The 72,089-nt window shown below is 40.2% G+C and overlaps 1 protein-coding gene across 1 annotated transcript; it reads left to right on the forward strand.

Moving 5' to 3' along the window:
- The first annotated feature begins 21,603 nt into the window (after positions 1–21,603).
- LOC145996283 (E3 SUMO-protein ligase ZBED1-like) lies at positions 21,604–23,304 on the forward strand. Its single transcript, XM_083132711.1, has one exon. The coding sequence runs from the start codon at positions 21,604–21,606 to the stop codon at positions 23,302–23,304; it is 1,701 nt and encodes a 566-aa protein (XP_082988837.1).
- The last annotated feature ends 48,785 nt before the right edge of the window (positions 23,305–72,089 follow it).

Below are 72,089 nucleotides of genomic sequence, written 5' to 3' on the forward strand. Positions count from 1 at the left end.
TGAAATAAGTGTAAAAATTTAAAAATCGCGTGCAAAGGCCGCGGCGAGAGAGGAGTTACTTTCGAAAACCGGCTCGGCTGTTTAAAGGTTAAATATAACAAATCAACCACAACTTACTGTTCCAAAAATGGAGTTGCATTAGTTCATACCTCTTAGAAAGCTGAGATGGTAGTTTCAATTGCACAGCGTTTCATTAGTGGATCAAGGCAGCTAATTCCGTGAACAATGATGTTGTTTTCCCAAAGTCTCAAATATTTTCCTCAGACAATCACCATCCTAAAATGGACGCACCTTCTGTGGTGATAAAATGCCACGTTTGGTGCGAGTTCTTTCTGTATATTTTTCCCCAAAGGCATAACGCTGTCGCATTATAATGAAGACGTCCTGTGTTCTACTCCCCCCTCCTCTGGTGGAAGCACAATGCACACTGGTTCCACGTAAACTGTAGGTTTAGTCCCGATTAGCCTATCTGAGCATAAAAGTGGATTTAAAAACAAACTAATAAAATCGTCTTCTGGATACTTCGTGACATAACTTTTTTTCTTTACTTCATCTGCATCCTCAGATTCTGTTGACATTTTCTGCTGATTCATGTGGCAAAATTTATGTATGGAAAGAGGATTTCTAAATAGGATAAGCCACTCATTAGCAATTGAATAATTCTGTAGCTTTTTCCATACATAACTGGTTTATTAAAATTTATTCACTGCAGTATTGTAGTGATTATTGTGATTCCTTCTTATTAGTAAAATGAATATAAAGTTGATATTTTGCATACCATATTGATATTTGAAGATAAGAAGTATATAAAAATTGTAATGAAATAAAAAAAGGGACACTTCTCGAATTTTAATGCAGAGCTAATTAAAACTATATTATACTCTCTAGGTTTATGGCTTCAGCGACAGAACCCTTCCATCTGTCCCTATTCGGGGCAAGATCAATCCAATCTTTTCGATCCTTGCCGATTTCGTTTAGGTCCATCTCAACGTTATCCCTCCATCCTCGTCTTGGCCTTCCTATTGGTCTCTTACCATCAGGTTTCCCAACAAGAATCCTGTAAACTATTTTTTTCCTCTGCTATTCGTGTCACATGGCCTGCTAATCTAAGTCTTCTTGATTAAATTATTCTAATAATAATAATTAAAAAGTCAAAATAATGTATTGTGTTGCCGGTGGAAGTAACGCTAAGATGATGATTTTATATGTTTATTTAGAGATTACTTTAACCATACCCAGGCCGGGATTTATATACGTATGTGGAGGCCCGGAGCTGCAGTCCTCAAGTTCGACCTAAATTCTGATATAATCTTGATCATACCCTGCATAATTGTGAGCCTCCTAAGCCTACTAACTGCTTTTAATCATGGAAGTATTCATTTGATCACAGTTTATGTTTCAATAGCTCTAGTATTTACTTTCACTTTCTAATGACAAAATTGGCTTTTTATGGGTTGATAATATGTGAATATTTCTAGCATAGATAATATTCACAAGTAAAATATATATGTTATGAACACCAGAATACACTTATTTATCGAATCATTCATATAGCTATCTCCAAGTATATATACTTATTGAATTTGATTGGGTGGGCAATCGGGTGGGCACAGGAATTTTTGGGTGGGCGCTTGCCCACCCGTGCCCACCCCTGGCGCCGTCCCTGAGCATCGTTGCGTTGCGGGCGGCGATCATTTTTGCGTGCAGTTAAAGAACTACGCAGAGAGCAAACCGCCGTCTTTCATTTACATGGTATGAAAGTTTCTTGAACACATACCACACTGTCCCCAAAGTTTGGCTGGATTCCAAAGATTCTGGGAGGGGGGGGGGGTTAAAAGTGCCAACAGGAAAGGGTCCCAGGTTTATTATTGTGCATGCCGGTGGTGGAAGTGGATTTGTGGAGGGGGCGAAGTTAGTGTTCCTTTCAAAAACAACTTCTGGGAACTATCATGGGGAGATGAACACTAACAATTTTATTTTGTGGTTCGAAGAACAGCTTCTTCCCAATCTGCCCCCAAACTTGTTATTGTGTGTGACAATTCTCCATACCACAACAAGTTACTGAAAAAAATCCCAACATCAAACAGCAGAAGGATGAAATGAAGTCGTGGCTATCATCTCACAATATTCCGCATGCAGAAGGTTTGGTGAAAGCCGAATTATATGAAATAATTAAAATAAACAGACATAAAATAAACATCTAGCAGTGCTAACATTAAATTGAAAATTGGTAGTTTGCACCGCGATCCTTGCTGCTCGTATTCTTACTCGTGCCATGGTTCCTTTCATAGTAGTTGGCAACGCTGACTTAGCGGGGAGTGACGTTACTGCCAGGTTATTCCTTCCCGGCTGCCCCTTCTCCCCCTCGAAGCCAATGCGTCGCTATTTTTCCACAGAAGATTTGAAACTGAAGCTTGCGAAGATTGACATAACAGATACTGAAGTGAGCCACGAAAGCGCAATTAATCATGATAATTAGAGACAGTGGCGTAGTGGCCGCCCGATAATGTTCTTTCTCTCTCTCTGCTTCTGAAATTTTATATAGCTTAGAGCCCGACCCTGTGGCAAATCAAATCAAAATTATATAGCTTAGAAATTCAACAGGCAGTGGCGCTTATGAATAATTTAATTTACGAGACAGAAATCTGGTTTCCAGTAACATATGAAACGACATCTTCGATAATAATCAGGGGCGTTCTGGTTCGGCCAGAGGGGCCCGGCTAATATGTGTCCCCTCCGAAATGCAAAATGAACTTCCTTGCTCGCAGATGGACATCTATAGGAAAAAAATCCCTTATCTCATAACTAGAACTCGGATTTTTAGGTTCTAAAAATTGTGCTTTAGGTTCCTAAAATAGGCTCTAAAAATCCTAAAATAGGTTCGAAAATCTCTAAAATAGGTTCTAAAAATCCTGAAATAGGTCCTAAATATCTTAAGTTAGGCTCGAAAAATTCTGAAGTAGGTTAAAAAGAACATCAAATAGTTCAAAATTTCTGAATACTGCTGATTAGGTATATAGTCACCGGCAATGAAAATGGGACACCTATATCCCGAAATACGCACCATCTTGAATAACGTTATGTGTGTTGCCTAACCCTATGGCGAGGGCATAACTTAACATTGGAAATTTGCTCATCGCCGTATAGTTAGGCACCAATCTGTTTTCATGTTATCCACAGTCAAACTCCGCAATTTTGTCTGTGAGGATCATCTTATATTCCGAAAATCTTTCCACAAAAATATAGTGAGTGGTGCAAACTTCAATGCTAAAATGTTAGTTTGTAAGGCGTGAATGCCACAAAACATGGAAGTGACGCGAAAGTGAGCAAGACCACACAGATCAGACCACTTTGTATTGCACAGGTAACAGTGGCACCAGACATTTTGCTTTGTTTATAGCTTTGAAGAATCACCATGGACTTGAATGAAGGGAAATCGACAGAGAGTATATTTCAAACACGTTCGTCATTGAATTTTCTCGTGACCGAACAAAGTAAATGCCTCTGTGTGACATACAAAGTCTGTAAAACCTTTAATAATACAAAAAACCTAAAAAAGGTTTGATTTAGACACATAAACCTAAAATAGGTTCTAACAAGCAGAATAGGTTTTTTAGGCACTATAAAACTTCATCAGTTGTAGAGTTTTTTTAACGAAACGCTGACATAACTTATTATTTATTGCATACCTGTGAAGGTAAAAATAGGTTAAAAACCTAAAATCCGACGTCTACTCATAACTTTGTAGCTACTCCGGTGAGCGTATGCATAAAATGTCTACATTTATGAATCCAGTATAGAAAGATTCAGTTACTCAACCAGTCGTTGCTTTGTTGCTGCACAATATAAATAATTAAATTTGATAAATCATGAACTTTTATCACTAATTTTAATTCTACGTGTGGTATTTGAATGTAACTTCACATCAAATATTTTCAAGATTTTTTTTCTTATATTCAAATAAGAGCTGAAAAAAATTCTCAAATAGTTTACACCTGTTCCATGTTACTTCAAAGTGGTCCCAAAACTCAGTAGGATGTAGAGTCGAATTATCCCTTTGCCCTAAGGGTTCACAGCGTATGGGCTAAATGTTACTATTATTTGGGGGCATTTTGTGAAGTTCATTTTTCTTCCATATTGAAATTCTGTGGACATTTCCTTCTTTCCAGTGTGTTTTTATTTTATTGTCTACAGTGCTCGAAGTGGAAACTCCTATAACTGGTTGGCTTGGTCGAGGAGGATCTTTGGCTGTGTCCGAAAGCTGCAAGACCATACTTGAAGCGAGCATACTTCGAGAGCATACTCGCAGTGCGGTCTTGAAGCCTGGAAGCGGAAAGCTTTCGAACTGCACTTCGACTGCAGCGCCAACACAAGTGAGGAATGCAACAAAAGTTGCTTCGAAACTAAAATTATCAAACATCGACTGTATGTGCCACTCTTGTTTTCCGTGAACAACACACACATGACTCGGTGCAGTTTATATAACACAGCACGTTATTAATTATAGAAATATGAAAGAAATTTGCTCTTTCAAATTAATTTTCACACATTCCGCAACATGGTTTACGATCGCGGGAAAAGAAATTGTTTTCTCACTTTTAAACACCTTCTCACTATAGAAGAAATAAACCACGCATATATGAATAAAACCAATAAATAAAATTACATAGTATTTTAAAAACTTGTTTACTTACATTTCCACACAATGGAAGAACTACAACTACCAGCTGATTGACTTCAGACGTCCATTTTTTTTAACAAATGAAAAGCAAGCACAGATCGCAAGTGTGCACCGCTCGTGTGCTGCGTCCTCTGGTCTTGTACACTCGTTTGCTTGGCGCTTTCGAACTGCACTAGGTGACGTCACTTCCGTCAAGACTGTACTTCAAGTATGTACTTTGTACCTTTTGGACACAGCCTTTGTGTAGATCAGCATAGAGACAATGAAGAAGTGGGGGATGCTTATGCAAATTATCGTAGCAGGAGGGGATGGTTAATGAAAATTTACATAACTGGGGGAAAAGCACCCCTCTGCACTCCTTCTCCACACCCACAACTCCAGCACTGATGATCTAATAATATAAAAGGTATTGCTTCATGAAATATATCGAAAAGAAATGCTATTGTTGAAATTATTATTAATAATGTCCACTATTATTAAAATTGAAATCCTTTTCGGAATTCAGTCTTTCCGATAGACTTTCATTGAGTGACGAATTTTCAGTGAATGAATCCCATCACCGCCCTATTACCCATCTTTCAAAGCTGGAGTCCGCCATATTTCCTTCTACTAGATTCCGATTGATCTTGTGATGCTGGGATAACACTGGAAATCTAGAGGTCGAGTGCAACCCCCAAAACAGAAATGAGAACTTTGTTGAATACATTAGTTACTATTAGTATTAAAAGGCTAATGTGAGGGGATTACTTTATATCATACATTTTAGTCCGATGAGAAGGTCCGGAGAAAAAATGCAGATACATACCTCAAAAATTTTTAGATCCAATTTTTGCAATTGAAAACAATATTGATTTAATAGTGCGCAATTAATTTCACTGGACGCTATGGCATTCTCTCTTTTACAATTTTTTTTTAGATCATTCGGTTCCAATGGCTGACTCCCGCCGCCCCTAGCTATAGCTATGAACTTGACGAAAACAAGAAAAGCAGATAATGCGAGCGAAGCAAGCAAGAAAATTTTACAAAATGAATTTTTATTTGCATAAAATTTGAAATCGAAGGGGTAATTGCTCGCAATGATCCTCTGCCCCCCTGTAGTTGCGTCACTCTATAATGCAGACATATTTAAGCAATATATGTTTACTTTGGATACTTTAGGCTCACTGCCATTGTTAGTCAACCTGAATCTGCACAGTTACTCGACTAACTTTGTGTTAATGCGAATACCACGCACCCTCCCCCCTTCCATCCAAACCGATTCTAGAGGCATAAGAGGTAATGTTTTATTTCAACCCTATCGCCGCGATCACCCACAGGTAGGTAGAAAACATATACATAATAACCAAAACTAAAAATCAATAACAAGTCAATCAAACGATAGTTTAAAGTGGGATCCGAACCACTATGTGCCTCCACCAGGTATCGAACCCGGGACTCCTTGATTACAATGCGAAAACGTATTCACTGCGCAATCGAGAAGGCAATTATAAATATCTGATACATAAAAAAATATAAAATAAATTCACTTATATGTATTAAATGCTAATGTATTTTTAAATATTTAGTAATTTACTTTTATATTTAATAACATTATATATATTAATCATATAATCTCTTTCTTCTCAGTTGCTTGGTAGAAAATTTGAAAAAATATAACCTGTTTAACTCTACTATCCTCTAATTTTCATGTACATACATAATATATATCTATAGTTTGTGTATGTCTGTGTAGACCACAATCTTCTTGCCCTCCCCCCCAAAAAAACATAAATCTTCAATGATTTCGCACCCTGGTAGGGTATGTAGCTGCCTGGCAAACTCCTCACTCCGTAAATTCACGAACTGCATGAAATCAGAAAACGAAATACATTCCCCCCTCGTTTTCAGAAATCCTGTTTCACAACCCACCCCCGTCCTTTCTGTGGTGAAGGAAACTCCAGTGGGTCAATGAATGTCCCTCCCTATTTACTGCGAGCAGCAAATGAAGACGGCCTCGCCATCTATTGACCACCGCCGGAACTGCAATTTCGAAACGCAGCGAGGTTTAAATGTAGCTTCCCCTTCTATAACCTAACTATTCTATAATATATTACTCCATGGGGAATCAAACCCTCTACTCGATTACATGACGACGTGGCTGATAACTACACTGTCCTTTCTTCTTAATTCATGTACAGAGCTTTTTGAATAGTCGTCGTGATCCGAAAATGCCCCGATTCTTTTGTTAACTCACATTAAGTCATGTTTTTCATTATACGTAAATAGCATTGCTAATATTGATTGATTTAGTTAATTTTATTTCGCGTTTTGTGCCTCTTGGCTAATTTGCGGAGATGGGGATGAGGGATAAAATTGATGAATGGACATTCACAAACAACCAAGCCCGAGCGGGATTCGAACCCGGGACCCTTTGCGTCGCAGCGCGATGTGCTAACCACTCGGCCAGAGGGTCCAGCTGCATTGCTAATATGTATCATTTAATTAATCCATGAGAGTGTGCATTTACCAATAGCATATATTACTTTCTAAACATAGAAATATCGTGATTATTCTGTAGTACAGATGCGACGGAATCAAAGGTAAGCAAAAATATTGTTAATTTGCAGAATATAGAATATTCGAATATTCCTTAGAATTGAAAGCACAATAAGTGCGAAGCTGTAAGCCATGCGGCGGCTTTTGTCAGTAGCCGACTGTTTTGTTTGTTTCAATTGTTGTAACTTTCCGACCCAAAGCTGGATGCGGGTCTGGTTCCAATGTCCATTGATGTTTGTTTAAATTGCCAAAAGATGATTGCCACCTCCATATTTCAGCTCATTAATGAGATTATTTACATACTGAAATCCTAAAAAGTTGCGTGTGCTTTTACGTGCACCTCACATCCTTCATCACTGAAACAAAAAAGAAAAGAAAAAAAAAATCTCTTGGTTTTGGCTGGAACGACAGACTAGCGTAAGCGCTTGCTGTTTTTCATTTGTTACCCTTTAAACGTGGCAACATCGTCAGGCCTCCCGCACTGGTGCAAAAATCCGAATAAGGTTAATTTCGGAATTCATTTGTTCGTGCATGAATTAACCAGCTACCAGTCGGCACCACCATCGACGCTAAATCCTAATTTTCTCATTAAAAATTTAGTTTATGTATCTATTAATCAATGATTATCACTTGTACGTGATTTTGTATTTTATTAAATGCCTTTCCCTTCTTAAACATGTATAAGAAAAATCGTATTTTTAAAGTCACTAGTTCTACATGACGTAACATCGTTCCATATGATCTGTCATGGACGTACACTAACTATTTTAATAAGGATGTAGAAGAACAAAAAATAAAAACAATGGCTTATTGTGCAGATTTTTATTGTAAAAACTGTCAGAAGAGGAATCCAGAGCTGTGTTCGTGTTCTGTCATATCCTGAAAGGTTAGTTATTTATGAATTCTGTTCGCTCTTTATGTAAAAATAATTTCCATAAAGTTAGTTTCCACGGAGAATAATTCCTAGCATGTCTTCGTATTCTGTATTTTGCTTCATTTAAGTAAAAGGACATGTGTTAAAAAAACGTCTGAAAGATTAAAGGTTCGATTTTGTAACTTAATGTTATTTATAAGTTACACAGGAGGATAGGAAGCCAACGAGAATAGTAGGAATGACTTGAAGTTTGTTTGAAGTTCGAAAAAGCTCATTTGTGCATGTTATAATGCAGAAAGTTGCAAGTTATCGCGCTGCTATTCGCTTCTGCATGAAGTTTATTTCTTCTAGCATTTAAAACTTTGTCAACATGTACAGGAGATGAAAAAAGCGTGTAAATATTAAAGCAATGAAACCTAAGGTAACGGTTCCTATCGTTCTATGATTTTTTAAAAAAATCTCTTAGCAGGAAGACTAATTATCGTAGAATTTTAGAAATCATTGTCACACGAAATTTGAACCTTTCTTAAAGTAATTAGCACTCTTTGGATTTTTTTAAAAAAAATATATTTATGTTGAAAAAACAACTTAAAAATTACCTTACGCAAGCTTGCACGCTTCGCAAGGACAATGTATTTTCCATTGACAAGGGACTGTAAGTATTGTAGACTAGTGGGAATTAATGTAGAAGTAAATCGGAACCTTAGTAAAATGAATTTAGGTAATTTATTTATAATGCTAAGGGAACCAAACCTGGCCTGCCTAACCTAACTACGAAAGCATACATTGAACCAAATCATAAGTAATCACTAGTTTTGGAAACGAAATGAGTGTAACTAACCTACATGTGCAATATATGCAAAATATTTTACGAACATTTACACATGTATTACTGTAAAGAAAAATCCTTTCTCACTGGTGCCACGGGAGGAAGATTTTGTGTTTCAAATCGCATTTTAATCTATGTGCTTTAATCCAATCCTACAGAATTATGGATGTTACTCCTATTATTAATAACAATATATTTTGTTGATGGGATCATCTAATTATACCTGTAGTTAATATTATTGCTGTAATAGCTCTTGTTGTTGGTCATGGGCTTTGATCTACTAGATGGTATGGGTGATTTTGATTTGTTGACATATTTCCTGTCCTGGTATCTTCTTCAGAAATATGTTGTGTCATAACATTTTTCTTGAAAGCACTCCCGGGGAATATATTCCATGATCCATTTAATGACAAAAATTGCATTGTTAGCCAGTTGTAGGTTAGGCAGTAAGCTTCAGGGACTTTCTAAAAGATAATGTGGTAAAACTTTGCTTCATATGTTAGGACGTTTAGTGCAATATCTATAATATTTTTTTATTTGCATTACCACACACTGTATGGTGCCATAAGAAGTAGTTACGATGAGAAATAATGTGAAAATTGAGTAAAAATAATTCAATTGAATGGTGAGAAGCTCATAAGATTTTGCGCAATTGTTGAAGGAGCTATCATAGAATGGACCCTTATACATTTGACACTACTTTATTCAACATATGCAGATAGTGATCTAATGCATATTCATTTTCAGTAACTTTTCTTTGTGTTGACACGCTTTGACCTTAGCTCACTAACAACTCTTGCATCTTGGAATTTATCTTTTTTGAGTGACATAAAATGCAGAATGCTTTGTCTTGCATACTTATATGTTTCTAAAATAATTTTTCGTCTTTTATTTTTCTCGTAGAGCTGAGATATAGTTGGAGAAAATATGGCGAAAGGATTTGAGGCACAAAACATACAAAAGTTACAGAGTTTGTGGAGACAATTTTTCAGAGAAAATGTTTATGATTCTAATAGAAATAAGTTAGTGCATGATGCATACCCAGATGTAGAACCAAGTAAGTATATTGCATTTCTTATGGAATAACATTGTCATCAGTTATGTGGCTCATGCATAAGAAATTGTATTTTCCCTTTTCTGCATTAAAAAAATATATGCTTTAGAGATAAATTTTGCTTAAAGTGCATTACACCTAACAACACGATACATTGCTTGAGGATGTTAGAAACAAATGTATTTAATGTTTCACTAAATATTCCAAGCAGGATGGATGAAAAAGATATGATTTTCAGCTAAACAGTCTTGTAAAATATTTGAAAAGTTTGATTAAAGGAAATAAAATGCACATATTTTTCTGTTTGAGACTGTACATATGTTAACCTACTATGGAAATGTTTGTTGAGTGTGTTAATGATGCTTTAATAATTTCAGTAACTTTTATTCCAGTGAAAGTCTGTAGGACCTCAAAGAGATTATCATACCTTATGCAAAATATATTAATTACTAGTGATTCAATAAATATATATATATATACACCTGAATAACAACGTGTTTGTTTATTTTCCCTTACATTTGTTATTAGCAATAGAATATAATGTTTTACATTTCCACAGTATGAGTATTAAATCATTAAGAGTAATGTACTTACTCTGAAACTGTTCTCTTCTTCTGGAGTATTTCAACATGTAAATTCATTCTTGGTGAAGTATAACATGTCACCATAGTGAGTGTCCGACCAAGAAACCTATCAGTATGACACAATGGTTTGTCTAATGGAATTTCATTAACAATATTATGATAATATTCAATACAGTGGAAATTATTTGATGTAGGGTTTTAAGGATTTCTTATAGTATTTTACTTTATATTCCATATGTTTAATGCTAACAATACAATTTATATGTGTAATTAGAAGTAAGATGCTTGAAATAAATTTTGGGACCTGTAGGCTTAATGACCATATTGGACCATTCAATGTATGTGAGGAAGAATCCTCTTATCTAATATCCTTACTTGAGTTTGAACTGTTCTTTTAGATCTACTTTATGCACAGAAAGGCTAATTTGGTTGAAACTACCGTTTAGTGGGATCCGAAATACTATGGGTCTCCACCGGGTATCGAACCCATACCTGAGTTAAAAAATGGGTGTGAAGAGCCCCTTGAGAAAGGTTGAAAGTGAAATGTTATAAAGACTTGCAAAGGATATACACAAAACTACGAACTTCCTCAGAGACAGTATAAGAGCCCAGCTCTTCTGAAAAAGGTAATGACATTTCTTAAACTGTTTTCATTATCTCTCAACCTGGTCAATAATTGGTAAGATCAAAAGTTTGAGGAAAGTATAATCTACACATTAGGTAGGAATAAGCCAATCACTTGACATTTAGACATGACACATTGGATGGTCTAGCCCTTGCAGCAAATCATCATGAGTGAGACACCTATGTTCAATACGAGGCCAAGTTAAATTTACTTCTTGATGGAAGGGATGATATGAGAAACATGCACCAATGATCGACCTGATAGTGGGAAGCTTGAAAGAATGATTATATATTAACTCTTTATGTTCACTTTCTTTTAGACTGACTAGAAACATGTGTGACATTATTTAGAAGTAGCAGGGATTTTGTCAATATGGCATCCACTATGAGTGAAATGTTGCTGTTCATTGGTTCATTTCCAAGTGGCATATGTCACATGTCACTTTGGTGTGAAATCTCTCTAAATTGCAAAAAATACTGTTGGTTTCTTTGTCATCAGCTGGAAATTTCCACATTTCTTTTATTTTTTAATTAGCTTTAAAAAATTCATGTGGAATATTTATTCTGAATGCATGGATTGTATCATCTTCAGTACTGTATTAAGTATATGAATATATAAAATACATACCTGTGCAGGATAAGATCTTTCAGTGGTGTATTTTTAATTCCATTGTGTGTGTGTTTAGGAGTGGGGGGCTGGGAGTGTGCTTATCTAGCTTGATCCTACATACTCAATGACTGCTTTGTTTTTTATTTTAAGACATTCATATTTCGAGTCCAGATTTTTGTGTAACTATGAAATATGTAATGCCATATGATGAAATTGTAGTCAATATGTAGAGTGGTTCCAGTAAGTAACTTCGAACAAAACTCGCTTGTATGACCTACTCCCATTCTAGATTAAAAATTAGGGATTTTTGACAAATACTAAAATGAATAAGCATGCAGTGATTAGTTAATAATATATCTTACAAACATTCACACGTTTTTAGAAATGGGTTGAAATTACTCTCATGCAAACCAGAAAAGTGAAATTTCATACAACTTTGAATGATTGATTGATTTGGTGTTTTAAGTCAACTTTATTCACAGTAAGGCCAATCGGGACTGGAACTACAGTTTAAAGTGGGATCCGAACCACTATGCGTCTCCATATAGGTACAACTTCGAGATGGGGTGGTTCCTTATAGGCATTCTAGGTTAACTTGTGTAAGGTGTGACCTTTTCTTACTCTATTTTCCTATAACTATTCATTATCACCATCATAGTAGTTTTTACAGAGAAATAGACTGATAGAATTAAAACAATTACAATTTTATTCCAGAAATTATTCTGTTTGATAACTTCCCCAATGAGCTGTGTCACTCATAACTATTATTTTATTCTATTCTCTCATGGCAGATGGCACTGAACTAGTTTCTATGTCGTATTGTCCAAAATACTATTTCATCTACAGAACACTGAATGTAAGTTGTGATAGAAATTTACTTTCATCTACAGCATAACATAACCCATGGTTCTACAGAATAGTTTCTCAACCTATAGGGTGCGACCAACTCCTGGGTCCTGAGGGGACATTTGGTGGGTTGGGAAGTTGGGTTCGAAACTTTGTTAACTGGGTCTTAAAAACCTATTACCTTAAATTACTTAGATATATTGTTTTAACAATTTGAATTCAGGCTGTGTTGTTGTAAAAGAGCAAATATATGATTATAGACTAGGTGCACACCCCTACAAAGTAATTCCGCTTGTTCCCATCTTATGGGTCCCATGAAGTGTAATATCCTTCAAGGTGGGTCCCCGACTGAAAAAGGTTGAGATCCACTGCTCTACAGCCCTGGAAGGTCCTTTGCCTATCAACTGACTGCCAGTCTGCCTCCCACAACCCTACCTAGAGGTGTGGAGATCTTCAACCAGTAATGGGGTGACGTGGGGTCAGCACATCGAACCCTCAGCTGTTATAGGAGATTTCCCAGACTGGGTTACGCTACTCACTTGTAGGTCCCCAATTTTCTTAGGATGGTGGTTAAGTTTGGAAAACAAGTACTGACTGACTATATGTATATATCTTTTATTCCAGTATATTTCATACCTACAAGCCGCCAGCCGATTTGTAATGGTTTCGTTAGATGAATAGCGTTAATGTTCCATCAGTAGTTTTTAATATACGTTTTATGATTTATTCTTATTTCCTGAGACATAACCTTCGAATCCTGTCTTTTGTTTCCCTGGCATTTTCAGCATCAAATTTCCCCCCTCTCAGGGTACTCCACTGATATCAATTGCAGAGAAAGTGGATGCATTTGTCTTTCGTGTTATGAGGCCATAGACAGATGAATGGAATTTTCTACGTTGGTAAATCAGAAGTGTCTACATCTTGCGATTGAATATGGTAGGCCTACACAAGGGAGAAAATTACAGTGACGGCACCAGAAACAGTTGCTGGTATTAAGTATGCTGTATCCTGCACATTGCCACCCACGTTAAACTGTGCAGCAATTGTTATGAAGAGAAAGAGACAATTTGGGAAATGTTGCAACATGGCTCGAGCGCCGTTTAGAACACTTTGGGTAGCGCAATGATCTGCTCACCCCACCCTTCCATTCCTGCTTTTATTTTCTGCTAATAATTCGGGACATACCTCGTAAGGTCGTAGTATTTATTTTATTTAAGTTCATAAAAATGTTCTACAAGGATAAATACCATTGTTCGGTTAATGCAGGGGTCCTGGGTTCGAATCCCTGTTAGAGCTTTCTTTGTGTCATCAATTTTTCATAGCATCGTCGCGATTAGCCTAAAATTGGAAAAATGCGACGCTAAATAAACAACGACGAGGGAGGGGTAAAACGCATTGATCTACGAACAAAGTAATCGCTGTGGAGTTTACACAATATAAAATCGCGATTTGCCCAAAATGTCAGAAAAGCAACGCATAATAGGGAGAATACGACATAAAAATACTTATTACCACAGATAATACACGGACCATTTTTCATGCACAACGGAATGATTTACGTGTTGGAATTTCAGGAACTTGAAATTATTTTCGTATGTTGTGCTTCTGGGCTACTTATTCTGTATATCTCGTAACTTAGATGTAGAAATCATTCAAACGTAACGTGCATTAACTGAACAATGGTATTTATCCTTGTAGAACATTTTTATGCACTTATATAAAATAATTAATTCGACCTTACGAGATATGTCCCGAATTATTAGCAGAAAATAAAAGCAGGAATGGAAGGGTGGGGTGAGCGGATCATTGCGCTGAGACGCATTCAACTGTCACTGCCAAGAGTAAGATATGATTGGCGGAGAGGTTGCTATGACAACGCTTTACGTTTCGAAACAGCCGTAGGGTGGCTCCACATGTCCGGTTTGGTATACGCACAGATTACAAAGGAGAGATAGGAAGTAAGCGATCTTATTAATCTGTGACATCGTCGCGCCAAGAAGAAAGTAGGACTTATTTCCGGTATGTACCGAACCGGCCGGCGTGAACATGACTGTAGTGATGGGAAAAGTCGTTCCTTTTGTGGATTCGATTCCTTTCGTTCCGCTCACCTAGAGGAATCGATTCCTCAAACTCGTTCCTTCGTTCCTTTCGTTCCGCTGGAAGTCGTTCCGACTCCGGCCCTCTCGTTCCAGTTCCACCATGATTTCGTTCACTCGTTCCTTTTCGGAATCATGATTCCTGGAATCATTTCCTCTCGTTCCGAGGAACGAGGCTCATGTTTCGTTCCTCCTTGCCAGGAAAGGAGCTGGGGGAAAATTGAAAATAATGCAGGATGTGCTGACGATGAACTGGTAATATGTGTGTGTATTAATTACACGCGGCTAAAAGGTGGGCCCATTGAATGTTGTTTTGCAGCGTTTTACACTTCGCGGCTGCACTGCTCAACTCACTAATATGAAATTCTCATCATGCATTTTATTCCCATTTATTATTGATATTAGCTATAACAAATAAACCGTCACACTAAAGGCGATGGAAATAAAGCTAACAAAAATATGCCATGTGGTAAAAAAAATCTCTCAAAGAGGCCGATTGCGTGTATTCGTCCACGTAAATATATCAATACTGGGTTTTTCAAAAATATACAGGTACGGTTTTCTTATGTCGACAACAAGAATGGTTCATAACTGATATTTTCTTTTTACCTTGTTGTATTCTTGATAAAGGTTGTGTAGTGGGAAGGGTGGGAGAAAAATTTAACCCTCAAATATAATTAATAAATTATACTGTCATGCATGCCAAATGTTTACTGCGCTCTTCTCTCAAAGTAAGTGTATTTTTATTAATTTCAAATACATAGTTACGTATCTTTCTTTTTAGAGTTCGATGTTCACATGATTCAGATTTCAGTGAACATTTTATTTTACGAAGCGGAGGTGTATTTCACACACACCCGCACCCTCGCCTCTCTCCAGGCTGTTTGGTCGGAACGAAACCTCGGAACGATTCGTTCCGACTCCAAATTCTCGTTCCGATTCCAAAAACTCGTACCAAGGCTCACTGACTAGTCCTTCAAATGTACAGCCACCCTATTGAGGAGCTGGGAGCGAGTTAAACACTGAAGTAACGCCCTCTCTTCTCCTCGGCTTCTTGGTTGGTTCCTTTTGACCTCAATAGCGGGTAAAGGAGAGCAGTGTTGCCAGGTCTACTGATTTCGCAGGAGATTTCCTGATTTTCAGCAGGATCTACTGATCTCCTGACAAGTTTCAAGAAAATGTGGAAATCTCCTGATTTTTTGCTTTCTTAAATATTTATAATGAACAATTATTAAAAAAAATCGAAAGTTGATTAAAAATTTACATATTCAGCTGGTGGAATGCAAAGACCCATGAATATTCCGCAGAGAGAGAGAGAGAGAGAGAGAGAGAGAGAGAGAGAGAGAGAGAGAGAGAGAGGGGGAAGAGAGGTTGGGCAGGAGGGTCATACCAGGCTTGATGATATTGGGAAAGACGCACGGCTTCGTGCATTGGGACTCCAAGAAGACGGTCTCCAAACTTTCCCCCTGGTGCGGTTTTTGTCAAAGGGGAGGCAACTGAAAACTGGTTACAACTAAATGCCAATGTTGCCACCCACACATACGAACAAGTATTCAGTTTTATAGTAGTGTTTATTGCAAGCAAATGCTAGATACAGGTTCAGGTTTTTAACTCTGATAAAAAAGGAAGTCCACATTACAAATGCAGCCAAAGTTTATGGTTATAAGAGCTCTTAGTAAAGTGTCGATTGATTGATTTGGTTTATTTTTCTGCGCATTTATTCCACTTTTGGCTAATCGCGAAGACAAGGATGACTGATGATAAGATGAAATTAATGAAGGGACAACCATGCCCAGGCCGAGATTCGATCCCGAGACGGGATCCCTGATGTCATAGCATTGTGCTAACCACTCAGCCACGGAGGTCGGCTTAGTAAACTGCTGTTGCAAACTTATACGTCGCAGTTTTATTTTTTCTTAATCATCTCTTAACTTAGAAATAATAGTTCATGTTTTTAGAGCGTTGTTTTTTTAAGCTATTTCTGAGCGTAACTACTACTACAATTGCTCTTATGTCCCTTTATACACAATCAATACTGTGGCGGTAGAAATTCTCTTTCCCGATTTTATACTAGGTAATCCTCGAATGCAAAAAGCTGATTTAATTAAAATTTACAGTGTCTGGAGTAACTGGGGAAAAAGTTGAAGAAAATCCAGCGACTTGTCTAATACTGGGACACGGGTTCGAATCCCGGACTGGGCATGGGAGCTCTTTGTGAGTGTCCCTTCATCGATTTCGAAGTAAAATAGAACCAAATCAATTAACCAATCTGTCCAATACTGGTTGGTTACCTTCCGTGATTGAAATAAAAGTTTTAATTCGAGGATATTTCGGGGGTTCAGGCATGATAGCCCTCCTCCATTACCATTAATGTGAGTATGCTTTGAATGTGTTGTTAAAAAAATTACATCCTGTAACTTTGGCTAGTTTTAAATATAAGCAATCTAAGGTGTTATCAGGTAGAGTATTTGAAAATATGTATCCCCGAATGCGTAGTGGCTGAAGCTCTAAATCTTAGTTAACACAAAAATCACGAAATGTTTCCATAAAGTTTTAAACGTCAAGTACATAAATCCACGCACAGTCAAAACCATTTATTTTCGAATATTTCTGAGAAATGAACAGAAAATGGAGGTCGGATTTTTTCCAGTAATGAAACAGCTTTTTGCAAAGTGTTGGGGCAATGCCGGCGATTAAGGGGGGGGGGGGGCAATCCTTTCACCTCACCTCAGTTTTGGCACCCGATCATCGCCACTGGTTGGGGGAAACTGTACCTTTACCTTAGGTCAATTAAGGGGGTGGGGTTATCATACCCACAGATCGTACCCTTTGAAGTGCAAATTCATAATAAAATTTCTATTGACATAACAGTAATAAATTTATCTTTTGACATCTAAAATTAATAATTAACGTTCAATAATGATAGTGGAAAGCTTTTCCCATTCTACCCGCCCCCCCCAGAACGTTGATAATCCGCTATTATTAGTTCTTCTGATTTTTTAAGCAGATCTCCTGATTTTTCAGGGCACGATCTCCCGATTTTTGAAAATCTGACCTGGCAACGCTGAAGGAGAGAGAGGAGTTTAGCCGCGAGGTCCCAGCAGGAAACTTTTCCAGGAACGGGAAATTTTGTAGCCAAGGAAGGGAAAAGGGCGAAACATCTAAAATGTGGAAGAAACTGTGGAATTAGACGTAATTGGTAACGTTACGATGTAACACCTGAAATGTATTTTCTTGCCATTTGAACTCAGGTGATCGTGATTGACAACATTCAAGTTAAAATATTATTTAACATCGACTAAAATAAAGCAGATTTTGTCTAATATGAAGAAAATAAATTCACTATATACTCAGTGATATATCCACCTCTAAATAACACTAATATATTTTTTTCGCAACAGACCCCCTTGAAATTTATTCACAAACATCTAATTTGGAAGCCGAGTGGCGGATTGTTTAGCACATCGTGCTATGACACCCGGGGTTCTGCGTTCGAATCCACGGATATTTGTGAGTGTCCGTTCATCAATTTCATCAGTCATCACTCGTCCCCATCTTCGCAAATTAGCGAAAAGTGGCACAAAAAGTGAAGTAAAATAAAGCAAATCAATCAATCAGTCTAATTTGGTGCTAAATTTGCCTCTACATCACTTACACCCTCCTAGATTAGAACTTCTGGATAAATCCTGAAAGTAGGGACCATTTATTTTCTATTTTATTGTTATATTTCTTGGTTGTGGAAGACAAGAAATTTTAAGGTCGAAAGGGATTGCTTTTTTGTTATACCGGTGGGAAATTTTTCTCTGCTAGGCAGAATTTTGCAGAATCACATTATCCATAAGCCGCTTTTTAAACCAGGCTGTTGGAACGAATTCCACTTAGATTTATTCAGATTCCAAATACTCGTTCCAAGACTCACTGACTCGCCTATTCCCTTGTGCAGTAATTTAGACGTCATGAATAATACACTATTTTATTGCTTATTTCAGACTCACGTTTTCTTCTGCCTTTAGCTTTTTGTGAAGAATAAACACCTGAAATGTCATATTTCGTTTAAATTCGAACTCGGTTGATCGTAATCGAGTTAAAAGTTTAATTAATTAGTAATAAGGTCTGAAGATAAAGCAAATTTTGTAAATTTAATGTGTAATGTGAAGATAATAAATTAAGTACACGCTCATTCAATTTTTCGCGACACGCCCTAATAAAGTTTATTTACAAACGCCTAATTTCGTGCAAAATTTACCTTTACACTTCTCCGCTTAAGATTCTACTCGGACTATCATCCTCCTAGACCGAAAGTGCTGGATAATTCTACAATTAGTGCCATTTGTTTCTATTTTTATCTCCTTTTTTTTTTAAAAAAAAAGGGAATTTTAAAGTCCAGAAGGGAATTTTTCTAACAGCTGACTAGATTTTCCTGCCAAGGAAGTGTGGAGAGGGCAGCTTCCACTTGGTGTTCGGCAGAACTCTTCTCGTCAGCTTGACAATGACCCGCCAAGAAGAAAACAAGACTTCCATCTCCCCGACAACCCCCCACCAACCCATAAATTCTGCAAATGAACCTGACCCTCCCTTTCCCTCTGTGCCCCGTCACCCTTCATTCTGCGATCTTCTCGTCGGCTGCCGGCTTGTACATGCACAGTTATTTGAGGTTTTAAGGTTCCCGGTCTGGGCATGGAGAGAAAGTTCGGAACTTTTCAACAGCGAGCATCAGCAAGTTGTACTTCTCGACTTCAATAATATGTAATCCATGCAGGTTGTCGAAATGCATAAGCATACCGAAGAACTTATTTGAATTGTTTAGCCTCTTATAGCTTACATATTTCGTAAATCCTCACTTGTACTTCGTATTTTTGTTATTTGGTGTCGCGGCCTACCCGTCGCCTTGTAATCAAGGGGTCCCGGGTTCGATTCCCGGTGGAGGCACTTAGTGGTTCGGATCCCACTTTAAACTGTAGGTCCAGTCCCAATTGGCCTTACTGTGCAGTGGCGTGCCCAAGGGGGGTTGGTGGGGGTTATAACCCCCCCTTTGGACCAGCATTCCTAAAAAAAGAACATCAAATGTAGGAAAAGATGGCAAAATAAGGGCAGACTACCAATAAAAGTGTTCATAACCCCTCCCTTTCCAAAATCCTGAGCACGCCACTGTTACTGTGCTTAAAGTGGACTTAAAACACCAAATCAATCCAATCAATTTCTTATTTGGTGTAAATAAATCCAATCAATTTCTTATTTGGTGTCGCATTTCTACCACGTTTGGCTAATCGCGATGAGGATGAATGAATGATGAAATTGGTGAAGGGACGAAAGAACACCCATGCCCAGGCCGGGAATTTAACCCAAAAATTTCGGTAGCGAGATCTAAACTTGACTAATTTATGCGCTCTGCTCGTAAATATTCGTAAAATATAAGAACCCAGCGTTACAAACAATACTTGTAAACTTACTTTTGTATGAAAAATACACACTGTGTGTGCGTGCGTGTGTTTGTGTGTTTGTTAAGATTTTTCTCTCTCCCCACCAGTCTTCAATGATTTCGTACCCTCTTTACATTACGTTTTTTTTCTATCATGTTTGTCTATCGCAGCAATGAGGATAATGACTAGTTGTGAAGAAAGAACACCCATGCCCAGCCCGGGACTCGAACCAGCGAAATTGAGTGGCGAGATTGAACTGTCGTCCACATAAAATGCTGGCCGCCAAGCTGGTGGATTATTTATGCTTAGATGAAACTGATGACGGGACACCGACAAGGGAATGCCCAACCTTGGTTTCGAACCCAGAAACTACAAGTTCGTGATCTAGAAGTTCAGAATGAAAAATGCTTAGCTGTAAGGAAAAGTTTGGCGGCCGCCGTGGCGGAATGGAAGCACATCGTGCTACAATGGCAAGGGCCCCGGGTTCCAATCCCGGGCTGGGCATGGATGTGCAGAGTGTCCATTCATCAATTTCATATATCATTCATCACCATCTTCGCAATTAGACAAGAGTGGTACAAAAGCGAAGTAAAATAAAGCAAATCAATCAATAACGAAAAGTTTACAATACCAGTACACAGGCCCGTAGACAGAATTTTATTTCGGAGTGGCTCATCCGTTATCAGCAGCCGCTATCTAAAGGCAAAAAGGTGGTAGAGATAGAAGCCCTGAAGATTAATTTCTCAATATATTAAAAGTTATTATGCAAGATGTTTAATCCTGTTAAGGAAATAAAATAATTAATTACCACTATACACTCTTTAAATTAGATATTCGTAGGATTTCGAAGGGGCAGGGGGGTTCAACCTCCCGAACCCCCGCACTGGCTACGTGCCTGCAGTACGGTACCATGTTTTCAAATTTCCAAAAGGACTGCACCTCTGAAAAATCTGTTCTCCAGATGTTTTTCCACAATCGTAGACCCTATGTCCAACACTGAACATTCGGACAATCGTACGTGAAACTTTCGTCGTGCTGGTTTCGTTGGCTTCGGTTTGTGAGCGCGGAACAGTGAGTGCAACGTAGCGATAATAATTCGTGAATTAATACATCGAGCGACCGAGGAATCATTCGCGGAGTGTGGAAATTTTGTTACTAAAGGATTGAGCCTAGGGTAGTGTGTTTTGTTTAATGTATTTTATTTCAAAAGGCGATACTTATTAATTGTTGTGTACTTATTAATTCTCGTTTGTGTAGTGTTTATTTGTGCTGTGAAAATATCTGGATGATGGAGAAGAGCAAGGAAGGAAGAAAACGCAGCGTAATTTGGCAGTATTTTACAGAAATATCACCAAATAAGGCTAAATGTGGTTTTTGTTCGTGTGTTCTATCGTTCAATTGTGGTTCCACAACAAATTTAACCCGTCACGCTGCTAGAAAACATCCAGGAATGGACGTAACAAGACCTAGGACAGCAAAGACATCCGTGAAAGAAAATACTTCTACACCTATTGTACCACAGCCTGGAACTTCAGCTTCCGCCTCCTGTTCTCAACCCGTCAGTGTATCACAATTGCCCGCCTCTACATTTTCTCAATCTTCAATTTCCCAGTTCCTACCAAGACCTTTGCCACCCAACGCAATGAAGAAAATAGACGAACAGTTAATCAGGATGGTAGTAAAAGAATATCATCCATTTAGTTTGGTAGAGGATGCCGAATTTAGAAATTTTGTGTCCATGCTAAATTCAAATTACAGTCTCCCTTCCAGAAAGACCATTTCGAACAGTTTAATACCATTGATATACAACCAAACAGTGGAAAAGGTGAAAGACGTTCTCAAGAATGCCACAGCAGTTGCTCTAACGACAGATGGTTGGACGTCAATCAACAATGAAAGTTTCATTGCTTTGACAGTACACTTTGTCGACGACCACTGTCAATTGAAATCATTTCTCTTGGACTGCTTCCAGTATGGTTTAAACCATACTGCAGAAAACCTGTCAAATGAAATGAAAAGAGTAATCAGCGAGTGGGGTTTGGAAGAGAAAGTGGCCGCAATTGTCACTGACAATGCCGCAAATATTGTTGCTGCTGTGCGCATAGGTGGGTGGCGCCACGTCCCATGTTTTGCTCACAGTATCAATTTGGTTGTGCAGAAGGGACTAGAAAAAATAAAAACCACACAAACGAAAGTAAAATCCATTGTTGAGTTTTTTAAGAGAAGCCCAAAAGCAATGAGTAAATTGAAATCTCTCCAGCAGCAGATGGGATATCCCGACCTTAAACTGAAACAAGATGTACCAACAAGGTGGAATTCAACTTATTACATGTTTCAAAGAATGTTGCAATTGCGAGAACCAGTTACGTCAGCTCTAGCGGTATGCAACCCTGATCTTCAGCAACTATCAACATCCGAATGGACGACAATAGAGAAAGCGTGCACCATTCTAAAAGCTTTTGAAGAGGTGACTAAAGAAATAAGCAGCGAAAAAGACGTAACTATAACTAAAACAATATTATTGGGCAAGGCTTTAATTCGTCATGTCTCAAATGCATCCCAAGAACCTAATTTACCACCTGAACTCCAAATGATGAACGAGAAATGTATGCAGGAATTGCAAGATAGGTTCTCAAAATTAGAGGATACGCCTTTGTTGGCCGAAGCAACGCTTCTTGATCCCCGATTTAAGAGGCAGGGATTTCATGATGAACGGGCATTCAGGGCTGCATACCAATCGGTATCGCACAAAGCCAGGAACATTAAAATCAGAAATGATGAAGAGGTGCACCACGAAACATCATTGCCTCAGCCCGCAGTAGTTACGTCCATGTTGTGGCAAGATTTTGACAGGAAGGTGACAAACTTGCTGCAACCAAAAAATCCCACTGCTGCTGGAATAGTAGAAACAGATAAATATTTACAGGAGGGGCTAATTAACAGAACGGATGACCCCCTGCTCTGGTGGAAAGAAAGACAAGCACTGTACCCCAGGCTTTTTGAAGTAGTGAAACGAAGATTATGCATTCCAGCAACTTCAGTGCCCTGTGAACGCGTGTTCTCAAAAGGTGGCCAACTGCTTAACGAAAGACGGAACAGATTAAGTAGTGACAAAGTTTCAAAAGTGCTGTTCTTAAATTACAATTTGTAGACTGTTCCGACTGACTTTATGTTGTATATAAACACCTAGGTTACTTTGTACATATTATTTTCTATTTAACATTCTGCGCGCCTTCCCTAGGCTTAACCTTATTAATGTAAACACTCTCTATGTATATAAGTGAAAGTTTGGATTTATCTGGATCGGATACTTTAGAAGCTGATGCCAACAGTATCATTCTGTTATTAGGAACGGATGAGGGTAAGTAATTACTCTTTTTTAGCTATATATATTTGTGTATTGATACTTTTACGAAAATGCCCATGCACTTTACTTCGAATTTCTTGATACACGTAGTAGCCTAATGTTTATACTGTACAATTGAATATTTTTCCTACATTTATGACATACACATTTCCTTGTACTACAGAGATTGAGATTCTGTAGTTTTGAATAGTCAATCTCTCTCTCTCTCCATGTTATATGATTATCTAACGAGGCGTTTATAAGAATATAGTTCAAACGTCGCCAGGGGCCCGTGTTCGGATCCCGGTCGGGGCATGGGCATTCTTTGCGAGTTTTCCCTCATCAGTTTCACCATATCACTCATTCTCATCGTTGCGATTAGCAAAAAGTGGCAAAAATCCCACCGTGAATAACATTCAAGTATAGAAAATATATGTTGAACAGTTGTAATTTGTCCCATCTACTTATTCCTATTCCCTTTTCAATTAAATCTTCATTTTATGTTTCGTTGTGTACATATCTGGGATCCGAATTCTAGTAATAATATTAGGAGAAAGATTGTCCTAATTAGAAAGGACCAAAATTAGTACTTTTTTTGTCATTAAATAATATAATTGATAATAGTATATGAGTTACGTGAATACAGGTTGTAAGCCTGTTTACAAATGTGTGATCAGCTTTATTTTGTTGCAACTGGTTATTTTTAATTAAAAATTGGTAACTGCACTTCAATGTCATTTTGTGGATTCAAATCCACAATGCAGCCAAATCTTGCCTCTTTGAACGATGCATTCAATTTTGACGTTGAGAAAAAGGTCGGAAGGACGAGGGGAAAGAGACGTGAGGGCGGGAGAGGGGTTTGTGAAAGTGATAGACATCTCTGTCTACGATTGCGCAGGCGCAGTAGATCGGAATCAATCCATTGGAATCGGAACGATTCGTTCACTTGCTGTGTAAGGCTTTTCTTATGGTCGGAACGAATTCGTTCCGAATTCGTTCCGATTCCAAATACTCGTTCCAGAGGACCCATTCCTAGACCTTGAAATGTGTACCCGGCCAATTAAGCTTGGGCATGGCTTGGGGCACCGGTTTCTCAATAACGGGAAGAGGCCGGGGGGGGGGGTCGTAAAGCCGCGAGGTTCCTAGCAGGAAACATTCCAAAGAGTGGAAAAAAAAAAACAGTCCCTTTTCAATGTTGAGGCAGATAGCGGGAAGTAGGGGAACCGAGAAGTGGAAGTGGTTTGTGGGCGTTGTTGAAAATAGCGCATGCGCAGTAGGTCTCCGGAATCGATTCCAGCCGACTTCCGGAATCGGAACGATTCGTTCACTTGCTGGTTTCGTTCCTTTGGAACGATTCGTTCCGGAACGACACATCACTACATGACTGTAACAAACCGCATCTAGGAGCGAGGGATTGCAGGCTATTTTGTTTCTTTGTTAGCGAAGTTTTCTTTTGCTGGTTTTGTCATTGTTGTACAATGAGCAGTGGCGGAAAGAAAGATAATCCCTTACACAGCGATGCAAGAGAATTTCAATGTGTATAAGTACATTGATTGCGATGAAAACTAAACCACAGGTGTTCACAATGTTTGTGGCGACAGGTATCAGTGAAAGATATGTGTGGGGAATTTTGAAGGAGAAAGACAAAAGTGTTGCGAAACATTTTTCAACGCCGGGCAAAAACCGACCGAACGCCCAGCAACGTATCACAAATCTGGATTCTTTTGATGAAGCAGTCGTGAACCGAACAATCCATGATTTATACACGAACGGCATTGTTGTCACCTTACATAAACTGATGAAGGAACTGCAACAAAATATTAAGGTTTCGCGTTGGTCATATGATCATAAGATAGGTACTATTATCGTATGAGGGAAACACCTACGAATCATATATTTCGGACTTCTTTACATTGCTAACGTGTTATTTTCGAATGTGGAACATTTCCTAAAGTGAAATAATGCATATCAATGTCTGGTACTACTTTACTATACCTGAGACACCTGGGAATCATTTCTTTCGCACTTTTTTACATTGCTAACGTACTATTCTGCATTCCGGAACACTTATTTAGGTGAAATAATTGAATTTGTTAGGAAAGTAATGTATATTTCTTACATTTACGAGCACTTACTGTTCTTGTTTATTTCCACACACAACATGGCGATAGCTTACCGTTGATCGTTCCTTGAGCCAGAAAAACCATTGACGTTAGCCCAAAAATTCACGATAGCCCCACAAACCATCACGGGGACGAGGTATGCCTACTAGGTTAGGTTAGGCCTGTTAGGTTTGGTTCCATTAGCACTCCTTTCGTTCAATTTAGCATATACGGACAATACGAGAGCGTATTGTGCTCTCATGCAGGAAGCAAATTGCGGCAGCAGCAATAGCGCGTCGGAAATAGATTTTCGTACAAAACCACATGCATTCGCATTAAAATGAATCAAACTTACATTCCCGAACATCAACAACGCTACAGAAAATGATTTGCGTAAGTACTTTCTCCTGTAAATTTGAAGAAATCTGTCTCAGGTATAGTAAAGTGTTACCCGATGTCTATTTCTTAGATTTACGAGTACTTACTGTTACTGTTGTTTCGAATCTGTAATACATTATGGCCGTGATAGCGTACTGGTTTAGGGGGCGTTGTGAGGGCTAGAGTCTAGTTTACGTCCTTCTTGCCCGTTTACGTCTTTCTTGCGCACTACATCTTGCCCGTTTACAAAACCGACGGCACTCCGGCATCCGTAGGGTAAGTAAGTTGGCTCGGGTACCCTTTTCTACACCCCCAATTTTTCGCACATTTCAAATATTCTCGTTACAAAAATTAGTTCTTCATAATAAACGATGTTTCTAAATAGCGCGGAAAGTAATTTTTTAGATCTACGTGCTACGAAACTTACGTTTTTTATGAAATTAAAATTCCTTGCGTAACGTCAAAAAGGTTTTTCACAACTTTATGATGGCGAATGATGCATTCATGTCACAGGCGCAAGTCTGAAGATTTCGGATGATCGATTTATGTCACAGGCGCACGTCTGATTTTTCTTTTTTTTCTTATGATTGACTTGTGCAATAGGAAGATTTGCGATTGTGATATGTTCTCTGTGCGATATATTGGTAGATTGGACATTTCAGACATTCAATTTCATTTATGCGACTTCAGAAATTCGAAATAATAATATTTTTTTCGCAACTGCATGCCGTAAAGGGGAGGGTTGTTTTTTCTAAATGACTTGTGGGATGGGATAATTTGCGACTTCTAGTTTTTATGATGGGAAGGGAGTGGAGGTTGGTATTCTGTGGAAAAGGCCAACAAGGACTTTCAACGTAGGTGTTACTTCATTTTTGGACTTACAAATTGAAATTCGACCCACAATTCAATACCTGGCCTTGGTAAAAAGAGGTAAGTTACCTTCTTTGGTTTAATTTTAGCCTTCATTACAGGGAGATGGTCTGCTGCCCCACGAACCATTGGCGCTAGCCCCACGAACCATTGGCGCTAGCCCCACGAACCATTGACGCTAGCCCCACGAACCATTGGCGCTAGCCCCACGAACCATTGGCGCGTGGATAGGTTAGTTCAGTTAGGTTGAGATCGATAGTTAAAATTTGGTGGCGTGTTAGTATCACGATCTAGAAATTGGAAGTAATTGTGAACCATATCAAACGACAAAATTTCAACTTTAAACGGCTGTACAGTCGTAAATACTTCTTTCCGCGCTCCAATTTTTTTTTATTCACAAATAGGATCAAATAATGTTCATAATGACAAAAAAAAATATTCAAAATTCGAGGGTGTAGAATAGGGTACCCGACCCAGTAAGTTTTTCTTTTTACACTTTCTGTCACTAACCATTCACGGGAACGAGGTATGCCTACGAGGTTAGGTCTGTTAGGTTAGGTTCCATTAGCACTCATTTCACCCCTAAATATGTGCTTCACCTTCAAAAAATGTCCTCAGTACGTTCAATCACGCATATCCGGACAACATCGTTTTTTCTCGATTTTCTCCTCCAGGAAATTTTTCCTCGCCTTGGGATTTACTTTGTTGAATTCCTTATAAAATAACCTTTCCAACAATATATGACACGTATTCCTTAGGAAAAGGACGTAAACTAGACTCTTACCGTTCTGAGAGTGTTTTGTCGATTTATGCAGTGTTGCAACCTCGTTCACTGGAAAATATCTACTTTCGTGCCCGGATTTGAAATTATGCTAATACGTCGCAAACCATTAATGTTAGCCCCAAAAACCATTTTCCGTAAGGTTAGGTTAAGTTAGGTTAGGCAAGCATAGTTAAAAAAAAATTGGTAAATGTCTGTTATATCAGAGACAAATTTCTATCGGATATTTTCAGTTTCAAATGGTTCGTTCTTACCAATTGGGTATTGCAGAACATAGTTGAAGGTGCCATTATACTTTTTACACAAAAATAACTTCGATTTTTCACATTAAGAGTAATTCTTTTGGGTCCTTTCTTCCGTTGAGGAACATACAATATGGCACGCACAGCTGTGGATCATCGCGCATGGTGTTTGTGTTTTGTCGATTTGGAGTGGGTATGCAGTGTTTCAACCTTCTTAACTGAAAAATACCTACTTTCGTGTCCATTATGTCATCACAAACCATTGACGGATAGCCCCAAAAACCATTCATGATAGCCCCAAAAACCATTCACGATAGCCTCACAGACCATTTCCGGCAAGGTTAGGTTAGGTAGCATAGTTTAAAAAAAGGCACGTTTGGAAACACTGGCGAGACCACGTGACTTTCGATGCAGGTTCATAATGAAAACAACGGCATAATATTGTCGCTTTGCACAAAATGAAAGGTTATTATATCAAAGTGCTTATTTCTTGTTGTGCAGCATTCTGCGGTGAGAAAATACCTCCACGAACTTTCAAAATGCTACAGAAACTCATTTCCGTAAGTAGTTTCTTCTGTAAAAATGAAGAAATGTGTCTCCGATATAAGGGACATTTACCAAAAAATTAAAAAAATGAATAATACTCGACACATCATGTTCTACTGAAAACACAGCGAGGCTGAAACACTGGCTATGGGGTTGCATCATCTTAACACACGGAACATTTCACTCTTATGCAGAAAGCAAATGGCGGGAGCAGAAACAGAGTGTTGGACATAGATTTTCGCAGAAAACAACATGCATTCACATTAAAATGGATCAAATCTACATTCAGGAACTTCGACAACACTAAAGAAAATTATTTCCGTAAGTACTTTCTCCTGTAAATTTGAAGGAATCCGTTTCCCTCATACGATAATGTTACCGAAAATTAGGGTTCAGATTTAAAAAGCATAGCGTAAGCAGCAGGAAGCTACTCCTTGAAAGAAACAGCATCGTTGCATTGCGGCGATCATTTTTGTGTGAAGTTAAAGAATTGCGAGAGAGCAACCCCGCCGGTCTTTTATTTACATGGATGAAAGTTTCGTGAACACGCACCACACTGTCCCCAACGTTTGGCTGGATTCCAAAGATTTGGGGGGGGGGGGGTTAAAAGTGCAAGCAGGAAAGGGTCTCAGGTTTATTATTGTGCATGCCGGTGGTGAAAGTGGATTTGTGGAAGGGGCGAAGTTAGTGTTCCTTCCAAAAACAGCTAACAATTTTATGTTGTGGTTCGAAGAACAGCTTCTTCCCAATCTGCCCTCAAAACTCTGTTATTGTGTGTGACAATGTTCCTTACTACAACAAGTTAGTGGAAAAAATTCCAACATCATAGAATAGAATAGAATACTTTATTAGTCATTAGACAACATGATTGCAATAGACTTCGTCATAATAAGTATATAAATACTAATATAAAAAATTACAAAAGAAAAGAAAATTAAAAATACATATTAAAATATTACACATTCAACAATACAGTTTGCAAATTACACTACATGTTTTATTACAGTGAAAGCAATTGGAAAATAGTACTCTATTTTGATTACAATACAAGTCATGTACAAAAACCCAATTTACAGCTCTGTGATGCATTATGAGTAGACATTTACATTTTACAGGCCCTGACGGAAGTGTTCTTCAAATTCCGTGACACTATATATACAATATTGTACTAATATATTATTAATGTGTTTAGCAAACTGCTTGTTTTTTAAATTACGTATAGAAGCTGGTAGCAAATTGAATAATCTCATTCCATTATGTTTAAAATTTTGTTGAGTCTTGCATAGTCTAGCGTATGGCATTTCTATATTCAGATTGTGCCTTGTATTATAGTCATGTACATTAGAACGCAACCTAAAACTGGGGAGGTTTTCCTTTATGTACATTAAACTATGATAAATATTTATAGAGGGCACTGTCATAATACGGTATTCCTTAAAGAATTCCCTACATGACTCCATATCCTGTACTCCTTTAATACAACATATAGCCTTCTTTTGCCATTTAAAGACTTCCTTTGCACCTGTAGAGTTTCCCCATAGTAAATTTCCATACAGTAAGTGTGAATGGAAAAGAGCGTAGTACACAGAGATCATCATTTCTTCACTTACAGACCTTTTTAATTTCCGCAATAGATACAAGACACGGGCAAGTTTCTTACATAGTTCCTGGGTATGAATTGACCAGCTTAATTTTGTATCTAAATATATGCCAAGCAATTTTACATAATCCTGATTATTTAAGGTGCATGGTGGGTTATTTAAGTAGAAAAAGTGAGTTTCTGTTTTTGTCGTATTTAACACCAAGCTATTTGTTTTAAACCATAAAGAGGAAGCATTTAACATTTCTTTATTTTTGATACTAAGGTTAAGAATACTATGATCATTTGTAATAAAGGTAGTGTCATCAGCGTAGATAGCTGTTTTATACGGTAGGCAATTAGGTAGGTCATTCATATAAACTAAAAACAAAAATGGACCTAACACTGATCCTTGGGGGACACCAGACAAAACGTCTAGCTCATCAGATTTCTTATTATTAAATTTTACTATCTGTCGTCGATTAGTGAGATAAGACTTAAAAAGGGATAGTTCAATACCCTTTATTCCATAATACTGTAGTTTTTTAAGCAAGATTTCATTCGCAACTGTATCAAAGGCCTTACTTAAATCTATCAAAGTAGTACATGTATATGAGCCAGACTCGAAACCTTTAATTATCTCATTTACGACCGTCTCTACCGCATTAATAGTAGATAACCCCGATCTGAATCCAAAGTGGGCTACATTAATAAGTGAATTCTGTTCAAACAGCAGGAAGGATGAAATGAAGTCCTGGCTGTCATCTCACAATATTCCGCATGCAGAAGGTTTGCTGAAAGCCGAATTATATGAAATTTACCAAATAAACAAACATAAAATAAACATCTAGCAGTGTTAACATTAAATTGAAGTTTGGTAGTTTGCACCGCGATCTTTACTGCTCGTACTCTTACTCGTGCAATGATTCCTTTTATAGTAGTTGCAACGCTGACTTAGCAGGGAGTGTCGTCACTGCCAGGTTATTCCTTCCTGGCTTAATGTAGAAGTAAATCGGAAGCTTAGTGGAATGCATTTAGGGACTTTTATTTTAATGCTACGGGAACCAAACCTGGCCTGCCTAACCTAGCTACGAAAGCATATATTGATGAAAAGGTAACACTTTCGTATAGTGGAAACTAATTTCTTACTTTTTACATAAGAAAGTACTTACGCAAATCATTTTCTTTAGTGTTGTTGAAGTTCAGGAATGTAGTTTTGATCCATTTTAATGCGAAATTGTGTGTTTATATCTCTGACACGTTATTGCTGCTGCCGCCATTTGCTTTCTGCACGTGAGCACAATGTTCTGTGTATTACACAACGTAGCCCCCAGTAACTGTTTCAAACTTTGCCGTGTTTTCACTATAACCTAACGTGTCGAGTATTTTTAATTTTAAAAAAAAAAATTAAACTATGCTTCCCTAACCTTACGGGAAATGGTTTTTGGGGCTAACGTCAATGGTTTACAGGGTATTTGCACAAAAGTAGGTATTTTTCAGTGAACAAGGTTGCAACACTGCATAAATCGACAAAACACTTGCACAGCGTGCGATAAACCAGTACACTATCACCATAATGTGTGTTACAGAATCGAAATAGCGAAGAACAGTAAGTACTCGTAAATGTGAGAAATAGACATTATTTTCGAAAGTAATTCATTATTACACCTAAAGAAATGTTCCACAATGCTGAATAGAACGTTAGAAATGTAAAGAAGTGCGAAATAAATGATTTATAGGTGTTTCACCTATATGAAAGTAGGGTAACATCATAGTATAAGGGAAACTGATTTCTTCAAATGTACAGGAGGAAGTACTTACGGAAATGATTTTCTGTAGCGTTGTGGAAGTTCGTGAAACTAGTTTTGATCTATTTTAATGCGAAAACATGTCGTTTTCTGTGAATATCTGTGTCCGACACGCTCTTTCTGCTGCTGCCATTTGCTTTCTACAAGAGAGTACAATGTTCCGTGTGCAACCCCATAGTCAGTGTTGCAGCCTCGCTGTGTTTTCACTAGAACATGACGTGTCGAGTATTTTTTTTTTAACTATGCTTGCCTAACCTAACTTAACCTAACCTTACGGAAAATGGTTTTTGGGGCTAACATGAATGGATTTTGGGGCTAACGTCAATGGTTTGTGCGGCTAACGTAATTGGTTGGTGAGGCCAACGTCAATGGTTTGCGACGTATTAGCATAATTTCAAATTCGGGCACGAAAGTAGGTATTTTCCGGTGAACGAAGTTGCAACACTGCATAAATCAACAAAACACTCGCACAACGTGCCCTGAACCAGTACGCTATCACCCGCCATAATGTGTTACAGAATCGAAAAAACAAGTAACAGTAAGTACTCGTAAATGTAAGAAATAGACATTATCTAAGTTAGAAATGCATTATTTTACCTTAGGAAATGTTCTGCATTCCAAAATAGTACGTTAGCAATGTAAAAAATATGATTTATAGGTGTTTCCCTTATACTATAATAGTACCATCGCTACAACTCCACAGTATGTGTTAACAGACGTAAATTGAGCCATATAAAAATTGCATTCATAGCATGATGTAATCGCAAGAAAACAAAAGGAACTTGCACCAAATACAATGCTATGGTCAGGTAATTACTTTTGCTGGTGAAGGCTCTTCTCAGCACCTGGTGAAAATAGCCTTATATGCTATTCTCACCAGATTTTAAACTGCATATGCATTTACTTGCTGATGTGTACGAAGCTTACGTCGGTGTGCAGTTATTTTCGTGCACGAAATGGGTACTTTTTTTCTGTATGCCATGGAGTTGGTAAAATACCGCACAGTGTTCTGATATGGACTGGTTCTGCTAATATGGCACATGAATAAGAAGGGGTGTTACGTTTTTAAATGCTTTTGTTAGGTTAGGCTGGTCAGATTTAGGGCTATTAGCATTAAAATTACTTTGGTAAATACTTCCCAATACCCGATCATGTAATTTCTGGTCTTCAACACTTTCTGCTATTCTCACTACGTTGTGACAGTAATAGTCACACCCATTGTTAATTTGAAATAACTTCTTAGCAGTAAGTTCAACAACACTGCCAATGAATATAATAAAACAAGATAAAATACAGTGTCCACTCTGTTCCCATGAAAGCTTCATTGCATTGATTGAACATAATGGGTTGCTTGCCTATGTAGGACATACATTTTTAAATACTGCATGTTTGGGGCCAAATTGTGGTCACTAACGTTTTGACAATGGGAACTGCATAGCAGCCAGATATTTTGGACGGTCGATGTGGTTTTCCATTTGGACGAAATCAGCCAAGACAATTAAATATGACAGGCTTATAATTTGGCATAATTAATACATGGAGGAGATATTTATTCATGAAACATCCAGAAAAATAATGGAAAAACACAACAGTGAATAGATCTTGTGTTGCATAGTATTTTTGATTTATGATTGTTGTTGAGTTGGTGTTTTAAGTTCACTCTATGCACAGTAAGGTTAATTGGGACTGGACCTACAGTTTGAAGTGGGATCTGAACCATTATGAGCCTCCACCGGGTATCGATCCAGGGACCCATTGATTACAAGGTGATGATGCTACCACTGCACCATCGGCGAGGCCCCTTTTGATTGATTTAATGACCTTTGGGACTTTAAGGAAATTGAATAAATGAGGTGAATGAGCAGAATTCATTCCAACAAAGTTACAACACTGCATTCACAAAATAATTTGTTTCATAAATTAAAGTACAGAATGAAATATTCGCTAGTATTTACTCTACCTATGTCATCTCGGAAAAAATTAAGTGTTTTTGCAAGGGGAAGAAGGTAGGAAACCTGATTGATAAAATTAAATTCTCACTGAAAAAGGTTACATTATATCCAGTGCTTTTTTTTCTTTTTTTCTGGGAAGGAAGGTTCCAGTACTATTCAAGTTGGTTTGATCTTGTGCTCATGATAAGAATCCATCAAAATTGTATTATGGTCACCCTTTACCCTCTGTACCCCCTAGATTTTGATTTGATTTAGTTTATTTTACTTCGAGTTTTGTGCCTCTTGGCTAATTTGCGAAGATGGGGATGAGTGATGAAATTGATGAATGGACATTCACAAACAACCAAGCCTGACCGGGATTCGAACCCGGGACCCTTGGCGTCGATGTGATAACCACTCGGCCACAGGGTCGGGCTGTACCCCTTGGAGAATGTGGGTACAGAGGTATTTTGCATGGTATATGAATACTTTGTTGTTTATTAATGCTTTCAGTTGATTTTAGATCGCAGAAATGTGTTATTGTGGAATAAAGTATGTCTGTTACATTAGCATCTTATTTCACCGCGAAGAACAACTGCCTGAAGGCTTTGCGAAAGTGAATCTAGCACCCAAAACGACATTCCACAACAGAAACTATAATTTAACGTTGTTAGGTTTGGTACCAATATTTATTATCGATGTGTTCTTTCATTATTTGAGTGTACATACAAAGGGTTTTAATAATAAGAAGCAGGGAAAGCACTCCAAAATGGCAGGTTTTTTCTTTCGAACTTTGTGTTCGAATATCTCAGTTATTTGTGTTTTCCACGCACTGATTTTATATTATGCAAGACATAAAATCTGTCGATTAATATAAATTTTGGCCCAAGTTCCTTTTGTTTTATTACTAATTCATCATGCTACGAATGTAATTTTAACATGGTTTGATTTTTACTTCTGTTAACACATACTGCGGAGTTTTAGTGATTACTTAAGATTTTCTTCAATATATGCTTTAAGTTAGGTTAGGGTGCCCAGGTTTCATTCTTTTAGCAGCAACCTTGAGCTTCTGTACCCCCTGGAGTATGTGAAATATCTTGCATGGTATATGAAGATTTTGTTGTTCAAGAACGTATTCAGTTGATTTTAGCTCTCGGAAATGTGTTATTGTGAAGTAAAGTACAGGGTTATTACAAATGATCTTTCCGATTACAAAATTGAATAACTCACGTTTAATAACACTCAGATATATGAAAGTGGTATCAATGAATAGGGAAACTCAAGTTTTTTATTACATTTGGTTCACAACATCACATCACATGTGCACAACGTAAGCTCCCTGTGTCACGCGACACACATCGAGCCTGTAGTCCAATTCCTGCCATACACGTTGTAACATTTGACAATCCACTAATCAATGGCCTCTGTGATGCGAATATGAAGATCCTGGATGGTAGGTGGTAACTGTGGCCGACACACTTGTTTAAGTTCGGGGGAATATGTAGGCCTCTCTCTCACACGCTCCACAGTTGCCTCGCTTACTGGTGGACGGCCGGTTGACTTTCGCTTGCACATGCATCCCCTTGCTTTAAAGTCAGAATACCACTTACGGATACTGGGCCCACTGGGTGCATCTTCACTAAACTTCCTTCTAAAATTACGTTGCACATTGATAACAGACTGGCAGACGTGAATATCCAGCACACAAAAAGCCTTCCTGTCTTCGTAGGCAGCCATTTTCTCTCCTATCGCTCCTAGCGACGAAATCAATAACTACCCGACAGTTGTACCAACCACTGAAACTTTTTGAGTTTCCCTTTCCATTGATACAACTTTCATGTATCTGAGTGATATTAAACGTGAGTTATTCAAGTTTGTAATTGGAAAGATCATTTGTAATAACACTGTATGTCTATTACCTCAGCATGTTACTTTACCTTGAAGTAGAACAGCCCGAAGGCTTCGTGCAAGTGAATAGCTATAGCACCCAAAACTACTTTCCACAACAGCAGTTATAATTTTACGTAGTTAGGTTTGGTACTGATAGTTATTTTCGGCGTGTTCTTTCGCTACTTTAGTGTACATACAAACAGTTTTTACTAACAAAAAGCGATGAAAGTACTACAAAATTGCAGGTTTTAACTTACGTGGGCCATTATTTGGGATCAAATATCTCCGTTATTTGTGCTTTTCTAATGCTGGAACCACTTTTACATTACGTAAAACATTGAAAGCTGTCGATTAAAAAAAATCGACGTAATTCTCGAGTGGATACAGTGGGTAAACGCCCTCCTCTAACATTAAAATAAAGTCCCCAAATGCATTCTACAAAGGTTCCAATTTACTTCTATATTAATTACCACTAGTCTACAATATTTACAGTTAGTGTAAACGGAAAATACATTGCCCATGGGAAGCCGGCATGCTTACATATGGTAAAAGCTTTCTTTCGAATACATGGACAACAAATGTGTTGTGAATCAAGCAGTCTGAAATGAAGTATAACTCATGTTTTAGAATATCTTCATTGTCCTTAAAATATACTACAAATGGATCAACTTTTACCATTGAATTGATCCAGTGGAACCCTTGTACTTCATCCTCTAAAATAAATTAGTAATTCTCAGGGAAAACAGGTCACCACAGCTTCATCATGCACTAGAGAACTTTTCTTTTCAGAAAAACATAGTGATTGCTGTTTGGCTATAAAATCGTGTCTGTTGAGGTTGATCAACTGATTTGGAAAATCGTGAACAAATTCCTCTGTGGATTTAGTAATTGTCTCAAAAGAACAGTGACCCACTGATATCCACTGCTTGTAGGTTAAATTTTCAATTATCTCTTCCTCAAGGCTTGTTAGCAAGGCTTCATTGTAATCAATTATGCTGGGGCAGAAATCACACTCACCTAGAAAACAATTCTGTTGTGGTACCGTACACATTATTTTCAAAAGACAATCTTGGTATGTTTTTAATGGATTTTCATGTCCTGGGAGAGTTATTTTATTTAAATGATCTCCAGCTATCATTAGTTTAACATTTTGATGAGTGGTACAAACACATACAATGCGTATACCACTGGCTGGTGCTATTATGCAACTCTTTGGTCTTCTACAAATTTTGAAAACCGAATCTTAAGTATCGGGTATTTACATTCAAAAATTCTGAATATTTCAGATTTCCCAGGATCAATCTTTTTTGAATGTGGATATGTTTACCATCTGTGTCCCTCACAGAAACATAGTCTTTCTTGCCAGGCATTTGCCTGTTAACTTCATCACTGCAGTAATAATCTTTAACTAATGAGGCTGTTTCTTCTGGTAAAGTTTTTCCTGGGCTGGGGTCAGGTGAGGACAAAATTCCCTTCTCTTTAACAGTTTTTTTTTCTTTCCTTGCTATGTAATTACTAGGGAGTGGACGTTGATCTAGAAAATATGGCTATATGACCTATAGAATGTCCTAAAAAAATGGGAAAAATGACGTAAAAAATGCAAGAAATGACCATCAAATATGTTAGTTTCAGGTTAAAACTTGATATAAAAAGGAAATTAAACAAAATGCAATCTTGCTTTAGAAATGGCACCAAATGATACCACATGAACATTCAATTGAAATTGCAACGAGGATTTCCAATGCAAACAACCAAATAATTTTAAAACAATTTAATGAAAAAGTCGTATACACTGAATGTATTTTGGGGTCTAAGGGGTAACCTTCCACATAGTACACCCAATTGTCAACCTAGTACACCCAATTGTCAACCTCACTTCCACATAGTACACCCTGGACTGCATTTTACAGACGAACGAGGCTCTGCTTACTGCTCGTGTGGCTAGTATAAATCTGTGTTTTGTCCTTATGTGTGCTGAGGGCCTCTTAACAGCCTCAGCTTTTAACCAGTCAGAATATTTTAATATTTTTGCTACGACACGACAGTACAGTTGTTTTTTTTTAGTTCTGGTAAGCGGCTGAACCTCGTACAAAATGACTGGTGTAAAATAGCCTAAGTGCTGACACACCCAAAATTTTAAATTCAAATTTCAAACAAGATTCTTTGTTGTCAGCCAGAAGATTCCCGTACATAGAGCAACTTCTCTCGACGTCTACATATGTTAGGGGGCCGTATTTCAGGCAAGCAAGGTCTCCTGGTGACAATTCTTCTTCCAAAATGTCCATGATGAAATTTTCACCTTCGAGAATCTCTACTACCTGGCACATAGTTTGTTATCTCAAGTTCTTTCCCAGCACATATTCCAGTTTTGTCAGTACAGCTTGTCGGATGTCCCCAGCACTTCCTTTAACCCCTTTACCGTCGTAAAGCCCCAATTTTAATGTGTTTTACACGGATGGGTCCAAGACAGTCGAATCAGTTGGTTGCGCCTTCGTCCTAAACTCTCAAAGTTCCAGTTACTCGCTACATCCTGCCTGTTCCATCTATACGCCAGAGTTGTACGCCATTCTAAAGGCACTGGACTTTGTAGACGTCAATGGTCTGAAGAAAGTCCTTGTGTGCTGTAATTCGACCAGCGTTTTCCGGACTCTGGATTCGCCGTATTCCCGGCATCCGGTAGCGCAACGCATATTCAGACGACTTGTGTCCTTATCTGCCAGTGCGGATGTACACTTCTGTTGGGTCCCTAGCCACGTGGGCATCCAGGGGAACGAAGCAGCAGATGCTGCCGCCAAGTCTGCTGATGCAGATGGCGACGTTCTCGTCCACCTTTTGTCCCCTCCATGTAGGACTGCATTGACGGGGCGAGGGGGCTTAGTAGGGAGGCCAATTTCATTTCATCATTTCACCCATTCTTCATATCCATATCTCACGCTTTTCACAATTTTATCACGTCATTCATCTCCATATCTTTGACCTCCCTCTAAGATACTAAGGTAGGGAGGTCATTTCCATCCCATCATTTCACTCATTCTTCACATCCAGATCTCACGTTTTCACCATTCCATCACGTCATTCATCTCCACATCTTTGACCTCCCTATAACTAAGGGTACTGCCAGAGGAGACAACCTCGATAAAAAAAACCCTATCCCAAGGTGTGAGTTGCACGTGCCGATGGGACAGTGTTGGCTGCAGGGGTAGGTGCAGTCGCGAACGTGGCCTCGGGGATTTCGGTTTGGTCCTCGAGTAGCCTCCATTTTTGGGGGTAGGCCTTCCTCGGCATAGAGGGCATGTCGAGGCGACAATTTATGGACCCTCCACCATAAAATAATTTTGTATATGGGTACAAAAAACAACTCAAACGGGGGGAAACCCCCAGCACGAGCGCGGCCTTCGAGCCCGCTCCAAGTAGTGGAAAAGACAAGTAACGTGCCACGTTACCTTGTTGTCAGTATTGTTGAGAAGACCGATAGTAACGATGTTTCTGCAACAACAAAGAAACACGGACTGCTACATTGAAGGACTTGTCACCATTCCTTATCAAGAAACAGCTAGACTACGCCGCTGGTTCAGATGTTCCAGAAATAAAGAAGCTGAGAAACGGGAGTCTACTTATCCAAACCAGCACAGATCGCCAGACCAACAACCTTTTAAAGTTAAGATCTTTGGGCCACTTCACTGTTAACGTTGAACCCCATCGTCAACTTAACAGTAGTAAAGGTGTGATTCGCCACTGGGATCTGCTAAATGCTGAGGAGGAAGAGATCCTTGAAGCACTCTCAGACCAACATGTCACCGCAGTGCAGCGAATCAAGACGCAAAAATCCGGAGAACTTGTGCCAACTGCTTCGATTATACTAACATTCCAAACGACCACTCTCCCAGATATTGTACGGGCTGGATTTTTGAGACTAAAAGACCGGCCATACATCCCTAACCCGATGCGATGTTTCAAATGCCAGCACTTTGGGCACACTCAGCCTTCCTGCAAGGCCACTACCGCCCTTTGTGGTAAGTGTAGTCTGCCTGATCATGGAACCGAACCTTGTTCCTCTGCTCCCAAATGCATTAACTGCCAAGGCGAGCACCCAGTCTGGCATCGTGACTGTCCCTCTTTCCAACAAGAGAAGAAAATCAGAGAGTTGGTCGTTATACAGAAAATCTCCACTGGTGAAGCAAAACAACGTCTCCGCGAAAGTATACGCACCACTTTACCTGTGCCATTCGCTACAGTTGCTGCAGCTGCTCTTACCCGCCGCAGTGTGGGTGTACAAACCAGCGACGTGTCCACTCAAACTACAACTCCCAAACAGGTTTCACCTTCTCATCCGAGAAATCCGTGTGTGTCCACTTTTGTCGTCATCGTACATGTCATTTCGATCCTGACCTGTACATGGGGAAATCTCCCCTGTGCTTCGTGAATGAGGTTCGCTTCCTGGGCCTCATTTTCGATAAGAAATTAACATGGCTACGTCACCTTCGCCAGTTAAAGTTATCTTGTCTTCGAGTTCTCAACCTTCTACGTGTTTTTTCTCACACTTCTTGGGGTGCTGATAGGACGGTACTTCTTCGCCTGTACCGTGCACTTAGCAGGTCGAAGCTTGATTATGGATGTGTTGTTAATTCTTCTGCCCGCCCATCTAGACTTCGCATCCTAGACACCGTCCACAATGCTGGTATACGTGTGTGCTCTGGTGCCTTTCGTACCAGTCCAGTCGCCAGTTTGTACGTAGAGACATCTGAGCCGTCGCTGTCTCTGCGCAGACAGCGGCTTTTAGTGAACTACTTCCTCCATCTTCGCTCGATGCCTTCACATCCTTCATTTGACACCATCTCCGACGAGAGTAGGCTGGCAAAGTTCCGGCTCCACCCTAGTGTCACTAGACCATTTGGTGTTCGTGCAGACGAGATCCTGTCAGCACTTGGTGTCGACAGTGATCTTCCTGGCGACTCTCCACTCATTCCGCCTCTCCCGACCTGGGAATTTCCTGCACCCTCAATCGATTTCGCTCTGACTGCCCTTCCAAAGTCAGAAACACCAATGGTTGTATACCAGCAACGGTTTTTAGAACTTCGTGCGAAGCACCCCAATTTTAATGTGTTTTACACGGATGGGTCCAAGACAGTGGAATCAGTTGGTTGCGCCTTCGTCCTAGACTCTCAAAGTTCCAGTTACTCGCTACATCCTGCCTGATCCATCTACACGCTAGAGTTGTACGCCATTCTAAAGGCACTGGACTTTGCAGACGTGAATGGGCTGAAGAAAGTCCTTGTGTGCTGCGATTCGACCAGCGTGTTGCAGTCTCTGGATCCGGTAGTGCAACGCTTATTTAGACGACTTGTGTCCTTATCTGCCAGCGTGGATGTACACTTCTGTTGGGTCCCTAGCCACGTTGGCATCTTGGGGAACGAAGCAGCAGATGCTGCCGCCAAGTCTGCTGATGCAGATGGCGACGTTCTCGTCCACCTATTGCCAGCTAGCGACCTGCGGAATGTGTTTCGTTGTTGCCTTCTTGACACTTGGCAGGCCGAGTGGGATGCGGAAACGGGGAACAAGCTTCACGCTGTTAAGCCCACCATAGGTGCTTGGCGTTCCTCGTCCCGTCCCTCTCGGCGAGAAGAAGTTATTCTTACCCGCATGCATCTAGGACACAGCCGTCTTACGCATGGTCACCTGCTCCAAGGCTGGACCCTCCGTTGTGTCGTGTTTGCAATGTTTTATTAAGCATTCGACACATTCTCGTTGAATGTGTCGATCTTGGTTACCTCCGGCAGACTTTTAACCTTTCTGGCTGTTTGTCATCCCTGTTGGGTGATGACAGCAGTATTTTATCCCATGTTTTTAGGCTTTTGCGAAGAGCTGGACTCTTCCACCGTCTGTAAGGAGGTTTTTTTAGTGTGTTTCTTCTGACTTTTTAATGTGTCGTGTTTGTCTTGTGCAGGTCTCTTTACAACCTTGCACTTTTAGTTTTTCTTAAGGGGCAATCTACACCCCTTTTTTAAATTTTAAGTCAGAAGTTTAGATAAGGGGACATTTCCCCGTATACATAGAAGGGTGCGATATGGCCTTACGTGCCGACGCACCCAGAAATTTTAATTCATTCATTCATTAATTCATTCATTCGTCCACCTTTTGCCAGCTAGCGACCTGGAGAATGTGTTCCGTGGTTGCCTTCTTGACACATGGCAAGGCGAGTGGGATACGGAAACGGGGAACAAGCTTCATGCTGTTAAGCCCACCATAGGTGCTTGGCGTTCCTCGTCCCGCCGCTCTCGGCGAGAAGAAGTTATTCTTACCAGCATGCGTCTACGACACAGCCGTCTTACACATAGTCACTTGCTACAAGGGCTGGACCCTCCTTTGTGTCATGTTTGTAATGTTATTTTAAACATTCGACACATTCTCGTTGAATGTGTCGATCTTGGTTACCTCCGGCAGATTTTTAACCTTTCCAGCTGTTTGTCATGCCTGTTGGGTGATGACAGCAGTATTTTATCAAATGTTTTTAGTTTTCTGCGAAGAGCTGGACTCTTCCACCGTCCGTAAGGAGTTTTTTAGTTTGTTTCTTCTGACTGACTTTTTAATTTGTTGTGTTTGTCTCGTGCAGGTCTTTTTACAACCTGCACTTTTACTTTTTCCCGAGGGCTATTTACTTCCTTTTTTAGTTTTCAGTCAGGATTTTAGATAAGGGGTTATTTCCCCCTGTACATAGAAGGGTGCAAAATGGCCTTAAGTGCCGACGCACCCATAAATTTTAAATCAATCCAATCAATCACTGAATACTGATGCAGCATGTATGCCGAAGTATTTTCTTCAGCACTTGCTTCAGGTTTGAATACTCACTTCTGAATTTCCAATACAACAGCAGATCCTAGATCAGCAATGTACTGTTTAATTTCCGATTTTGAGTTAGGTTGATCCTCTGAATGAGAGTTTGCAATAATTTAATAAAAAAAAGTCTACAATAATGATGAATTAGAAACAAATTTTCAATAAATCTTACAAAAATAGAATATAAAACTTGTTAGAAGGTAAACTCTAGTATAATCTGTACCGGTTTAAATATCGGATTTTTGCCGATTCCGATACCGATGCCGATATGTCAATTTCGACCGATTTTCATACATCTGTAATCGGCTTCCGCACATCCCTACTTTCTGCCGACTCTGTAATTGAACAATGCCAGCACAAAGGCACATCAAAGACATTCATCAAAACCTCATTGGAGGGCAGCACCAGTCAGTCATAACAGCTCAGCAGGCATACACAATTGTGAGGGTGGGAAGAGAAAGTCATTGTTTTACAGTTTTGAAGAAAATATTGGAAGGAGAAATGAGCTTCACAATTGTGAATGTATCCGCTGAAAGGGTTAAATAATATACAAGTTCTTCCTCCTGTTGCTCTGAAAACACCATTCTACTCTTCACATAACCCACTCTTAATGTTATATTATCGTTTGCACCTATACTTACATCATTCTTGTCCTTCAGCATCTTCTTCACGTATCTAGCCAATGTTTTAAACGGTATCCCGAAGTTATGAACCACGTTTCCGCCGTGAGAAGAACCGTCAGGAACGACGCCTTCTAGTTTTTCGAAGTCATAACACCGAGCCATACAACTCTCCATTCACTGAATGGGAGTTCGATCAGGCGCTTCGAGATTCTAAGAATACATCTCCTGGAGTGGACAAGATCCACTATGAGATGCTTCGTCATTTGCCCATTGGTGCAAGAAATTTCCTTCTGGCGGTATTCAACAGGCTTTGGTTGGAGGACTCTTTCCCCACTTCCTGGAAAGAAGCTATTATTGTTCCCATCCTGAAACCAGGTAAACAACGCACCACAGCCTCGAGTTACAGGCCTATCGCCTTAACTAGCTGTGTGTGCAAGTTGATGGAACGCATGATCAACAAGCGTCTCACCTGGTTTTTGGAGGAAAACTCATTGATAAGCAATTTTCAAATTGGTTTTCGCTCCAACCGTTCCACACTGGACCATCTGGTTCAGCTGGAAACACATATTCAGGATGCATTCCTCAACAAGAAACATTTAGTTGCAGTTTTCTTGGACCTCCAAAAGGCATATGACACAACGTGGCGCTTTGGCATTCTAAAGCAGCTCCATTCTTGGGGCGTCCGTGACCATATGGCGTACTTCATTGAAAACTTTTTATCAGGTCGCTTTTTCTTCGTACGTGTTGGGAACTCCTTTTCGGATCTTCACGAACAAGAGAACGGTGTCCCACAAGGCAGTGTATTAAGTGTGACTCTGTTGGCCATAGCAGTGAACAGTGTTATGGCAAGCATTGTTGCCCCTGTACATGGTCTCCTCTATGTAGACGACCTCATGATCTTTTGTCGCTCACGGAATCTCGCGTCAGCTTCTCGTCAACTCCAACTGACGATAAACCGTTTGGTTGAGTGGTCCTCCCAAACAGGTTTCACCTTCTCATCCGAGAAATCCGTGTGTGTCCACTTTTGTCGTCAGCGTACATGTCATTTCGATCCTGACCTGTACATGGGGAAATCTCCCCTGTGCCTCGTGAATGAGGTCTCCTCCTGGGCCTCATTTTCGATAAGAAATTAACATGGCTACCTCACCTTCGCCAGTTAAAGTTCTCTTGTCTTCGAGTTCTCAACCTTTTACGTGTTTTATCTCACACTTCCTGGAAGTGCTGATAGGACGGTACTGCTTCGCCTGTACCGTGCACTTATCAGGTCGAAGCTTGATTATGGATGTGTTGTTAATTCTTCTGCCCGCCCATCTAGACTTCGCATCCTAGACACCGTCCACCATTCTGGTATACGTGTGTGCTCTGGTGCCTTTCGGACCAGTCCAGTCGCCAGTTTGTACGTAGACATCTGAGCCGTCGCTGTCTCGGCGAAGACAGCGGCTTTTAGTGAACTACTTCCTCCATCTTCGCTCGATGCCTTCACATCCTTCATTTGACACCATCTCCGACGAGAGTAGGCTGGCAAGGTACCGGCTCCACCCTAGTGTCACTAGACCATTTGGTGTTCGTGCAGACGAGATCCTGTCAGCACTTGGTGTTGACAGTGATCTTCCTGGCGTCTCTCCACTCATTCCGCCTCTCCCGACCTGGGAGTTTCCTGCACCTTCTATCGATTTCGCTCTGACTGCCCTTCCAAAGGCAGAAACACCAATGGTTGTATACCAGCAACGGTTTTTAGAACTTCGTGCGAAGCACCCCAATTTTAATGTGTTTTACACGGATGGGTCAAAGACAGTGGAATCTGTTGGTTGCGCTGTCGTCCTAGACTCTAAAAGTTCCAGTTACTCGCTAAATCCTGCCTGTTCCATCTACACGGCAGAGTTGTACGCCATTCTAAAGGCACCGGACTTTGCAGATGTGAATGGGCTGAAGAAAGTCCTTGTGTGCTGAGATTCGACCAGCGTGTTGCAGTCTCTGGATTCGCCGTATTCCCGGCATCCGGTAGTGCAATGCATATTTAGACGGGTTGTGTCCTTATCTGCCAGCGCGGATGTACACTTCTGTTGGGTCCCTAGCCACGTTGGCATCCTGGGGAACGAAGCAGCAGATGCTGCCGCCAAGTCTGCTGATGCAGATGGCGACGTTCTCGTCCACCTATTGCCAGCTAGCGACCTGCGGAATGTGTTTCGTTGTTGCCTTCTTGAAACTTGGCAGGCCGAGTGGGATGCGGAAAGGGGAACAATCTTCACGGTGTTAAGCCCAGCATAGGTGCTTGGCGTTCCTCGTCCCGTCCCTCTCGGCGAGGACACGTTATTCTTACCCGTTTGCGTATAGGACACAGCCGTCTCACGCATGGTCACCTACTTCAAGGGCTGGACCCTCCGGAATGAAAGGAGAATTCAGTGATAATAGAACGAACTAAGTGATTACGAGACATTTCCTTCTGTAATATGTGTAAATGTCGTTTATAAAAACAATTGCAAGAATTTTACGTGTATTGTGGACAAAGGTTTAAGCGCCTTCGATTCGCTGCTAAAAAAAATTGAAAAAGAAGTGAAAAAGAGTAAGTAATCGATTTGTGTATTAGTTCATTGAGAAATAGAGTAGGTTGTAATTTCATGGGATATGAGCTATACCATGTTGTATGCTATCAATATTTGAACTATAAAATGAAAGGAGTGAGTGGGAACATTTGCCTATATTTATTATATGCTTTGTTAATATATTTAGTGCATTGCAGCTTTCAAAGAAGCAGTTCGCGTTACATCTAAGCGAAAATAAAAAAAATTGCTATGGCCAAAAAAAGCCAAAAGTTCAGCAAGTTCTACGCAGTTCATTTGTTTTTAAATCATTGATCTTGTTCTATCGTAGTTCTTTCTTTCTTTGTACTTTTTTCTTCATTTAAGCGTATATGTACCAGCAAATGGGGGAAAAAAATATTTGCTAGTTAGAACCATAAACACACTAAGTACTTATTAGTCAAATCAGCTAAGTGATATGTTCTGACTATTACTATGCGTTTAATCGCAAATTATAAAATAACATTAAGATATCTAAAAATAAATTATTAGGCAAGAGATGTATTACAACCTTGGTGACAATGAAGTTCTACCAGAATGGAATACGTGATTAAATGCACAGAGGCATAGGCGGTGGAATGGGTGACCTGCAGTAGTGACGCATGTGTGTAAGAGGAGGCGTGTGAGCAGGCAAGAATCGTGATCCCAGCATGTTGCACCTAAGGTCACGTAAAGAACGAAAACGGGGAACTATACGCGTGACATTGAACTTCGACCAGGCACCAGACCCATACGGAAAATTCCAGAGTGTGGCACATTCGACGGAAGCATGACGTCACGGACACGATAAGGGAGTCCGCCGTATATAAGCGCGTGCTGTGCATCGAGGAACCGCACTGCATCATCACCATGGCCAGGGGCAAACCTATTGACAACACCGTGAGGAGAAGAGTGGTGGAGTTGCAACGGGATGGACTCAGTGAACGGGAAATAGGGCATCAACTGAACTTACCCAAGTCAACCGTCCACTGCATCATCAAACACCACCAAAATACGGGTACTACAGAGCCAGGTAATGCCCCCGGTCGAAAACGCCTGCTGAGCGTGCATGACCTACGGATATTTAGGCGCTATATTCAGACCAACAATCATGTTTCTGTGGCCGAATTACGACTGTGGACTCGAGAACGCTTTCACATTGAAGTGTCAAACAGAACCATTCGCTGTTACCTACAGCGATGCAGTTACCGAGTGTACAAGGCGAGACGTAAACCCTTCCTTTCCATGTTGAACAAAGACAATCGACTACGGTTGGCACGAATGTACCGGAGATGGACATTTCGGCAGTGGAACAGGGTTTTGTGGACGGACGAATCCATTTTCAATGTTGTGTACGGGAAAATACGGAAAACAGTAATTTGTCGGATGGAGGAACAGAATGAAGCAAAATGTTATGCACGTCGGGTACAGAAACCTGCGTCAGTGATGGTATGGGGATGCATGACGGCATCTGGGGTTGGCCCACTACACGTTTGTGAGGGCATTGTGAATGCATACGCCTATACACGCATACTGGAGCGGCATCTTACCACAGTGCGAAGGCACATGTTCCACAAGCGGCGTCTCATCTTTCAACACGACAATGCCAGGCCTCATACAGCGCGGCTGACAAGAGAATGGTTGACTCGCCATCACGTGCGAACTCTGCCATGGCCACCATCGAGTCCCGACCTCTCGCCCATTGAGAATGTGTGGCGTGTTCTTAAGCGACGTGTGCAACAGAAAGGACCCACGACAGTGGCTGCTCTTATCGCCTGCCTGCAGAAGGAATGGCACCGCATCGATGTGGAATACCTTGAACGACTCGTCCGCAGCATGCCCCGACGCATTGCCACAGTTATTCGCCGACGGGGCGGCGTCACACCATGGTAAACATGATCGCCTCTAACAGTGGTCGAACTTCAATGTCACGTGTAGATGGACGAAAATGTTTCATTTTGTGTGGTCACCATACATTGCTGCGTTGCAGCGGAAATTTATGTTTTCCTTTGTTCCATGTAGCCTGCTGAATAAAATATGTTCAGCATATGCATGTGTTCTCCTTCTTTCACAATGCACTCCTATATTTGTGACTGGTCGAAGTTCATTGTCACTAAGGTTGTATAAATGTTCCGACGATTGAGATAGCATTCTATAATTCTGGTCTTGTTAAAAATAAAATTGAGTTCGTTCTAACGCAGAAATGCAGTGCGAGCATGGGAAGTGAAGAAAAGGGGGGGGAGTCGATGAGCGTGAGAAAATGCTGGATCATGGGATGTTAGCATGTGCAATGTACGCAACGAGGAGGCTAAAGAGAGTGATAACGGAGTGGAGTGTTAATGAATGTTAGCGTATATGTTAGTGGGGTTTTCTATAGCACTAGTCGTAGCGGGCTTTGAGTCTAGAAATAGTAATAGTGTCAGATTTCTCCTTGTTTCTGCCGTCGATGTAAGTAACTTCGTAGGAATTCTCGTTAACTTTGCGAAGAATAGTTCCTTTATACTTATAAGAGGACGCAAAAGCTTTTGACACGCCTGGAGTTGGAGTGGCATCTAGAATCCATACATGTTGTCCTGGTGAGTACTGTATTTGCCTAGAAGTGCGCTGTGTGTACTTTTTCTGCTGTTCGTAACGCTTGTGTAAGTTGTCATGTGCTGTCTTACGTATGGAAGTCAGGAGTGCAAGTCTCTGTGCGTTCGTCTGGGAGATATTGTCGGGTTTCGAAGGAAGGACAGCGTCTGCTAAGATCCTTGGGTTGTATCCAAACAAAGTAAAATACGGGCTCTGGAGGGATCCAGAATGGATTGTAATGTTGTGGCTGAACGTTGCGCTAGCTAAATAGTCACACCACGAAGCCTTCTTTTCTAACACAAAAACTCTCATAACTTTCTTTAAGTAACTAAATGAACTTTCAACTAATCCATTCGTGTAATGGGCACAAGTATCTACATATTTTAGTTGTACGCCTGTAATATTAGCTAACTCTCGTAAGAGTAAACTTGAATTGGGTGTTGAACGATCTAAATTGATCGTTTCCGGGATGCCATGGACTAAAAAGACTTTCTCAACTAGCGCTGTTGCTATGTTCTGTGCATCATGATTAGCCAAAGAAGCTGTAATGACGGATCTTGTGCAACTATCAACTACTGATAGAAAATATTTGTATTTGTGCGTTTTTGAAGAGACTAAAGGACCACATACGTCAATATGAATTCGTTGGAAAGGAATTTGGGCTGGTTGAAATGTTTGCAGCGTATGCGGTTTAGAACCTTGTGGTTTCTTTGAGATCTGACAAGGGATGCAATGTCGAACCTTATCGTACACAAATTTCTTCATATTAGGGAAAAAGTAACGCATAAGCATTAAATTATATGTCTTCTGTGCACCTTGGTGACTTCCGTTCATTTTGTGTGCATGAATAAGATCGAAGACTTGATTTCTTAATGCATGGGGAATACAAAGTCTATCCCTATAGCCAGTTTTGATTGTATTAGTCCTGTATAAGACTCCATTTTTGAGTACATAAGAATACGAAAGCTTTTCTAGTTTAGGGTCACTAGCTTTGTCTTTGTTTTCTAAAACGTCAATAATGTCTCTGAAATAGGGGTCTTTACGTTGTTCTGAACTAATATCAAAATCTGCTGCTTGTGCATGAAATACTTGATGAAAGAATAAGTCATCATCATCATCATCATCTTTCTTGTCATGATTAGTCTTTTCTATAGGGTTGTCTTTGGGAATGACAGGTGACTGAGTGTTTACTGTATCATTGGGAAAGGGGTGTAAGGGGTGACCTTCCACGTAGTACACCCAAATGTCAACCTCACTTCCACGTTAGTACACCCTGGACTGAAGACTAACGAGGCTCTGGCGACTGGCCCCATGACCAGTATAATTTTGTTTGTATTGTCCTGTTCGTTTGTCCTTATGTGTGCTGAGTGCCCCTTTACAGCCTCAGCTTCTAACGAAAGTCACAACATTTTAATATTTTATGATTTTAGTTCTGCAACGATAGAGTTGTTATTTGTAACGATAAGGGGCTGGACCCCGTATAATGTGACGGGTGCAAAATAGCCTTAGTGCTGACGCACCCACAATTTTAAATTCAAATTCAAATTCAACGTATCATTGGGAAGGACTACTGGATGCTGGGTCATAAGGGAAGCAGATGGGGTAAAAAGCACAGGCTTAGGGGTGTTAGGTGTCGTAGTGATAATGTTCAAATTTATATAAGTTTTTGTTCGTGGACTTAACTGAACTGTGTTTGAAAGGGTAGCTTTTCCCTCATACACATTTACATTTTCAATTTGGGTGAATATGTCATGGGACAGCTGGCGAGTCTTGTACTTTGATCTTAAAATACTATAATTTGGAGTACGTCCTAAATGATAAAGAGTTATTGTGTTGTCTTTTAACGACATTTCGCACCTCTGCGTTCGTAAAAAGTCATTTCCTAAAAGGGGAGGGACGTTAGTTGAATCTACTATTCTAAACGGGTGCGAATATTTACGCTTTCCAATTATGATAGGAAGAACTACAATTTCAGACACACTCAGTTTCGATCCGGACACACCTTGGATTGTGGACTTTACCTAGTATGTTTTCCTTTCAGTAGGAAGTAGGTGGGAGGGATAAATTGATATTTGGGAACCCACGTCAATAAGTAAATCTACTTGTTTCCCTTGTATGCTACTATTGATAAAATATAGGCCATTTCTCTCAATGATAGGAACTTTGTCTAATCTGGTATTATCTTCGATGTCGTTCCTGCAAGTCGAAGACGATTTTAGTTTAAACTACTGTCTCGTTGTGGCTTGTAAAAGCAGTTATCGCTCTCGTGATTATAACGACCACAGAACTTACAGGCTGATGTATTTGCATCGTCGCGATTACCCTGATCTCGACGTTGAAACCTCTTGTTACTATTACCTCTGAATTGGCCTCGAGAGTTCGACCTAAAATTTCCTCTATGATTAGCTCTATAATTACCCCTGTAAGAAGAGGAGTTATTGTTCCCCTTGTTGAAAACTCTGTTCCCTTTGTCATGTGCGTGTTGATTAGCCGTTTTCGCAAATTCCAGTACATTTGAGCAAAGATTAAAAAGAGAAGTTGTATTCATTTGCTCTTGCGAAAAGAGGGATTCGACATTTGTGATGAAAGTTTATTTATTTCGTCACTAGAGGCGGCATTTTGAGCGTGTTCCACTGTGGCTACGGCTGGTGGCGCCGCGCAGCGAACACTATCAGAACTCGGTACAGCAAACATGCCAGATTGTAACGCTGAGAAACTGGGTGCTTGATATATGGTCTGGGAAGGAATTACAGGAGCGGGTTGTGATTGTAGACTTTGGACTTGATGAGCCGATGGTGGGAGGAAAGGAGATGGACACTGGTTGTATGACAAACTGCTGATTTAGGTTGTGAGAATTACTTGGGAGGGGGGAGTAGACCTGTGCATGCGAACAGCTGTGAAGTGGCGTCGGGGTGAATGTCTGAGGCAAGCTTGCCTGAGCGATTGCCTGATCAATTTCCAATTTCTCCTCCATCATACGGGAATTAATCAATGACTGCTGGCGTTCGAAATTTTGTAGGTGGGCAATTAATTCTTCTGTCTTGGCAAAGTGCTTGTTAGTTAAACAGCCAATGTATTTGGCTCGCAGTCCCGTGATGATATAAGAAAGAGTTTGTTCTTCAGTGGCGTTCGGGAAGTATTGTTGGACCAATGCCTTCTTAGCAATAACATAGGTATGGATCGGTTCGCTAATCATTTGTTTCTTTGCAAGTATTATCTGTACGGGATCCGCTGACAGGTACGATCCTTTAAATAAAGTGCTTAGCTCGTTTTTGATATGGGTGTATGTCAAATCTACAAAATTGGGTCGTTTCTGTATGTCATGAAAATAAGTTAAAGCGGTGTCAGTCAAAAATAAAGGTAACATCTCTTTACGCTTAGCTTCCGACCATCCTGCGGCATGTGCTACATTTTGAAACTTGAGGAAAAATGAGTCAATGTGCTTAGGGTCATTTCCGCTAAATGGTGCCGGGTATAATGCAGTGGGGATTGGGGTGGCCATGTTAGTGGTGGGAGTTGAAACGGGAGCTGGGGTACTTGCTAAGGGCTGGGGTTGGTTTTTGTCGGGTGTTTGCAGTCCAAGGACAAATTGAGGGTAATTTCTATTAGCAGACCGTGACCGTGTTAGTGGAGGGGAGGGAATTGGGGAGAAAGGACGTGAATTTATTGGATTTGCCGTGATTGCAGTAGCTAACTCTATGATTTGGTCGAGGGAGGAATCTAGGTGTTCGTGCAATGCTATTTGTGATGTATTTATAAACGAAGGTTCGTCATGCTAACCAAAGAACAAATGAAAGTATGGGTATACAGTTATTTATGTCATTAATATATCGCTTGTCAAATAAGTATAAGCAAGTGTTCTCATTCCTGTGTGAATGATGCTTGAATACGTACTGAATGAAAATTATGCAGAAAGACTAGATTTTTTGGGGGGGGGGACTCGGCATAAAAGAAAAAGAGGGGTTGTTTTCCATAGGGTAATACACAAAATTGTCACTAGGTCTGACGCATCTTAAGCGTACTGTGGGAGTATGAGTTGGAATTACTAAAAATTGACTTTAAAAATGCTCCCAAAGTGGGTGGGAGGGATGGGGAAAGACTAATTTAATATAAAGCAATTCGTACAGGAGGGCACTTAATTGCAAAAAGGGCCTGAAGCACCTCCACCATGTTGTAATCCCGTTTTACCTGGGATCTGAGGTCACAGGGAAGTTTCATTTAAACATTTAGGTAGAGCTTAATAACATCTGTTGGCTGAACCTGCTCCGATTAGGAGGGTAGAGATATGGAAAGTTGGTGTAAAGGTTATTCACGCTTGTTCATACCTGGTAGGTGTGTGTGTTGTCTTGTCCTAATCCTTCTTGCAGACCGAATCGTGACAGTTGCCAAGGTTCTATCCAGCGACCCTCAGCTCACCAAACCGAGCAATCCCTTGCGACTTGTAGCATGCTAGGCAGCGGTAACTCCGTGTTCCATCGTCGTAGTTAGCAGTGTAATGTGTTGTAACGTAATCAGACTAATTATCCATGTAACGTCGATGAGTGTCAAAAATCCAGAAGAGCGCGAACTCCGGGTAGGAGCTTGCTTTTATAATCTCAGGCGTCGAAAGGTTGTTAAACCTTTCGAACACGATGGATCTTGTTTAGATCCACGCGTTTGCCTTTCAGTTCCTTGTTTAACGGAAGTTACAAGTTAGCGCATTCTTGGGATCACTCGCTGGTCGGACAAGTTCAGGAAATAAGTGTGAATATTAACATGACGAGGTTTTCTCGGTTTAATAATCTCCATATCTCTACAATATATATATATATATAATATTGTTATTGGGATCACTCGCTGGTCGGACAAGTTCAGGAAATAAACAAGTGTGAATATTAACATGACGAGGTTTTCTCGGTTTAATAATCTCCATGTCTCTACAATATATATATATATATATATATATATATATATATATATAATATTGTTATTATTATCCTGCTGAAAATGATGTTATGATGATAGCCGCCGCCATTTCAGAGTGGCAAATGTTTAACATTAATTGTTGAATTTTATTTTAGGCTAGACATATTCAACAAATTCATTTGATTAAAATATTTTACATTTCAACGTTTTCGTAATCGTCTAAATGTTCGAGAAAAACTTTTTGGTTAGAGAAGAGAGAGAGTGATTGAATAATTTCGAGGAGAACATCTTAATAGGGGACAGTGTAACCACTATGTTATCGATGGGAACAAGGCAAGAACAACATTACCACTATGCTATCGGGATGAAGGACATTTTCTCATTATCAATTGTGTCTACGTGCCTGTCTGCATCCATACCTATACCGAGAGATTCGACCCATGCCTGTGTCTCGTGACTTACTTAATTCTTTACACTCATCAAAATATATACGTCAATCGCACGAGCTATGGCATCCTTGGGTACCTTGTCATCCTCTGTAAGCATCCAAGCAACCACATGTATAAATTATAGTCTCCCACACATAACGCTCTCCCACACAGATCAGGATGGGCTTGTATTTGTCCTCGTCGGGTTTAAGAAGCCTAGAGAGTGAGTTAGTTGGTTGTTTCCCACTGCACTATTTGAATTTTGAATACTCACATGTTAGTTATGAACGCATCGTTGACATCCTGTCGGATCATATGTGTTTGGGTTGAGGACCGCAACATTTTTTCTTGTCATCTGATTTCTATATTGAACATTAGAAACGACACATTTTTCCATTAACAGTATTAGAAACGACACATTTTTCCATTAACAGTATTTTCATGTCATGCCTATACGCCATCGGGGGTGGGATCGCAACCTACGTCATCCGACCTAGATCACGATATGTATTTTTTTACATTTTATTGCTCGGGTTCTATATGTACAGCTATAGGTAAACGTTGTAACTTAAGCCCTCAGAGTCATAGACCGACAAAAGTACACCTCGTGTGGGGGAGGGGAGGGGGGACAATTGTAGTTGTTGGGGTAATGCACTTCGAAGCAGACGTGTCCCACTTCATCAATTTTATCAAAATAACCATTATTCATCCTCATTGTTGCCATTAGCCAAAATAGCTTCGCTTCCTCTTCTTTTTTACAATTTTCGTACGTACGCATTGGTCATTTACAGATTAACAAAAAAATGTCTGAAGTTTGAACACGCCATACCGGTGCAAGCTGTTGTGATTCTTCTCCTCGAGTATTCAAAGGGTCTAATTTTTCGCATATTCAAATACACGCAAGTGAAGGGGGTTCATGTCACATTAGTGATTTTAAATTGTATTCTCGGAGCCATGCACACATTTCCTAACATTGTTGCCTTGTAGTCGATGAGTTGTGCAGGTACAGCTGTGAAGTTGTTAATAAGACCCAACACAGACAAGCCCCCATCATTGCTTTTTCGACATAGATTTTTAACTACAAAATTGTTATGATTACAGTATACACCCATATCAGTATACAATAACATGGTGCCATTTTTTTCTGTTTCTGTTGCCAACAAAAGCAAATCTAGAGACCACAGGTTCGAGAAACACGACATGTTTTAAAATAAATTCTCCTGCACATAACATGGACCACCTATAGCAATAATATAATATAGATCGAATAAACAAATATAATTCAAAGTTATGTAGTAAGGGGGTGTAAGGGGTGACCTTCCACGTAGGCGCGGGGTGTAAGGGGTACCTTCCACGTAGGCGCCCAAAGGTCAACCTCACTTCCACGTAGTGCACCCTGGACTAAAGACTAACGAGGCTCTGGCGACTGGCACTATGGCCAGTATAATTTTGTGTGTGTTGTCCTGTTTCTTGTCCTTGTGTGTGCTGAGTGCCCATTTACAGCCTCAGCTTTTAACATAAGTCAGAACATTTTAAGATTTTTAATTATTCAAAGTTAGAGTTGTTGTTTGTAATGATAAGGGGCTGGCCCCCGTATAATGTGACGAGCAAAATAGCCTAAGTGCTGACGCTCCCAAAATTTTAACTTCAAATTGAAATTCAAATCCACGTAGGCGCCCAAAAGTCAACCTCACTTCCACGTAGTGCACCTTGGACTAAAGACTAACGAGGCTCTGGCGACTGGCACTATGGCCAGTATAATTTTGTGTGTGTTGTCCTGTTTGTTGTCCTTGTGTGGGCTGAGTGCCCGTTTCCGGCCTCAGCTTTTAACAGAAGTCAGAACATTTTAACATTTTTAGTTATGCAACGCTAGAGTTGTTATTTGTAATGATAAGGGGCTGGCCCCCGTATAGTGTGACGGGAACAAAATAGCCTAAGTGCTGACGCTCCCAAAATTTTAAATTCAAATCAAATCAAATCAAATATGTAGTAAGATTTGGTTTAGTATTTAAGCACAGCAGCAAAAACAAACTCTCCATTCGCTTCACATCAGAGATTAACTATATCTTGCATACATGCAGGTACGCCACCCCACCCCCCACCCCGAGGTGTGCTATTGGAAGACACCAATACCGTTGCGCCCTCCATGTGTAATGGCTGAACGCGAAGATGCTCGAGACTGCTTTCGAAATTATTTTCAGCCTCAAATTTCAGCACACACAGGTAAATAATTAAAAGGTAACATTTCTCTCCTTCCCTCGCTTTTAGCCATCGTCCAGTGTCCTACGTAGCATGACTAGTAAATGTATTGAAATCGAAATGAGAATTATCCATTTTTTTTGGTCTCCCCCTCCCTTCTTTGCATGCATGTTGCGCTGATATTGAAAACACATCGCTGTGCTTTAATAAAAGGAACATCCATTGTACAACTGTATAGGTCGAGGTTCATAAGCTTCGTCCATCTCATGCCAGGGACTGCATATTTTGTGTACAGTTTATAGTGGCATCATATTCCTTCACTCGAGAGATTTGTAAGACAGCACAGGTTATATATGATCGAAAAAAAAGGTTACAAAGGATATAACTTTTGTTTTATTCACTGTAACAATTTATGTGTAAATTAATAACAAGTTTGACTTGTTGCGAGTTTGAGGACTTCGGATTCTGGCCATGTATACCCGAGAAGCGAACATTTAAAATGGTGACTCGTCTAGAAAATTGGTCAAGAGTAGAAGTGAGGGCAGTGGTGCGGTTACTGTGGGCCAAAAACACTACACCTGCTGACATTCATAGGCAGATTTGTGGAGGTGTATGGGGAGAAGCCAATTTCAAGGCAACATGTAGCGAAGTGGTGTTGTGCCTTCAAAGAAGGACGGACCAGTATTGTTAATAAAAACCCTGGACACAGCGGTAGGCCCAGTACCTGAACCACTGACGTGAACTGTGCTCTTGTGGATGAGTGTATTCGTGAGGACAGAAGCTCAATATCAGCTGAGCTGGGACTACCATTTGGTTGGCTGGCCACCATTATCTGACATGTGATGATGTCAAAAGAGCTGCCTCACGGTGGCTACGAGAACTTGAATTTCTGTGCAACCGGTATGGAAAACCTCATCTACCGTTGTGACAAATGCTTGAACAAAAAAAATAGGTATTTACATCGAGGACTAGTGTTGAGTGCCCTCCATCATCAGGTGTGTTGATCTTCCAAGTATGTCTAACACATACGCCATAATAGTTTTTGTAACTTTTTTTTTCTTCGATCATCCCTCGTAGATCTGTTTTGTCCATATGACAATTCTTGCTGTTAGTGATGCTGTTTAACCTAACAGCTGAGGGGCCGGGGCATTCCACATTTACCTTTGCTAGTGCAATAAATGTCAATGTTTTAAGTTATGCAATAATTTTTGACATTATATTCATGTTCATTTCCAAAACTTAGATTTATATACACAACCAACTCGCTCTTGCAATATATTATCTGATGCGGCATTGTGAAAGGTTCTCGTATGTTCGCGAAACAGGAAATACACATCATAGCTTCCGTGAATTGAACGCAAGGTTACTGGGTCACGCAAAATACCGCAAGAAGAATGATATATTCCAAATGCAAGCATCATGCACAAATAGATTAATCGGGCTGAAACCACCATGTTCTGGCACCAAGTATCAAAAACCTGTGGTAATTTTATTATATGTTAGGAGGTGAGTGAAATAGTTGTTGCAAGTTACCATTTAAACCCAGTACATGTGTAGGAAAAACTGCATATAAGCTGTCTCACTCTCTCTGTCTGTGTCAGGTGGTCGTGTCGATCGCTAGTTGTATGTCACAGCTTAACCAGTGAAAACCGTAAGAATTAATGTTTTTACATGAGGTAAGTTGGCATACTCTGTTTCAAGCTTCTAGCTGTAGAGCCTATTTGCAAAGTGTAAGTTTGGCTCGTCGAAAGCAGCTCAAACAGTATTGCTAGCTGTAGGTTTATTTTCCCCGTTATACAATTGGAAGAGGTGAGTTGCTTATAGCCTATCTGGAAGGCTTGGTATATGCGTTCATGGCTTATTTCGTAGGTTAATTTAGTTTGCAATACATCTTGTGTGTTGGCCCTTACACGTTAAATAGCTGCCTTACTCTGTAAGGCATAGGTGTATGTATGAGTGGGTTCACGATAGATCGGCTATGCACCACTTTCTGCCTTGAGTCACCTGTAAGGCTATATACGAGTGGGTAAGGGAGGTTAGTTTAATTCACGATAGATCACACTTTGAATTTGCTCACTCTCTCTCTGTCTGTGTGTCAGGTGGTCGTGTCGATCGCTAGTTGTATGTCACAGCTTAACCCGTACTAGGTAATATTAACTGTACTTCAAAAAGTAAAATTGTGTGTATCTCATGTCGAACTAGAAACACGCAGTGGTAGCGTCGTCGCCTTGTAATCAAGGGGTCCCGGGTTCGATACCCGGTGGAGGCACAAGTGGTTCGGATCCCACTTTAAACTGTAGGTCCAGTCCCGATTAGCCTTACTGTGCATAAAGTGGACTTAAAACAACATATCAATATCAAACTAGAACTAGAAACAAAAAAGTCAAACATTAAGCATGCATGCAGATTAATTAAGCCGTAAGTTCAAAATTTGGCCCCCTTCCCAACAAATCGCATTACATACATACATACTTGTGGAAAAAAAAACAGAAGTATGCATGTTTTTTCGCCCCGTTTCGTTACAAGAGCCCCTGTAAGTAAGGCTAATCGGGACTGGACCTACAGTTTCAAGAACCACTTGTGCGAGTATCGAACCCTTGAATACAAGGCTACCACTGCGCCATAAGGGAGGCCAGGTAGGGGGGGGGGTAGAGAGGAGGAAGCATTAACACCGCTATTGCCAGTTAGCGTCTTCTTCATCTTACTGCATACTTATCATCTTATAGAAGGTTACGCCGTCAACTTGTAACTTGTAGTTTAGCCTCGCCTGTGAAATATCATGTGTTTAAAAAAACAAGAGGTTTGTGAAGCAACTAGTCAGTGTTGCCAACTCCTATTGGTAGGTTAGCTTCGCCTGTAAAATATCACATGGTGAAATTTTCTTGGGGTGGGTTGGCAACACTGAACTCACTTAAGGTTTCTCAACCGGGCACACTGTACTACTAAAACCCAACTGAAAAAAGGTACATTACGCATACCTTGTGAAACTTTGATGTTGAAGTCTGGTTGTTAGCTTAATATGGTATGATGCCAAAGTTCCTGAGTAACTGATGTGTGTGTGTCCAATGATGTACTTCATCTAAACTAACAAATTAAAAAAAAATACATGGGCCAACAGCTCTTTGGCCAGGGCCTGCCAAATGGCTTTTCGTTGGGTGATGAATGGTCAGCACATCAACTCCAAAAATCCTTATTTCTGGCTTTCGGGACCAGAGTTTGTTACTTCTTTTTAAGTAACAAATGGCCGTTGGCAAGTACAGAATTATATAGAAGTATATGGAAGTAAAAAAAAAAAAAAAGTGTCAAGAAAATACCCAGCAAGTCATCGCTAAAACTCCGCATTATGCTTTTACAGACGTTAATCGAAATCGAACAATATATAAAAATTGCATACCTAGCATGATGAAATCACAATAAAACAAAGGAACTTGGGCCGTAATTTTTATTACATAGAGGCTGTAAACCTAACAACTTAATGAAGTTACATAGTTCTCAGTATTCTACACGTCTTCACTATACACAAGGAAGTGAGAACTTTTTAGGAAAACAAATTTGGTGCATTATTTTGGTGTGGGGGAGGGAATACTGTAACCGAAAAGCAGATATCTTCAACAACAAAGAAGAAGTACTTTCAGTCTCTACCATTAATTTCTTTCCTTTATACTGTAAATGTGAACTGCGTACAAGGTACGCAACTTTCCCTACGATTTTAGTTTTATGGGGCGTAAGAAATTCACTGCTTATTTACATCCATGTATCTAAACAAATAAAACGATATATTTATATATGTATATTAACACAGACTTTAAACTTAACTATTTTTACTTCCATTTCTTCTCACACATAACACAACACACGGAGTGTGCATATACATACATATAACTGGTATATATTATAACTTGTTTCAGTTAACCTGACTCACTATAATGCAATGTAATCAACTTACCACTTAAAGCACTGCAATTTAGGTAGACTTTTATCCAAGAAGTAAGGTTTCAAATCGCTCAGATTGTACTCGTTATACAGTCAGTATATACGTAGCTTCGTGAATGTTGATTGCCAAGTGTCATGGCGGCCAGACGCTAACGAGTACGATTGGGCACGCGCATGCGTGAAAGACTGAATCCAACGAGGAAAGTTGATTTTGATTTTGAATTTAAAATTTTGGGAGCGTCAGCATTTAGGCTATTTTGCTCCCGTCACATTATACGGGGGCCAGCCCCTTACCAGTACAAAGAACAACTCTAACGTTGCATAACTAAAAAAAAATTAAAATGTTCTGACTTCTGTTAAAAGCTGAGGCTGTAAAGGGGCATACAGCACACGTAAGGACAAAAGAACAGGACAATACAAACAAAATTATACTGACCATGGGGCCAGTCGCCAGAGCCTCGTTAGTCTTCAGTCCAGGGTGCACTAACGTGGAAGTGAGGTTGACATTTGGGTGTACTACGTGGAGGGTCACCCCTTACACCCCTCAACGAGGAAAGTAGCAGAGATGTACCAGTTATATCCATTTGAAATGCATCCAATATGCCACGTAGCTGAAACTAGACAATGAAACTTTCAAGAAACTACGCAGTGTAATGTTTCAGAAACAAGTCGTGCGGTCCTTCCTGTAACGTCAACACGAAACTCTAATGTTAGAAACCTAAATGAGATATTGCAATATTTCAGAAACATTTCTGCGACTTAGTGTGCTGTATGGGTAAATGGAGTGCAAATTTTATGTTGTAATTTCACTTAATGAACCTGAAGATATTTCAATATTTAGGAAACTAACATGAAAACTAAAGTGTTATTTATCTGCCTTTACACTTTTTCTACATTAATTGTTAGCAAATTCTTTCATGAATACTGCCAGGTCCAAGTTGTCGAAATGATTTTGATAAGCAGAAGAACAGAGAGGTGACTCAATCATTGTGACTCTTAAGTTAAGGCTTAATCTTCTTCAATGTGGAGAAGCTTCTTCAAGAAGTTCCTTCAAAAATGCCTCAACCAAGGGAAATAGGTTTCTGGTTTCCTCGTGTAAACTTCTGAATTTAGCAACAATTTGGACTCCTCTTATTTCTGAAAGTCTTCAACATCTACAATTTCAGTTTTGTTGCTGGAATTCCCCACTTTTCAGCTGGAGTTATCATAGATTCCTTCCAATTTTCATCAAGTTCATTGTGTGTGTCAAAAAGGGATGGTTCTTGGGGTATCTTGAAGAGCCAGGTTAAAATTGTGGTTTTTACAGTGCACAAATAATGCTAAACGTAGAGTGACCATAATATTTTGCTCGCAGAACGAGACATCACATAATACTTTGCTTCCAAAACGGGACATCCCAAGGAGCTCAGTTTAACCCCCCCAACACTCAGATTTCTGAAAAGTACGTTACGTCTAATTATAAAATTATTGTCATTATTGACATTAAATATATTAATTATGGATTATATGAATGCATTGATCACATCACAAACAATAAATAAAATAGATCTCTTGTTGTATTTATAATTTTTTTATAATAATTGTATGGCTACTTACATAATGGACATCCCTGGTCCCTTCGGATCACCCTTTGATATAAATATCACACAGAAGTTGAAGTTGAAGACTGCCAAAAATTTGTATCTGAAGAACCAATCTTCTTCAAAACAGCTTTGTTCTTCAGTAATCGTTCAGTGAAATTTACTCGCACAAGCAAGAGAGACTTCATTGTTGATACATGCAAGGATGATTTTTCATCACTCCACATATTGTTCACGATTGAAACAACTCGCTCAACGGGGGTGGATGTTCCACGCAAGCACAACACCATTTCCACAGCTTTTAATAGGACGTCATACTTTGTGGTTTGTTTCTAACTTACTAATCATCTGTACCCATTAGTAGAAGCTGAATACGCCAACTCCATGTAGGACTGCCTTGACGGGGCGAGGGGGCTTAGTAGGGAGGCCATTTTCATCTCATCATTTCATCCATTCTTCACATCCATATCTCACGTTTTCACCACTCCATCACGTCATTCATCTCCATATCTTTGACCTCCTATAAGTAAGGTAGGGAGGCCATTTTCATCTCATCATTTCACTCATTCTTCACCTCCATATCTGACGTTTTCACCATTCCATCACGTCATTCATCTCCATATCTTTGACCTTCCTATAACTAAGGGTCCTGCTAGAGGAGACAACCTCGATAAAAAAACCTATCCCAAGGTGTGAGTTGCACGTGCCGATGGGTCAGTGTTGGCTGCAGGGGTAATTGCAGTCGCGAACGTGGCCTCGGGGATTTCGGTTTGGTCCTCGAGTAGCCTCCATTTTTGGGGGTAGGCCTTCCTCGGCATAGAGGGCATGTCGAGGCGACAATTTATGGACCCTCCTATAAAAAATAATTTGTATATGGGTACAAAAAACAACTCAAACGGGGGGAAACCCCCAAAACCAGCGCGGCCTTCGAGCCCGCTTCAGTTAGTGGAAAAGACAAGTAACGTGCCACGTTATCTTGTGATTAGTATAGTGCAGAAGACCGATAGTAACGATGAATCTGCAACAACCAAGAAACATGGAGCTGCTACATTAAAGGACTTGTCACCATTTCTGATCTAGAAACAGCTAGAGTACGCTGCTGGTTCAGATGTACCAGAAATAAAAAAGCTGCGAAACGGGAGTCTACTGATCCAGACCAGCACAGATCGCCAGACAAACAACCTTTTAAAACTAAGATCTTTGGGCGACTTCCCTGTTAATGTTGAACCTCATCGTCAACTTAACAGTAGTAGAGGTGTGATTCGCCACTGGGATCTGCTAAATGCTGAGGTGGAAGAGATCCTTGAAGCACTCTCAGACCAACATGTGACCGCAGTGCAGCAAATAAAGACGCGTAAGTCTGGAGAACTAGTACCAACTGCTTCACTCATAGTGACGTTTCAAACGACCACTCTCCCAGACAGGGTACGGGCTGGATATTTGAGACTCAAAGTCCGTCCGTACATCCCTAACCCGATGTGGTGTTTCAAATGCCAGCACTTTGGGCACACTCAGCCTTCCTGCAAGGCCACTACCGCCCTTTGTGGTAAGTGTAGTAAGCCTGATCATGGGACCGAACCTTGTTCTTCAGGTCCCAAATGCATTAACTGCCAAGGCGAGCACCCAGTCTTGCATCGTGACTGCCCCTCTTTCCAACAAGAGAAGAAAATCAGAGAGTTGGTCGTCACAGAGAAAATCTCTGCTGGTGAAGCAAAACAACGTCTCCGTGACAGTATACGCACCATTTTACCTGTGCCATTCGCTACAGTTGCTGCAGCTGCTCTTACCTGTCGCAGTATAGGAGTACAAACCAGCGACGTGTCCACGCAAACAACAACGCTTCCCGTAGTAGCTCGACCTGCTTCGAGGAAACCAGCAACCACTCCTCGCTCCACAGAGAAGAAGTTAAAGCAGGTACACAGTAGAGAATACTTCCTGAAATCCAGTAGCTCTCCAGTGAGGGTGGCATCGACCACCCTGAAACTTAAAGCGCAGCTGAAAGCTGCCCGGCGGGCGCTAAAAGCACCCGCCCCCACTCCTCCTTCATCCCCTTCGCCCTCTGTGTCCTTACGCGAGGACATGATACAGGACGAAGCCGCGGATGAAGAATTTATCAAGGTGACAGGGCCTAGAAAGAGAGTACGCCTCAAAAGGTAACTATAATACCTCCAGCTATGGCTTATTGTCTCCAATGGAACCTTAACGGTTTCCGTACACATCTCGAGGAACTGCAAATCTTAATATCTAGATTTGACCCTGCCATTATATGTCTCCAAGAGACACATTTTCGTCCAAATGAATCAGTGATTCTAAACGCATACACGCTTTACCGCACGGACAAGCTTCCTGAGGGTCCCTTATGGCCGGTCACAATCTATAATATTTAACACCGTTCATTACCTGTATCGAAATATTTATTTGATACAATAGAAATAGTTTTAAGAGACAGCACAGGTCGTAAACTCTCATTTGCCTTCGGAGATCTGAGTGTTAAACTACATTTGAAGCGACAATGAGATACGATAGACGTCAGTTGTATCGAGATTATTATCTCAACCAGGCGGAAACAGGTTTACCTTATTTTCCGGTCCTCCGTATCGGAAGGGCCACGGAGCCCTCGGTTCAATATTTAAAAGCTTGTTTCGTTTTGCGGCCCCTTTATAAAACAGGGAGCTAGAGCAATTGGCCAGCAAGCTTTACATTCGGGAATGGAATTTGTTGGGGATGTTTTACAAAACAGGCCTCTCAAACAATCTTTCAGAGATCGTGTAAATCAGGCGGGACAAGCTCTTCGTGAAAAGGGGGAGAGAAAAGTTTCTCAGATTCTTTCAGGTAAAGGGAGACAGAAACGAAAGGCTAAAAGTATAAAATTCGAACCTCCATTTATTACCTGCCAGTCACGCAAAAAGAGGCGAAGGGTACACAGAGATATATTCGCCAATTAACTACCATGTCGTTAGTAAACTGTAACTCATCGGAATGCACAAATACAGAATTGGATTTGTTTTCTCTGCGATTAACTCAAACTAGCATTGAAAATTCCTGTTTAGTGGAGTATCGTCCCATTTCATCTTTAACTAGTAACAGTCCAGTCGAGTTTGCCATTACTGGAGACAGTGGGGAATACATTGATCCAGCACACATTTATCTGTACCTAAAATGTAAAATAACTAAACCAGATGGTACGGCCTTAGCTACCGATAACCTGCTTGCCTTCGGAAACAATTTTCTACATACAGCATTCAGTCAGGTCGACGTTTCGTTAAATGACAAATTGATTTCGTCCTCTGCAGGGTGTTACGCTTACAGGGCATACATTGAAACATTACTCAACTATTCTAATGAGGCTAAAAAATCTCATCTCACTGCTTCTCTCTGGTATCGCGATCAGAGGTGTTCACCCTCCGGAGGGCGACCCTCGTGAGGGCAGACCTCACCCTCACCCTCACCCTCCGGAAGACTTGTGAGGGTGAGGGCGGTGGAGGGTGAGGGCAACTGCGATCTCGGAGGGTGAGGGCGGTGGAGGGCGAGGGCGAGAGCGATGTCGGAGGGTGAGGGCGGTGGAGGGCGAGGGCGACTGCGATCTCGGAGGGTGAGGGCGGTGGAGGGCGAGGGCGAGAGCGATCTCGGAGGGTGAGGGCGGTGGAGGGCGAAGGCGAGAGCGATGTCGGAGGGTGAGGGCGGTGGATGGCGAGGACGACTGCGATCTCGGAGGGTGAGGGCGATGGAGGGCGAGGGCGACTGCGATCTCGGAGGGTGAGGGCGATGGAGGGCGAGGGCGACTGCGATCTCGGAGGGTGAGGTCGGTGGAGGGCGAGGGCGACTGCGATCTCGGAGGGTGAGGGCGGTGGAGGGCGACTGCGATCTCGGAGGGTGAGGGCGGTGGAGGGCGAGGGCGAGAGCGATCTCGGAGGGTGAGGGCGGTGGAGGGCGAGGGCGACTGCGATCTCGGAGGGTGAGGGCGGTGGAGGGCGAGGGCGAGAGCGATCTCGGAGGGTGAGGGCGGTGGAGGGCGAGGGCGACTGCGATCTCGGAGGGTGAGGGCGATGGAGGGCAAGGGCGAGAGCGATCTCGGAGGGTGAGGGCGATGGAGGGCGAGGGCGACTCCGATCTCGGAGGGTGAGGGCGGTGGAGGGCGAGGACGAGAACGATGTCGGAGGGTGAGGGCGACTGCAATCTCGGAGGACGAGTGCGGTGGAGGGCGAGGGCGAATGCGATCACGGAGGGTGAGGGCGACTGCACTCTCAGAGGGTGAGGGCGTGCGGAGTGAGGGCAAGTGGAGGGTGTTGGAGGGTGAGGGCAAGTGGAGTGTGGTGGAGGGCGATGGAGGGTGAGGGTTATGGCGGGGCCAGATCGAGACACGAGGAGATAGGATTAAATGAAATTTATTTTTGTTTTATAAATTTCTTTCGCCCAATAAGCCGCGGTGGCTCAGTCGGTAACGCGTCTGACTACCATGCTAAAGGTCCCGGGTTCGATCCCCGGCCGGCTCTAATCAGGGAAATTTTCTAACGTTGTAAGCGGCCCCGGCGCCCACCCAGCGTCGTAAACATGGGTACCTGGGGGGAAACCCTGGGGGGTAAAGGCGGTCAGGGGCGTGATGCTAATCACATCCCACTCACGACCGGCTCATGGCGTGGTGCTAAGCACAGGGGAACACTTTACTTTTTTTGTTTTTACTTTACTTCACCCAATATAATATATCAATTTTTCGATAATATTTTTTTCCCGTTGTAACTTACATCGAATACTATTTGACCTGACATCGAATGGAATTGAAGCTCAAAAAGAGGTATTACGATTTATTCGTGATGATCTCGTAAAAATTTCTATGAGCGTCAAATGTCTATTTCTGAGGCATTAAGGCATTTATGAAATTGAAGCCTAATTCTAAGAATTACCTGCACATTCCACCCTGCTGGTAGACAGTGTGCGTGCCTATGGAACCATGAAGAATGTGCTGGATGATTCATAGAAAGCGTCCGTGGGAAGGAAAGATTGCTGGTACTTTATTTAACGGCAGATATTTTCGCTTGACTAGAAGAGCTTTACTTAGACACAGAAAAACAATCCAATACGTTTAAAGCCCTTAATGGATAAAGACCTTATAAGGGTAGTAATATTCGGAAATATTTGAATCCATATGTAAAGTAAAAAACCACACACAAGTACCAACTAACTTCTAGCCATGATTTTTGAAACAAAAATAATCAATGTTGAAAAAACACATGCCTTCGTTTTATTTTTATTTATTTTTTTCAAATTTGTTTCATCTTTTAAAATCCGTGTTTTAAATGTGCTTTAGTGCTTAGAAATATGTGTCCCTTCTGAGTATATTTGAAAGCTTTATGGGTCATTCCAAGTCAATTCAACCAGACCATGCTACCCATGATCTCAAAGTTTGATGAAATTTGACAAATTTAATCCTTTCATAGTGGTGAGAAACGACCTTTTCTTTTGTGTCTTACTTGCCTGGTTTCATATTTATAACCTCTCTAACTTTCAGTGATTCATCCTTTCTTCCGTTCACATAACCTCCAAGTATGAACTGCGCTGTCTTGGAGAAATAATCCTATCCCTCTTAAAAATAATTCAATCTTTTTTAAACTTTACGACAATGTTAACCAAACAATAAGGATTGCAGAAAATATATTTTAACAGTTCACATTTATATTTTAGTACACTAATGAATTAATAAAATAGTATTTTCTATTTTTCTTTTGACCGAAAACATGATTTACTAAAATTTCAATTATCGTTGAGAGGGAAAGGTGCAACATCAACACAAGTATTTTTATAATGAACTTATATAACTTGTCCTCCTCCGTAGCCGAGGCGTTCACTCGTCTTGAGATCGTTCGCTGCGGGACGGCGTAGGTTCGAATCCGGCTCTGGTCGGAATTTATTCGGCCTACGTATAGGCCCGGTGGCAACCCACCCTCGTGAGGAAATTGGGGAGCTCCGAGTGAGTGAGCGTAATCCGGTCGCGAAGTCCTACAACGGCTGGGGGTCGGTTGGGCTGACCACCCGTCCCCCTAGTCTGGCTGCAGATCTCCACGTCCCCTGGGTGGCTCACGTGGGAGGGAGGCCAGCAGTCGGTAGGTAAGCCTTGGCCCGATATTGGACTGTTGCGCTATAGGATTATTATTATTATATGATCTAACTTACCTAGAAATAAAATTGATAACTTTTTCATTCCTTCTGAAAATTTGACAACTTATTTCTGATTTTTTAAAAAAATGGGTACCAGAGTATATATTATTCAAATTAACTTAAAATCTAAGATTTTAGCTTCAAAATATCATTGAAGCAATTTTTTAGAGTATAAAATTGTAAATAATTCCCAGAAGGCGGGGCACAGGAAGGAGTGCCCCTTCCTTGGAAAATGAAGGTCAACCTAAAAATATATATTTCACATATATAATTTTATTTGACACAGTCATTTGCGTTTATTATTAAATGGATATGGCAGGGACATATGCAGGGTTCGGAAAGTGACTTTTTTAAAACAGTCACAGTTAAAAAGTAACCGAGTTACTTGTTTTAAAAATCATTAATTGGAATAAACTAATATGTGAAGACTTACATGCATTTTATTTATGCTTCTGGCTGGTTCGGAAGTTTTAATAAGTCTTAATTGTATAAGTCTTCATATATTTATATTATTCATTAGAGGCGGAAAGTATTCCTGTAGGGAGGGGACAAATTATCAATTATTTCTAGTGGAGAGGGGGATTGAGTTTCAAATAAGAAAACCTCTTTTCGAATTCCCCATAACAACAATAAATAACATGTCATAATAATTTCCTTCAATATACTACAAACTCATTGTAATTTTTTTATTGGAATTAGGAATCTTATAAGCTGGTATCGAGATGAGACAATACTTAGCATAATCTCGGCTCTAGTTGTAAGCACCAATCTCGATCTCGAGGGGAAAAATTTCGGTCTCGTCTCAAGTCTGTAGCATAAGAAACATACACAGCATGTCGATGCACAAACTTTCACAGCGTATAGAGGACGAGATAAACGAATTTTCTTAACATTTTTGTACATTTCGACACAACTAATCCTCGGAAAAGGATAATTTTATCCTGAATTTATAAAACTGAGCTGCACAAGACCATGGCTGCCACTGACGGATTTACTTTGCAATTGATTAAAATAAATAAAATATATACATGATCTATAGTGTTGCTCACGAAATGAGACACGATACGGGACAGGCTTTTTGAAATTCGAAATGAAACTGAATGCCTGTCACGTCTCACTGTTGCGATGAGACACGAGACAATACAAGACGGCTCGTGAAAAGTCTCGTCCCGTCTAGAAACTCTAGGAGAATTACAAACAAAAAACATTAAACATTTGCAAACATTTATTTACTTGGAAAAACGTAGTTTCTTTGGAAACCCAGGCCAGCGTTCATTACGTCTAAAAAAGGATAAGTACAAAGAGTAATGAACGAATATCTAAACTTTTTTAAATACTTTTTAATAATTGGAAGTAACCCATCGTTATTTCCCATTTTTCAATTTATTCAAGGTTATTAATTGTATGTTGTGTTAAAACTACAAATACAAATGCAATTCATACAATACAGATTCAGTTTTTGTGAAAATTATTGTGCTAGGGAATGGGCAGTTCAAGAAAATATTGTAAACTGTATAAAGAAAATTGAGGGCTTTGCTTCTTTAAAAAAAATATATCATTTGCTTATTCTTTTAAAAGTTCCCGTTTCTAATGCACGAGAAACATTTTATGAAGCTTTTAGGAAATTCTTTCTTTTGTGTATTGTACTAAATATTGCAGTTATGGATAGGTTTTGTGTTCGCACTACAAACATTTAAAAATATATTTTTTGTTTCTTCACAGCGGCAAGATTAGAATTTAAAGAAAACAATCCATTTCCACAGTGCATAGCAGTTCTTATAAGAATTCAATAGCAATAATGAAAAAAAAAAACCACTCATTTATTGAACTTTCAGACCGAAGCGACATGTAACATGTATCTTTTGGAAAGCAATCTTCAAAAATAAACACAGTCTTTCGAACTGAGGCGACACGAGAAGCTACAGGTGTCGCTTATCGCTTACGTGTCGCTCGGTCTATTGGAATAGGCGATGAATTCTTTCTTATCGTTTGTCCCTTCACAGACGACAAGCAATGCGTGTCGCTGGAAACGAACCCTTAATAATACATGAAACCTTTCGAACTGACGTTTGATGCTCGGACTGAATACCGTCTTGCCCCAGTTTGTCTCGTGGCGAGTGCATGCAGATTGACTGAAGTGTCGCTTGTCGTTTCGGCTTGAAACTTCCGTGTCGCTTGTTGCCTGTCTCTTCGCTATCGAAGCGACAAGCGACACAGGTCCCTTCAGTCTATAAGCAAGCATACACTGCGTGTAGACGAACAATATAACTTCAAAAAGGAAATCGAAATAATAAAGAACTATTTAAGATCCATGTTCACAACACGCCCGACCCTGTGGCCGAGTGTCGACCTCCGTGGCGAAGTGGTTAGCAGAGCGCGCTACAACGCCATGGGTTCCGGGTTCGAGTCCCGGGTAAGGCATGGGTATTTGTGATTGTCAGTCCTGAAAAAGTCCTGAAATAGAAATGTGAATGAAATGATATGAGTGAATGTGATGGGGGAAGCTTCCGCTTAGGGGCTTTCCTTTAAAAAAAAAAAAAAAAAAAAAAGTGGTTAGCACATCGGGCTGCGACGCCAAGGGTCCCGGGTTCGAATCCCGGTCGGGCTTGGTTGTTTGTGAATGTCCATTCATCAATTTCATCATTTCATCACTCATCCCCTTCTTCGCAAATTAGCCAAGAGGCACAAAACGCGAAGTAAAATAAAACTAAATCAAATCAAATCAATGTTCACAACATGCCTGTAGGTGTTGCTATGTTCATTCGCGGATTTTAGTTTGCGAGCAGTAGCCATTTACCACTGCAGAAAATCAGCAACAAAGTATTTGCATTCTCTATCACTATCACAGATCAAATAAAGGGGCTCGTTGTTCTGCAGCTATGAACCGAGTGGACCTGTTTGTTACCCCTTAGGCGACTTTCTGAAGCAGATTCCATTCTCAGTATGAGGAACGTTTATATCTGGAAATCTTTGTCAAGACAAGAGACCTGGCCACAGATTCTGGTCCTGGGAAGGATTAAATGCGCTCTCCCCCTCCCCTGCTCTTTTAACAAGGAAACGAGGAGATAGTTGGCGTCTGTGCTTTCAGTCAGCCTTGAAAATTTGGCTTAGGTGATTCCACGAAAATCTTTAAAAGTTGCCAAATGTAGCTCTTGTCCCACGCCACAAATATTCAAGTTTGCAATTTAAGTGTCGTAAAGTAACTGTTACTTGTAACTAGTTGCTTCCAATCAATGCTTAATATCGACGGAGTGTTTCTTTCAGGGTGCGGCACTATTATGGGTCCTCGATTACAACCCTTCCACGAAAAAATAAAATCTGCGTATGCCCATGATTATTGGTTATTTGACTGAAAGCATACTCTTAGAATTACTTATTGTATATTAGAGTGGGTGGTTTAGGAGTGGTTATGTCCAAGACCCTTGACCGACAATACCCCTCGAAAATGATTTATGTCAAATTTTTAATCAATAGATTTAGATTGAATGACTTGATTTATTTATTTGGTGTTTTAAGTCCACTTTATGCACAGTAGCTAATCGGAACTGGACGTACAGTTTAAAGTGGGATCCGAACCACTATGTGTGCCTCCACCGAGTTTATAACTCGAGACCCCTTAATTACAAGTTGATGACACTACCACTGCGCCATCGGGAAAGCACTCAATAGATTTATACTATGATGTAATACGTATAAAATGTGTTTCCGAGTGCAGAAATCACAAATAACAGGAGATATTGGATCCCAAAGTATGGACCGTAAAATAATAAAAAAAAAAATAATAATAATAAAACCTACCTCATAGTACTTTCACTTCACAGAACCGGACAGTGTCGGCGAATAAGGGGCAAGGGGGTCAGTTAACTCCCCCCATTTTTGACACTTTTGCCCCCGCACTATGCTAAACGTTCTCTACCAAGAGATAGTAAACTGTCCTTGCCCCCTCAGTATTGGCACCTTCCCATTTCCAGTTTTGGAACCCAATCGCCGCCACTGGAACCAGCAAAGCCATTCAATAGAGGAGAAATTGGGTTGAAGAATGCCACAAAATGAAAATATTTGTAATGTGCTCGAAACATATTGACTATCCGAAACATCATTTTTAAAATGCTTCTACTGAAATTGTATGTAAGGGTGCCCTTACAATGTTGTTAACCCCCTCTCTATATCTCCGTGTGTATGAGGGTGGGGGTTGTGGGTGGGGAGCTAGTTCTTCCCCCTCATCTATCAACTAGCATGGGTTAAAAATCGGTGCAATTGAACGAATTACATTAACAATATGCATAAATCACGTAATAAGCAACATTAAAATATGCTGCAATTTAACCAAATATATGACTACAAACATAAGAGAATAAAAAGCATCACACGAGCCTCCAAAATGTCGTAGTAGTATCATTATTCCTATTATCACATCTGAGCATACAGCAGCAAACAATATTCATCCCATAATATTCTCAAACTGTCATGGAATAGATCTTTGGAATATTCATATGGAAAGAAATGAATGTGGATGGCCAAGGGAACTAAGTATTTTTGTCATCAAAGTCACCAAAGCTATTTAATCTACAACTTATAATGCAAAGTATATTTCTCATTAATTTCATTCCGTGTATTAAAAGTTAGAATATCAACTACTTTTTAAATTTGATTTGATTTGATGTTAAAATTTTGGGTGC

Source organism: Lepisma saccharinum, chromosome 12 (genome assembly GCF_977018435.1).
Source record: "Lepisma saccharinum chromosome 12, izLepSacc3.1, whole genome shotgun sequence".
NCBI lineage: Eukaryota > Metazoa > Arthropoda > Insecta > Zygentoma > Lepismatidae > Lepisma > Lepisma saccharinum.

Excerpts from the sequence above, each read along its gene's own strand:
- LOC145996283 (XM_083132711.1), top strand. The coding sequence starts at position 21,604 with ATGGACGTAACAAGACCTAGGACAGCAAAGACATCCGTGAAAGAAAAT.